The 71,332-nt window shown below is 42.6% G+C and overlaps 3 protein-coding genes and 2 long non-coding RNA genes across 10 annotated transcripts; 2 read left to right on the top strand and 3 right to left on the bottom strand.

Annotated features, from left to right (window-relative positions):
• Window positions 1-29,642: 29,642 nt before the first annotated feature.
• On the top strand, window positions 29,643-70,929 carry orc5 (origin recognition complex, subunit 5). 3 transcript variants are annotated; one of them, XM_077499328.1, is made up of 18 exons: window positions 29,643-31,013; window positions 31,386-31,478; window positions 31,555-31,628; window positions 33,472-33,595; window positions 64,733-64,831; window positions 65,514-65,606; window positions 65,674-65,871; window positions 65,948-66,022; window positions 66,692-66,803; window positions 66,920-67,050; window positions 67,127-67,175; window positions 67,243-67,333; window positions 68,266-68,318; window positions 69,232-69,344; window positions 69,833-69,880; window positions 70,449-70,559; window positions 70,623-70,735; window positions 70,815-70,929. In XM_077499328.1, exons 2-18 carry the CDS (start codon window positions 31,386-31,388, stop codon window positions 70,858-70,860), a joined length of 1,623 nt encoding a protein of 540 aa, XP_077355454.1. In that variant the 5' UTR covers window positions 29,643-31,013; the 3' UTR covers window positions 70,861-70,929. The 3 variants fall into 3 exon arrangements, 2 of the variants coding, with proteins under 2 accessions (XP_077355454.1, XP_077355453.1); XM_077499327.1 differs by having other exon boundaries at window positions 67,216-67,333; XR_013278925.1 differs by lacking the exons at window positions 68,266-68,318; window positions 70,815-70,929 and having other exon boundaries at window positions 67,216-67,333; window positions 70,623-70,658.
• On the bottom strand, window positions 41,537-52,069 carry LOC144003264 (uncharacterized). 3 transcript variants are annotated; one of them, XM_077499329.1, is made up of 5 exons: window positions 49,411-52,069; window positions 45,566-45,902; window positions 45,133-45,231; window positions 44,947-45,045; window positions 41,537-44,869 (listed from the first exon to the last, which is right to left on the bottom strand). In XM_077499329.1, the coding sequence occupies exons 1-5, from the start codon at window positions 49,912-49,914 to the stop codon at window positions 44,577-44,579; spliced, it is 1,332 nt and encodes a 443-aa protein (XP_077355455.1). In that variant the 5' UTR covers window positions 49,915-52,069; the 3' UTR covers window positions 41,537-44,576. The 3 variants fall into 3 exon arrangements, 2 of the variants coding, with proteins under 2 accessions (XP_077355455.1, XP_077355457.1); XR_013278926.1 differs by lacking the exon at window positions 49,411-52,069 and having other exon boundaries at window positions 44,947-45,058; window positions 45,566-46,126; XM_077499331.1 differs by lacking the exon at window positions 45,133-45,231.
• Window positions 53,466-64,875, bottom strand: lhfpl3 (LHFPL tetraspan subfamily member 3). 2 transcript variants are annotated; one of them, XM_077499332.1, is made up of 4 exons: window positions 63,366-64,875; window positions 61,803-62,039; window positions 53,994-54,141; window positions 53,466-53,914 (listed from the first exon to the last, which is right to left on the bottom strand). In XM_077499332.1, the coding sequence occupies exons 1-3, from the start codon at window positions 63,826-63,828 to the stop codon at window positions 54,023-54,025; spliced, it is 819 nt and encodes a 272-aa protein (XP_077355458.1). In that variant the 5' UTR covers window positions 63,829-64,875; the 3' UTR covers window positions 53,466-53,914; window positions 53,994-54,022. The 2 variants fall into 2 exon arrangements, with proteins under 2 accessions (XP_077355458.1, XP_077355459.1); XM_077499333.1 differs by having other exon boundaries at window positions 53,994-54,045; window positions 63,366-64,167.
• LOC144004272 (uncharacterized) lies at window positions 58,344-59,735 on the top strand. The gene is made up of 2 exons (XR_013279272.1): window positions 58,344-58,664; window positions 59,400-59,735. It is a non-coding gene; the product is annotated as an uncharacterized LOC144004272 (long non-coding RNA).
• On the bottom strand, window positions 59,886-61,312 carry LOC144004273 (uncharacterized). The gene is made up of 2 exons (XR_013279273.1): window positions 61,067-61,312; window positions 59,886-60,619 (listed from the first exon to the last, which is right to left on the bottom strand). It is a non-coding gene; the product is annotated as an uncharacterized LOC144004273 (long non-coding RNA).
• Window positions 70,930-71,332: the final 403 nt, after the last annotated feature.

The raw sequence follows: 71,332 nt of genomic DNA, 5'->3' as shown, positions 1-71,332 counted from the left end.
AATAATGGATAAAAATGAGAAGAAAAACAAATAAAAAAGAAGAAAATAATAATAATAATACTAGGTCTACCAAACCAACTAAACAAACACAAAACCCTAAATTAAGTAGAATGTTAAGTCAAGAATACAGCTAGTTAGCCTAGTATGAAACTGGATAAAAGGGGATACGGAAAAAGAAAGGAAAAAATAAATAAAAACACAACAGTGTAAATAGTTCCTTTGTATTAATTTGACCCAGCAGTATGTTTTGTTGATGCAACCGTAATTGCTCTCACGCTAGGCAGCGTAAAAGACTAGAATGCGGTCGGCTATTACTATAATCGTTAAACGCAAGCAGTCAATTGAGCCTACAAATGCGTTTAATCGGACGTGGATAATTCTTTTATTATCCTTGCGTACTAACAGTGACGACAATCACTAAGTACAATGCTCGACACGGAAAACAATTCAAAAAGCAATGTGTAGTAACATTGAATCAGAATTATCGCGGAGCAAGGATCACCGGCGTTAAAGCAGCAGTGGGGGGGGGTCAGTTGTCTATTGACAGTGGAGCAAGCTCGAGTGATCTGTGTCACTCCAACACTGACTGACAGCTGACAGCCTGCAGGACTCACTCCCTTTCGGGGCGTCTGCAGGCGTGGCTCAAACTCGCCAACGAGAAGGGAGGGGGAGGTACTCAACCACGCCTCCACGAGCCACACAGCTCTTCACAAGGACTATGGCGCCACCTTGTGGAAATGCGTACACGGTACAGGTAAGCAGCTAACGTCTTCGCGCTCTGTTCATCCGCTCGCCACGAGCTGAAACTTTGAGTCGGCGGCTACAGAAAGCTCAATCACGACTCAAACTTCTCCCACAAACTAGGTGTAGGAGGACACGGGGAAAATGACTCGGACGTCGTTTACGTTGCTCGCGGTTAGCTACTCCGAAGCACGTAACTCGAGTCTGGTCAAAGCGATGCACATCGGCTGTCACCTGACTTCCCACAATTTCCGGAAACACAACAACACAAAGACAAACAACTTCAAATTCAGCCAGCTGAAATTTAAAAGTTGCACAACTCGAGTTCTATCACGTACGTTTTCAAATACATGCCACTATTTTCTCAAACGGCGACCGGCTCTTACTTTTCTTCCATCAATCAATCCCGTTACTCTCGTTTACTTATAGCAGGCCACTCCAGTGGTAACACACGCAAGATGGCGGCTAACAAACGCTCGATTCAACGCTGAAGGGGAAAGTCAGTGCAGTTCTATGTAAGCAGAAATGTTTTCCTTTTTACACAGAGCCAAATGATTAGGTACACTACGTGAAATGTGTTTTACTTTTCACGTCCAAAGTCTTGTATTTTCGAGTGGATCTTCTTATGTTATCTAGCCTCACACGGCCGGCACCATTATGTAGCGATAATTGGGTCGTCTTTTGGACGAATTAATAATCTGGACGTTACAGAGGTAAATTATATTTACCTCGATAACCTCTGGGGCACCACGTTGGTTTTGCTTTGGGTTAACAGGAGCAAACAACGACCAAAATCCTTCTTTCATCAGTCATTGATAATCTAAAGTCGCCATACTCGATATTCAGTGGTTCGTTGTACTAACAAAAGAATAATAATCCACTCGGAAACACAGATGACTTAGGCGGAATAGAGTTCATAAAACATGCATTTATTCACGATTGCTACACTACAGAATCAAAACACTGCCTATCTAACTATTCTACCGTCAGAAGAAAAGAAACAAAATAAAGCGAATGAAAATAAGGAAGGAATGCGAATGAATGAGGAAACAAGGAAAAGAGAAATTTGACCTGCCAGATCTGTGATATGTTTCAAACGTAAGTTGCACGCAGTGGTACCAATTTGGGAATCAAATGCAGACTTACGAGCATCGTTTGCGTCGAATGAGCAGAAAGGTCTTGAACAAAAGGGGGAAAAATAGTCAATGTTCGTTCCAAAAAGGCAAGAAAATAAAAAAATAAAAAAAAGGGTTTATTCCACAGGTGAGCACGGGGAAGCCGCTCAGGGGCCTGGCGTAGTTGCGCGGCTCGTCCCTTGATTGGTCGGCGATCCGGCGAGGTTGATTCTCGCCAAGGTTGGTTCTGCTGGGCAGCTGTCCGAGTTCAGGTGTTGTTGCAGCTCGGTCAGTACGCGCCTGCGTACGGGGAAGGCCAGCCGTTGGAGGTGCGTTGGCACTGCGGCGGAGCGCCACCGAATAGCAGGTGAGGTGCGCGGCTTAGGTGCACAACCTTGAGCCCGGCGATACGTTGCAGGTGTACGCTGGGGCCGCGGAGTCCGGGCGGGCACCGATGGTGGAACAAAAAACAAAACAAAAAAAAAAGCAAAAGAGTCTTTAGTCAGCGTTGCAGTTTGCACCTGCTTTGGCGTGGCGTGGAGCGAGGGTCCGCTCTCGGCAACGGTTGCTGCCAGAAAAGAAAAGGGCCACGTGGTTGGCAAGTTTCTTGGAACAAAGAGTTCGAGCAGGCTGGGGCACTTGCAGGTCTTGCACGAGAGTTTTGGAAGAGGCTTGGAAGCCAGAGGCGAGAGGCGGAAGAGCAGGAAGAGCGCAAGAGAGAGGTCCCCTCATCCTTTTAAAGTCTTTGGGCGGGGCTTCAGTGGGTGGTGGCACACCCTTCTGCTCGCTCGGGCAGACTTTAAGAAAAAATTATTAAAGAGATTAATAATTTGGCATTAAATTTGGTCAGTCTGGCAAATCAGTTTTCCCACACAACCCGTTTAACACACATCGTAATTAATGCATCATAAACTAACTTGTGAGGTAACTTCTACTTGTCTAATCTGACTGAACTGAGAGATATTGATTATCTTTCATTCTTTATGGAGTACAAATGAAATAGGATGTTCATACACCCAAAGATATAATATGAATCATTCGTAGTTCAGTTGTCTGTCAAGAATTATCATGGTATAAATGTGTAAAATGCGGTTACTTATGTGAATTGTCACTAAGGATAGTTCCAAGTTTCACCACTTGGCGGTGCTGTTGCTCCATCTAGACGTTCCAGGAAAGGCGAGGCGCCAGAATACCCTTTGTGATTGATAAGAAGTCATGAACATTCCTTTGATCGGTCATATTCCAAATCATTGGAGCCATTTGTTCGGGCTCCGAGAAGACGGGCTTGAATACACTCCTTCGGCAGACGCATAAATTCCTTTGTCACCTGGTCAGCGGCTTCAAAAGAGCCTTGTTGGTGGTTGGATGACCACCTGCAGAGCTAACCAAGCCTGGATCCTGTCTGGGCAGTGGAATATTTATGCGACTGCAGAGAATTTGCTTTAGGAGAAGCAAACTTTAAAAAAAAAATTAGAGGGTGGATTGGGCCATCGGCCATAGTTGTTACATATATATATATATATATATATGTATATATATATATATAAATATATATATATATATATATATATATATATATATATATATATATATATATATATGTATATATATGTATGTATGTGTATATATATATATATATATATATATATATATATATATATATATATATATATATATATATATGTGTATATATATATGAATGTATGTGTATATATATATATGTATGTATGTGTATATATATATATATATATATATATATATATATGTATATATATATATATATATATATACACATACATACATATATATATATATATATATATATATATATATATGTGTATATATATATGAATGTATGTGTATATATATATATGTATATATATATATATGTGAGTGTATATATATATATATGTGTGTGTGTGTGTGTATATATATATATATATATATATATATATATATATATATATATATATATATATATATATATATATATATATATATATATATCCATCCATCCATCCATCTTCTTCCGCTTATCCGGGGTCGGGTCGCGGGGGCAGCAGTTTCAGGAGGGAAACCCAGACTTCCCTCTCCCCAGCCACTTCAACCAGCTCCTCCGGCGGGATCCCAAGGCGTTCCCAGGCCAGCCGAGAGACATAGTCTCTCCAGCGTGTCCTGGGTCGTCCCCGGGGCCTCCCGCCAGTGGGACATGCCCGGAACACCTCCCTAGGGAGGCGTCCAGGAGGCATCCGAACCTGATCCCCGAGCCACCTCAGCTGGCTCCTCTCTTTTTTTTTTTTTTTTTTTTTAAGAGCTCAGAATTGTTCATTCGGTAGTCTTACCGATTCAACGTCTTGTCATCATTGCTCTTTTTTTTTTTTTTTTTTTTTTGTGTGTGTATGTGTGCGTGCGTTTGCGTGCGTGCGTGCGTTTGCGTGTGTGCGTTTGCGTGCGTTTGCGTGCGTTTGCGTGCGTGCGCGTGCGTGCGTGCGTGCAAATACGTATAAATTTATACTCATTCATTCACCTAAAACCTTATAAATATCCCATTACCCTTCGCCTTAACCAGGTACTTCAGAATCTTGCCAGAGTCGTGAGGTTTAAATGGTCAGGAGACCAGAGAAAAGGTCAGAAAAAAAAGAAATAAAGAGCAAAGAAAGGAAAATCAAAGTGAAATCCAGCACCGACCAAACACTTCCTGCCTTCCCCATGATTACAAAATCAAAGTCTTACGCCAACCCCGGAAGCCTCTAAATATCAGCAAATTTGGCGAGATCTCAAGAGACCAGAGGAAAAACTAAAGAGAGGAAGGAGGGAAGGATCGATAAGGCAGAGAGAGATCCATAGAAGCCAGTACATCCAATCCATCAAAGTGAAGTCCAGCACCAACAAGACCCCTCCTACGTGGTTACAAAACCAGAGTCTTATGCCAACCCCAGAAACCTCATACTTCTAATAAATTAAGATCTCAAGTGACCAGAGGAAAAACTAAAGAGAGGAAGGAAGGAAGGATAGATAGAGCAAAGTGAGAACCACAGACACCAGCACCAACTGATTCAAGGGGCTGTGGGAGGGAGAGGCTACTTCTGTTGAGTTTCAGTAGATGCTGGTGCGACGGATCTGGCATGCATAAGGACCACCACCAAAGAAAGAAGCCGTCAACCGCGGTCCAGCAAAGCGAGCACTCCACCCCCCCCCCCCCCCCAAAAGAATCCCCAGGCCGCGGCAGCACCAAGGCCACCCCCAAGCCACCCGAGCGGACACCGGTCGGTGAGCCGACCCAGACGCCCGGAACACCCCCGCCCCAGCCCCGGCCCACACCCCCGAGCCCAAGGCCACAGAACGAGGCCCAGCGGGCCCCCACAGCGCCCCACCGGTCCCCAGCCCCCATCCCCCCACGACCCCCCCGCACCCCACCCAAACCCGCCACCCACCACGACCCAGGCCCCACCACCCCCGACCCCCAAACCCCCGAACACACCCCGACCCCCAACACCCAACCCCCCACCCACCCATACCTCCACCCCCCCCAAACAAGCCGCCCCCCCCCCCCCCCCGATGGCCGACAACCCCCCCCCCCCCCCCCCCCCCGGAAACCGGCACCGGGCAGCAGCGCAGAGATGGAAGATGTGCCCACCCCACCTCCAGCCGCGCGAGAGTAGCACAGCGGCGGGAGGGGGGAAGCAGAGGAGGAAGCACCAGGGGAAAAGGCGGAACACCAGAACACCGAGCCCGGTGGGGAGAGGCCCCGGTCGTCACGCCAGCGTACTAGTGACACCTAACCCTGTTACTGAGTCCGCCAGCTCGCCAGCTGGCTCCTCTCAACGCGGAGGAGCAGCGGCTCGACTCTGAGTCCCTCCCGGATGACCGAGCTTCTCACCCTATCTCTAAGGGAGAGCCCGGACACCCTGCAGAGAAAACTCATTTCGGCCGCTTGTATCCGGGGTCTCGTTCTTTCGGTCACGACCCACAGCTCGTGACCATAGGTGAGGGTCGGAACGTAGATCGACCGGTAAATCGAGAGCTTTGCCTTTTGGCTCAGCTCTTTCTTCACCACGACGGACCGATACAGCGTCCGCATCACTGCAGACGCTGCACCGATCCGCCTGTCGATCTCCCGCTCCATCCTACCCTCACTCGTGCACAAGACCCCAAGATACTTGAACTCCTCCACTTGGGGCAGGATCTCGTCCCCGACCTGAAGACGACACTCCACCCTTTTCCGACTGAGGACCATGGTCTCGGATTTGGAGGTGCTGATCCTCATCCCAGCCGCTTCACACTCGGCTGCGAACCGCTCCAGTGAGAGCTGGAGGCCCCGGCTTGATGAAGCCAACAGCACCACATAATCTGCAAAGAGCAGAGATGCAATGCTGGGGCCACCAAACCGGAACCCCTCCACACCTCGGCTGCGCCTAGAAATTCTGTCCATAAAAGTTATGAACTGAATCGGTGACAAAGGGCAACCTTGGCGGAGTCCAACCCTCACCGGAAACGAATCCGACTTACTGCCGGCAATGCGGACCAAACTCTGGCAACGGTCGTACAGGGACCAAACAGCCCGTATCAAGGGGCCCGGCACCCCGTACTCCCGAAGCACCCCCCACAGAACTCCCCGAGGGACACGGTCGAACGCCTTCTCCAAATCCACAAAACACATGTGGACTGGTTGAGCGAACTCCGACGCACCCTCGAGGATCCTGCGGAGGGTGTAGAGCTGGTCCACTGTTCCACGGCCAGGACGAAAACCACACTGCTCCTCCTGAATCCGAGATTCGACCTCCTGACGGACCCTCCTCTCCAGCACCCCTGAATAGACCTTACCAGGAAGGCTGAGGAGTGTGATTCCTCTGTATTTGGAACACACTCTCCGGTCCCCCTTCTTAAAAAGGGGGACCACCACCCCGGTCTGCCAATCCAGAGGCACTGTCCCCGATGTCCAAGCGATGTTGTAGAGGCGTGGCAACCACGACAGCCCCACAACATCCAGAGTCTTTAGGAACTCCGGGCGGATCTCATCCACCCCCGGGGCCCTGCCACCGAGGAGCTTTTTTTCAGTGACTTCGACCCCAGTGATAGAGATAGGAGAGCCCTCCCCAGAGTCCCCAGACTCTGCTTCCTCAAAGGAAGACGTGTTGGTGGAATTGAGGAGGTCTTCGAAGTATTCCCCCCACCGCTTCACGACGTCCCGAGTCGAGGTCAGCAGCACCCCATCGCCACTATACACAGTGTTAATGGTGCACTGCTTTCCTCTCCTGAGACGCCGGATGGTGGACCAGAATTTCCTCGAAGCCGTCCGGAAGTCGTTTTCCATGGCCTCACCGAACTCCTCCCATGTCCGAGTTTTTGCCTCAGCAACCGCCGAAGCCGCGTTCCGCTTGGCCATCCGGTACCTGTCAGCTGCTTCCGGAGTCCGACAGGCCAAAAAGGCCCGATAGGACTCCTTCTTCAGCTTGACGGCATCCCTTACCGCTGGTGTCCACCAGCGGGTTCGAGGATTGCCGCCGCGACAGGCACCGACCACCTTACGGCCACAGCTCCGATCGGCCGCCTCAACAATGGAGGCGCGGAACATGGCCCATTCGGACTCAATGTCCCCCGCCTCCCCCGAGACAAGGGAGAAGCTCTGCCGGAGGTGGGCATTGAAACTCTTTCTGACAGGGGATTCCGCCAGACGTTCCCAGCAAACCCTCACAATACGTTTGGGTCTGCCAGGTCGGACAGGCATCTTCCCCCACCATCGGAGCCAACACACCACCAGGTGGTGATCAGTTGACAGCTCCGCCCCTCTCTTCACCCGAGTGTCCAAAACATGCGGCCGCAAATCCGATGACACGACTACAAAGTCGATCATCGAAATGCGGCCTAGGGTGTCCTAGTGCCAAGTGCACATATGGACACCCTTATGCTTGAACATGGTGTTCGTCATGGACAAACCGTGACGAGCACAGAAGTCCAATAACAGAACACCGCTCGGGTTCCGATCAGGGGGGCCGTTCCTCCCAATCACGCCCCTCCAGGTCTCACTGTCATTCCCCACGTGAGCGTTGAAGTCCCCCAGCAGGACGAGGGAGTCCCCAGAGGGAGAGCTCTCCAGCACACCCTCCCAGGACTCCAAAAAGGGTGGGTACTCTGAGCTGCTGTTTGGTGCATATGCACAAACAACAGTCAGGACCCGTCCCCCCCACCCGAAGGCAGAGGGAGGCTACCCTCTCGTCCACCGGGGTAAACCCCAACGTACAGGCGCCGAGCCGGGGGGCAATAAGTATGCCCACACCTGCTCTGCGCCTCACACCGTGGGCAACTCCAGATTGGAAGAGAGTCCAACCCCTGTCAAGAGGACTGGTACTAGAGCCCAAGCTGTGTGTGGAAGCGAGTCCGACTATGTCGAGTCGGAACTTCTCGGCCTCACACACCAGCTCGGGCTCCTTCCCTGCCAGAGAGGTGACATTCCATGTCCCAAGAGGCAGCTTCTGTAGCCGGGGGTCGGTCCGCCAAGGTCTCCTCCCTTGGCTTCCACCCAGCCTGCACTGCACCCGACCCCTTTGGCCCCTCCCACCGGTGGTGAGCCCGTGGGAAGGGGGACCCACGTTGCCTCTTCGGGCTGTGCAGTACATGGGTACAGGCCCGGCCACCAGGCGCTCGCCAGCGAGCCCCGCCTCCAGGCCTGGCTCCAGAGGGGGGCCCCGGTGACCCACGTCCGGGCGAGGGAAACGTGTATCCAAAGTTTATGTTCGTCATAAGGAGTCTTCTGAGCCGTGCTTAGTCTGGCCCCTCACCTAGGACCTGTTTGCCATGGGTGACCCTGCCAGGGGCATAAAGCCCCAGACAACATAGCTCCTAGGATCATTGGGACACACAAACCCCTCCACCACGTTAAGGTGCCGGCTCACGGAGGGGTATATATACATATATATATATATATATATATATATATATATATATATATATATATATATATATATATATATATATATATATATATATATATATATATATATATATATTATATATATATATATATATATATATATATATATATATATATATACATATATACATATATATATATACATATATACATACATATATACATATATATATACATATATACATATATATACATATATACATATATATATACATATATATATATATATATATATATATATATATACATATATATATATATATATATATATATATATATATATATATATATATATATATATATATATATATATATATATACACTCCTGATCAAAATCTTAAGACCAGTTAAAAAATTGCAAGAATTTGCATTTTGCACTGTTGTATCACTGTTTTGCACTGTTGTTAAGAAGGTTCTAAGTAGAGTTTCAGAATGCAAAAAGAAGAAATGGGAACAAGACCAAATGTTTTGAGCAGGCAATTTATTGAAAAGACCAATTTAACTGAAATAGGCTTTTCATCAGCTGATCAAAAGTTTAAGACCACATCCTTTTAAAGCCCAAATCTGTTCAAAAATTTGGATTCCATGTAATTTTCTGTCAAGTAATCACACTGTCAAGACCTCTTGATGGGAAAAGCAAAAAAACTCACTGCCTTCAAACGTGGCAGGATTGTTGAGCTGCATAGACAAGGCCTCTCACAGCGTGCCATTGCTGCTGAGGTTGGACGCAGTAAGACAGTCATTTTGCATTTCCTAAAAGATCCTGAGGTTTATGGATAAAAAAAATCAAGTGGTAGACCCAAAAAAATCTCACCGGCACTGAGCCAGAGGATCCGAATGGCTGTCCGTCAAGACACGGGACGATCCTCATCCCAAATTAAGGCCATTACTGGTGCTGACTGCAACCCAATAACCATCAGATGGCATCTGCAAAGGAACGGCTTCAAAAACAAAAAAACGTCTTCAAAGGCCACATCTCCTTCAACGCCACAAAATTGCCTGTTTGGCCCTTGCAAGGGAGCACCAAACATGGGACGTTCAAAGTTGGAAGAAAGTTTTATTCTCTGATGAGAAAAAATGTAACCTTGATGTTCCTGATAGCTTCCAACGCTACTGGCATGACAAGGAGATGCCACCGGAGATTTTTTTCAACACGGCACAGCGGAGGGGGTGCCATCATGATCTGGGGTGCTTTTTCCTTCAATGGAACAATAGAGCTGCAGGTTGTGCGGGGGCGTCAAACAGCAGCTGGCTACGTGGAGATGTTGCAGCGGTCATCCCTCATGACTGAGGGCCCTCGTCTGTGTGGTAATGACTGGGTTTTTCAGCAAGACAATGCTGCAATTCGCAATGCCCGTCTGACAAATGATTTTTTTCAGGAGAATAACATCACTCTTTTGGATCATCCTGCATGTTCCCCTGATCTAAATCCAATTGAGAACATTTGTGGATGGATGGCAAGGGAAGTTTACAAAAATGGACATCAGTTCCAGACAGTGGATGCCCTTCGTGAAGCCATCTTCACCACTTGGAGCAACATTCCTACAAGCCTTTTGGAAACACGCGCATCAAGCATGCCAACATGAATTTTTGAAGTGATCAACAAAAATGGTGGAGCTACTCATTACTGAGTCTGTTTTTGAGACTTTAATTTCTGTTTTAGGGTTTTTTTGAGCTATGGTCTTAAACTTTTGATCAGCTGATGAACAGGCTATTTCAGTTAAATTGTTCTTTTCAATAAATTGCCTGCTCAAAACATTTAGTCTCTTGTTCCCATTTCTTCTTTTTGCATTCTGAAACTCTACTTAGAATCTTCTTAAGATACAACAGTGCAAAATGCAAATTCTTGCAATTTTTTAACTGGTCTTAAGATTTTGATCAGGGGTGTATATATATATATATATGTATGTATATATGTGTATATATATATATATATATATATATATATATATATATATATATATATATATATGTATATATATATATATGTATGTATATATATATATATATATATATATATATATATACATACATACATACATACATACATACATACATACATATATATATATATATATATATATATATATATATATATATATATATATATATATATATATATATATATATATATATATATATATATATCGATAAGGCAGAGTGAGATCCATAGAAGCCAGTACATCTAATCCATCAAAGTGAAGTCCAGCACCAACAAGACCCCTCCTGCGTGGTTACAAAACCAGAGTCTTATGCCAACCCCAGAAACCTCATACTTCTAATAAATTAAGATCTCAAGTGACCAGAGGAAAAACTAAAGAGAGGAAGGAGGGAAGGATAGATAAAGCAAAGTGAGAACCACAGACACCAGCACCAACTGATTCAAGGGGCTGTGGGAGGGAGAGGGTACTTCTGTTGAGTTTCAGTAGATGCTGGTGCGACGGATCTGGCATGCATAAGGACCACCACCAAAGAAAGAAGCCGTCAACCGCGGTCCAGCAAAGCGAGCACTCCCCCCCCCCCGGAATCCCCAGGCCGCGGCAGCACCAAGGCCACCCCCAAGCCACCCGAGCGGACACCGGTCGGCGAGCCGACCCAGACACCCGGAACACCCCCGCCCCAGCCCCGGCCCACACCCCAGAGCCCAAGGCCGCAGAACGAGGCCCAGCGGGCCCCCACAGCGCCCCACCGGTCCCCAGCCCCCATCCCCCCACATCCCCCCCGCACCCCGACAAGGGAAAAGGGACCGGGAGGCAGAGGAGGATGGGCGGGAGGAGGCGAGGAGGGAGAGGCGACGGGGGGGAGGAAGGGGGAGGGGAGAGGGAACCACGGGGCACACCGGAGGCCCACCCACCCCGAACCGCGCCGCCGGGCACGGAGCAGCGGACCGCGCCGGGACGGCACCGCCCCGGGCACCAGGGGAAGCACCCCAACACCGCACCCCACAGGGGGCCCAGGGAGCGGCCAAGACGCAACCGCCACCGAGCAGACAACGGGGGGGGGGGGCAGAACCACCCCCGCCCGACCACAGGGGACGGCGTCAAGAAAATTGACTAATTAGCATGCAGTAACACCAAGTGTTGATGCTTAGTGCCCACTAGAAATAGATCTTAAGGAGTTATTGAGTATAGTGTCGTATAGTGTGGTATGCTCGAGCCCACTAGCAGCAACTAGGTTCCTGACTATATAAAAATAAAAACAATCAGATACAAAATACCAAATACAGAAGCAGCGAAAACAGAAGTTGTAACGATGTGGTGGCTCTCGTTAACAGGCAGAATCTTGGCAGGATTAAGTTGCCAAATTGAGATTAAAATATTCTATGTACATAGACCATATTTGTTTAAATCTTGATACTTGATTTTTATTTAAGGCAGAGATTTTTTCCATTGAGATATAATTTATTAGTAAGTTTAACCAGTGGTCGATATTTAGAGATTGTTTATTTTTCCAATTGACAAGGATTATTTTTTTAGCAATAGTAAGGGCTATAAATATAGATTGAGATTGTTTACATGGTAGCTCAGTTATTGTTAAGTCACCTAGTAAACACAATCTTGGAGATAAAGGAAGCCTACAGTTTAATATATCAGCGAGCTTTTCCAAGATTTTAGTCCAGAAATGCAGCACTGGAGTACATGACCATAAAGCATGAAGATAAGTATCGGCAGTGTTTTGTGAGCACTGGAGACAAATGTCGGAGTCAGAGAGTCCCATTTTTTTCATCATATATTGTGTAATATATGTTCTATGAAGTATCTTATATTGGATAAGTTGCAAATTTGTCTGTTTGGTCATTTTAAATACATTTTCACAGATTTGGGTCCAAAAGTCTGGTTCCGGAACTATAGACAAGTCTTTTTCCCATTTTAAAGTCGGTAAATACGTTTTATTTGTGTATAAAAATAACTTATATATTTTTGATATTTTCTTTATTGTTGTTGGAGAAAGCTTTATAATATCTTTAGCTAAGACAGGCAGTTGGAGCGTATCCTGAAGTGTTGGGATTTGTTTCTTAACCATATTTTTAACTTGCAGATAATGTAAGAAATTTCCCTTTTTTATTTCATATTTCTGGACCAAGTTTGTATACGATATAAACTTATTATCTGAGAAAAGATGATGAAGGTGTGTAATTCCTTTCTGCTCCCATAGGCTTAAATGGAACGACTGATTATTAAGTTGAAAGTCGGGGTTATGCCAAATGGGAGAGAGCCCACAGGGCGCCAATTGGGAGTTTGTAATTTCTAATTCCTTCCACCAGGCAGTCAGGGTGGCGGCTATCATTGGGTTTTTAAAACAATTATGTCGTCTTATTGATTTTGTAATAAAGAGTAAATCTGACAGTCTAAGATTATTACAATCCTTCTGCTCCAATTCCAACCAACAGTTAGTATCTCTGTTGGGTTGTGTCCATAGCACAAGATATTGTAGTTGATTAGCTAAATAATAGTACATAAAGTTTGGTGCCTCTAAACCTCCTTTAGATTTACTTTCCTGAAGAGTAGATAGACTAATTTTGGCTTTTTTTTTTATTCCAATAGAATTTTATGATAGCAGAGTCCAGCGATTGGAACCAGTTAGACGTAGGTTTAAATGGAATCATTGAAAATAAATAATTAATCTTTGGTAAAACTTTGATTTTTATAGTAGCTATCCGTCCTATTAAAGAGATCGGAAGATTATTCCAGCGCTCCAGGTCACTACGGATACTATCCAATAATGGTGAAAAATTTAAAGAAGTTAATTCAGTTAACTTAGGTGAAATTTTAACACCTAAGTATTTTAAATTACCTGTAGGAAAGGAGTAGTGTGGATCCTGACTTGTAGGATTCCATGAATTTTCTGTAATAGGTAATAATGTTGATTTTGTCCAGTTAATAGAGTAATCTGATAAGTGAGAGAATTTAGTTATTAATTTAAATGCTTCCCCTAGCGAGATAGCAGGTTCTTCTAAATAGAGTAATATATCATCGGCATATAGATTAATTTTATGTTCTATTGTCCCGGAGTGGATTCCTTGGATCCGTCTATCCTGACGTATAGCTAATGCAAGCGGCTCAATAAATATAGCAAATAATAAAGGAGAAATTGGGCACCCTTGTCTTGTTCCCCTTTGTAAAGTAAAACTCTGTGATGTAATCCCATTAGTAGTAACTGTAGCTTTAGGAGAATCATATAATATTGAGACCCATTGAATGAATGACTCCCCGAAGCCGAATTTATTTAAGACAGCAAAGAGGAAGGACCAGTTAACTTTATCGAATGCTTTTTCTGCATCCAGCGAAATAACAACTGCCTTTTTATCATACCGCTGTGACATACTAATCAAGTTAAAGAGTCTCCTAATATTATTAGTAGAATGACGACCTTTAATAAAACCTGTTTGATCACTATGAATAATTGTCGAGATTACCGTCTCTAATCGAGATGCCAAGGCCTTAGCGATAATTTTAATATCGGTATTAATTAGTGATATCGGTCGGTAACTTGACGGGAGGGTAGGGTCTTTTTCTGGCTTTAATAAAAGTTTAATTGCTGCTATATTCATATCTTGACGTATATCACCTTTACTTTTAATTTCAGTTACTACTCTTAGAAATAATGGAGCAAACATTAACCAGAAATGTTTAAAAAATATAGGCATACTGTCTAAAGCACGATACAACTCATCTATAGAAAGCGGGGTATCGAGAATATCTTTATGTTCAATAGATAACTGAGGTATATTTAAGCTGTTTAGGAATTCCTCAATATATTCAGGGTTAGGTCTATTAATTTCTGTGTATAGATTTCGATAATAGTTATAAAAAATATGGTTAATTTCTTCTGGTGATTGTGTGCATTCACCATTTATATCTTTAATAGCCGTTATAAGAGATTTTTCCCGATTCCGTTGAAGTTGATTTGCCAGGAATTTACCTGATTTATTATTATGTTCAAAATTATTATATCTCAACTGTTGTATTATAAACTCTGTCTTTTTAGATAACATGTTATCTAACTGTATTTTTATATTCTGTAGTTCTATCCATATTTGATTATTTGGGTTTAATACATATTCATCCGTTAGTTGTTTAATTTTATCTTCCAGGTATTTTTCTAATTTTTGATCCTGTTTCTTTTTATAAGTTGAATATGATATAATTTTCCCTCTAATTACCGCTTTCCCTGCTTCCCAGAGAAGAGATGGAGATATATTTGGAGAGTCATTTATTTCCAAAAAATCTGCCCACTCCCTTCTAATAATTTTATCAAACTCTACGTCTTTCAGTAATGAGATGTTAAAACGCCATATCGGGGGAGGTTTAAAGGTAGAGTCAATTTGTAGAGTGAGGGAGACTGGTGCATGATCACTTATAATTATAGAATGTATTTTTATAGCAGTTTTATCAACAATAGAATTATTTGTAAGGAAAAAATCAATTCTTGAGAATGATCGGTGCACAGCAGAGAAGAAAGTAAATTCCTTCTTAGTTGGGTTTTGAAGTCTCCAGCCATCGCTGAGGCCAAAATCCTCCATATATTCATCTATTACTTTAGCGGATCGTAATCGCCTTGTATATATCGTATTATTAGAACGATCTATTAACGGGTTCAAGACCGTGTTAAAATCACCTCCAATAATAATAGCAGAATTTGTTGCTAAATCGAGTAACCGAGAGAAAAATTCATGGAAAAAATCAGGGTCATCATTATTTGGGGCATATAAATTACCAATTGTATATACTTTATTAAATATAGTTACCTGGATAATAATATATCGGCCCTCTAAATCTGTTACTATATTATTTAGAGTAAAGAATAAATTCTTATGTATAAGTATAGAGACACCTCTTTGTCTACTATTATAGGAGGCAGAGTAAACTTGACTAAAATTTTTATCTATAAATAATTTTTCTTCTGATTTTTGTAAGTGGGTTTCTTGTAGGAGACAAATATCTGCCTTAAATTTTGAGAGATGGTCTAAAATTTTTATTCTTTTTGCCTGGGAGCGAGCGCCACACACATTCCAGGAGACCAGAACTAATTTCTGCATACAAGCAATATAGACTCAGTCTTATGTATACATCTATATAAGCTGCTTATTAATATTAACATATTGTAGGATAGCAAAAGAGTAATTAGGCAATTTATATAATTTATATAAAGAGAGAGATAGCAAGTAGATAAGTATAATAGTGAAGAAACGTGGGGGGAAGTGAGTGTGAAGGAAATCTGTGGGGGATTCAACATAACAATACACCAGTAAATGGTGACCTAAGCGAGATTATTATTATTATTATTAATTTATTTTTTTTAAGAATATATTTTTATATTATTATTATTATTATTATTATTACTATATAGCCTATGCATAATATAAATTCCTATTCTATTTCGTAACCCATTATCCATACATATACATATACATACATATACATATACATATATATACACATATATACACATATACATACACATACATATACATATACATACGTCAAATAATCACACAATGCTCGGCTCTACCAATTGTCAGTTAGAACAGCCAAGGGGTCGAGGTTGGGTTTCGGAATAGCTGGCCGTCGATATATAATTTATCAACGACCATCGAAGTCCGTTTACCCTCCTGTCTATTTTGTTTCATTATAGGAAACAGTACTTTTCGCCGCTCGTTTATCTCTCTTGGGAATTGATCATTCATCCCGAAAGATGTCCCTTTGAGCTCCCGTCCTTTACTTTTTACCAATTCTTTATGTTTAAAATGTTCGAACTTAGCAATAATAGGACGGGGCTTATTGCCCTTACGAGCTCCGAGCCGGTGTACACGGTGAAAAGAGATATTATTTACCGTCTCCTGTGGGATCTTTAGCGATTTTTTTATCTCACTCTCTGGATTATCTGGAGAATTTTCGGATATACCTGAGAATATTAGATTTTCCCGCATACTACGGGATTGAACATCTAAGACCGTTTCCTTTAGCATTTTATTTTCCTTTTTAATCGTCTCCAACTCGGCTGTGACAGCGACGAGAGAGGAGCGTAGCTCGGAGTTATCGCATTGGAGATCGCTTACCTGTTGGCTAACGAATTCCAAACTTGCCTTTAATTCTTTGACGTCCTCGCGGATAAGACAAAGGACGTCAAGTTTTTTATTTATGGAATCCAGCATACTCACCGATACGTCGGCGGTTGCTAAATCGTCCGTGTCTGTTGACGAGTCATTTTTCCTTTTTTTTTTCGAAGGATTATCCCGACTAGCCGCCAGATCATCCATCGCGCAGCTATAAAAATAATCGTCAATAAAACGTTCGAGGTCGTCCACACTGGATAATATTTCCGATCTTTCTTAGAAAAGAAAAAAATCGAATTTATCTAATCATTAAATTCGGGTTTAATTAGAAATATAAAGCTAATTCTATTTTAGCAGCAGAGCGCCGCCATGTTAGATTTTCCCAGTCTCGCTACCGGTCACGCGATAGTCACAGCATCTCGCGATGGGAAATGTAGTTCCAATTTTCTAATCCTTTCTCTCGTATCTCTTTTCAGGGCGGCTTCTTCATGGAATTGTCGAACTAAAGACACCCAATATGGCCTAAATTGACCAAGATCTTGGAAGAGATTTTGTATAGCCGGTACTAGTCCTCTTAAAATATTTCCTACTAATTCATCATTTGTTTCGATTCTTCAGCTCAGCAATCTCGTCTTCCATCTCCTTCTGGTTGTTACTTCTCTGAAGAAGTGGAAGGCTGTGGAGCCTGGCGTCTGTTCCAAAGGCGTGATAAAACTATCTTGAGGTTCTTGTGTTCTCTTACCACGTCGTCCTCGCTGTCTTCGCTCAACTCGAACTCGTACTCTTTTTCTTCTGGCTCCTCCTTGTTAGAGGAGGTGCTCACTCCCTTTGCTGGCCCTTTCCTCCCTTCCGCCTTTGACCTTGCGGCTGGAGTTTCCGGTACTTTTCCCACTTCCATCTGTTCCTCTTAGGGAAGAACGGAATGAGGGGCCCTTTTACATTTTCTCACCAACTTCTTCTATTCAGGTGAATTATACTGACATGGGTTCGCTTCGTAAAATCTAGGGCATCCACGTAGCGACCAATGTCTTTGGCGGTTACTTGTTACGTTTCCTTCCCCGGGTATGGACATCCTAGCCACCATTTTTTCTTTGGGCGACCTCTAAGGTCAGAGTCTCCCCTAACATGGGTCTCTCGTTCTTGTCCGAGCCTTCCTTTACCTAATGAACTCGCATTGTTTTTCTAGCTCTTCTGTGGACACCTGAGCTAAGGCCATCATCTTTTCATTACTACTAGGCCTTATCTTTTCATCTCTATAGGTCCTTATATCTTTACCACTATACACTCTTATCTGTTCACTACTATGGCACTCCCCATAAAAAGTACAATTGGGGTGAAGCCGTTTGGATTCCTCCTCTGTACTCATTGATACTGCCATTCCCAAGGAGTATATACCCTCATAGGGTTTCATAGCCATCATTATTTTTACTTTTATCCAGTATCCTGTGTCAGACCTCGTATCCCTTTGAGGCGACACCACTGGACTCACCCTTACTACTGCCGTTTTAGCCTTGTATTCCATTCTATCCAATGTAGCGTTCATTAATACATAACTACTACACACACTACCAATATTTATTACCCTTTCTTGTGGGACGTCAGGTAATGTTTCCATCGGAATATCCCCTCGGGCTAATACACCGTTGATTACTGTGGCCCAGGTTACCCTTGGTTCAACTACATACTTAGGTTCAACGTATATTAGAGTTGGCGTCGCTTCTGAGCCAACAATAAGCGGAGCCGGGCGATACTCACCTCCCTCTGGCGGCCAGTTGTTGTAGAGCAGCGCCTGAAATTTCGAGTCGACCTTCCCTTCGTTTATCTCCATAGGCCAATAGGTCAACAAATCGGAACTCAGCGACTTTATCGGGGTTTCTGCTCCAGTTAGCTGCCACCCTTCGGCCTCCCCAGCTCTTATTAGTGAACCTTTTCCCATTCTCGTCCCACAATGTTGGCAATACAATATCTCCACTCCGTCCCACAAACATTTACAATACTGTGCATCCGTATTCTCTTGCGGGGCTAAATCCCACTGAGCATACACTTTTATTCTAGGTAGGCTCTTTATTCTACAATATCCACATACCTGTATTTCAAGTATCTTAGCCGTGCCTACCTCGCTCAAATCCGGCTTAAGACCGTCTAACCAGCCTTCGTCGGATATATTCCACTGACTCTTCGACTCCTCGTTTCCACCACAAATCATGCAGGTCAAGATAGCCGGTTGCCAACTAAAATCTTCTACTCTATTACTAATATATCCCCTCACTACATTCATCCAAAGCTTGAACGCTCTACCAACCATTATTTCCTTTTCCGTCCTCCGCACGATGACTGCTCCTTTCACCAAAACGAGCTTGAGAAAGGGCGGAGTGGCTTGTTCCATCTTTTAATTATTCGTCTTACTCCTTAGCTTCAGGCTGAATTAACTGGTATCGGTTTTAGCTGCTCTACGCCTTGGAGTCCCTTATTTTTCAATCGCACCGTATTTCTATCTAAAACTTCTTCAATGATGTCAAACTGATCATAGTTCGATTTTACTGCCTGGCTATCAGATGGACCATGAGATCTTATCCACACTCTCTGTCCTACCTGAAATGGGCACTTTCCTTTCTGAGGGTTTTCTGTGCTTTGCATCCGTCCTACCTCAGGAGCGACAAAGGGTCGCTGGTTTAATTCCTCTGAAGGGGAAGGTCTATCTGCTCTGCTCCTCCCATTCAGGTCCTTGACCAACTCCACCAATTTTTCACTCCATTCTTTTCCATTAGCATTTTTCCCGAGCCAACTTTTAACAAGGCCAATGGTTCTTTCAGCCACGCCATTAGCTTGAGGGGTGTAAGGCGGTGAATAAGTTCTTATTATTCCCCACTTTTGACACCACTTATCTATCGTAGCGTTTTTTAAATGAGTTCCATTGTCAGTTCTTAACTCCCTTGGTAGTCCTAACCACATACAACCCTCTTCCAGTGTCTTTAGTACGCTATTAGCGTTCGCATTACGTACCGCTTTTAATCCAAGATGTCCTGACATCGAATCTACAAGCACAACAAGATACTTCTCACCTTTAGTGCCGTTTACTCCCATGGGGCCTGCTACGTCCTTGCAGACTGATGCCCATGGAACAGTGCTTTTAATCGTCAATCCGTCCACTCGTTGTCCTCGGCGTCCTGCATTATACTTATTACACAAATCGCAATTTCGTATAACTGAACGGATTTTCTTTTCTGGGATCCAAAGTTCCAGTTTCTCCAGCTCCCTCTTTGTGGGCAAGGCACCTCCATGGCCTAGCGCTTCATGTACGGCCTTAGTGACCTCACACACAAACTCGTTTGGGACCACTTTTCCTCCTTTGGGGGTATTGTCCCATTTTTCTGCTCCTACAATTACCAATCTTCTCTCCTGGACGTATTTATCTATTTCATCATTTCCTCTCCAGTGAGCCCCCTCTTTAACGTGGGCTTTCTGGTGAACAACGTCGATATTCATATTTAACCTTAACTCGGCTATTTTCTTCCATAACTCAGCATGAGCGATTTCTTTACTCCTCGCCCCTTCAAACCCATTCTCTTCCCAAATGGATGTCTTCTTTGAGCGCCTGAGCGCAATAGTGACTATCGGTTATAAGTCTTACTCGACTCACGTGTAGTCTTATGGCTTCTAATAATCCTTCTAACACACGCTGTAGCCTCTCCTGCTTGGGCACTACCAGGAGTCTGACCTTTCCGGCGGCTTATCTCTTTCCCATTGTGTTTCAGGATGAAGCCCCAGTGGGCTTGCTGGTCTTCACCCTTTTTGGATCCATCCGTGTATAGAATCCATTCATATGGTTTCTCCTCACTATTTACAGTTTTCGCCTGTTTTTTTTATATGGATTTTGCTGGTCCTATCTCTAAATCAGGGTCAAGCAGGATATCTTCCCACCTCCCCCATCTCACATTAGTTGCTTTAGTACTTTCTAGTGTATCTTTACGCAGGTATCGATGTACTTGACTCTGCGTAACAACTTTTATGCCTTGTCCCTGGGCTAGATCTTTTAATGTTCCCCAATATTTAGCAAGAACCGCTAATTCTCTCTCCTCCTGGGGAAACTTTCTCTCAACATTATTTATAGTATAGGTCCATAGTGTCACTAAGCCGGCACCTTCATTACTAACACTTACCATTGCATTATCTTCGTCACATTGTATCTCGGCAACTAACCTAACTTCCAAGCTTCTCGGTTCGAGGCGTATAGCATTTTTTACTGCGTTCTTAAGCCCTTCTAAATTTTCTTGGTCCTTCTTGGCCAATCTTTTGTTTTCTTTTCGTTAGGATTTTTACGCAATCGGGCATAAAGGGGTCTCGCATATTTCTGATAGTACGGAACATGATCTCGAACATAATTACACAGTCCTAATATTTTCTGTAGCTCGTTCTCGGACGTTGGAGGCAAAATCTGTTCTATTTTCTCTCGATACGCTTGCGACAGCCCCAAGTCTTCACACACTTGGAATCCCAAGTAATCTACCTGAAACCTGGCAAGCTGACACTTCCTAAGATTTAATTTTAATCCTGCCGCCGTCACTCGCTCGATTACGGCCTGCAAAATCTCTAGATGTTCCTCCTCCGTGTCACTAGCGATGAACACATCATCGATGTAAACTGTGACTGGGAGACCCTCCAAAATATGCAAGACAGCTGATTGAAATACATTCGGGGAGTTCTTATATCCTTGCGGCAAACGCTGCCAAACGTATGCTTTTCCTTTATGCGTAAACGCTGTTTTCCCTTGTGATGCTTTGGCAATTCTCAGGGAAAAGAATCCATTCGCAAGGTCAATACATGATTTATACTTCTTTACCCTTAATGTTTTTAAAGACGCCTGGGGGTTTATGAGGCTCGCTCGGTTAGCCACCGTTCGGCGGTTTAGAGCTTTAAAGTTAATGACTGGCCTCCAATCCCCTCCTCCCGCTTCAGGTTTTTTAACGGCTTGAATTGGGCTATTGGTAATAGGGTTTAGCTCTTCACGAATAATGCCAAGTGCTAATAATTCTTTTACAATTACCTCCATTTCGGCTACTGCTCAGGGGTTGAGGGGATATTGTCTTACTGGGGGATGTACCCCTCCACTAATAGTATGCATATATTTTGGTCCTAAATCTCCGCAATCATTTTTAAAATATGCGATAGCGGCTTTGTCTAGGATTTTACCTAATTTCTTTTTCCCTTCCAGTGTTAATACACTGTCTTGGATTTGTTGGGCTTTTACAGCAGGTACATCTACTGATTTATACCATTCTTGGTCAGGTATTATTTTTGTAGGGCCTACTTTCACTAATTTCGATTTTAGTTTTTCCCATCTCTTTTTAGCAACTTGCCTTTTATTTTTAGGCATTTTCATTTCTTCTGCATCTTTTAATGTCAACAAATTGTGTGGTCCCAACACCCACACAATTCCCTTCCAAATTCCTACCGGCATTTTGGCAATCGAGCCATCAGCTACCATTACTTGTAGGTGTCCAATTTGTTTTAAGGCTTTACAGGTCATGGACACCTCGGCCCCTGTGTCTACTAAATAGGGCGCTCCTTCCACCTTAGCATAAAGGTTATTCCCTATTCTGTAAACTCCTTCTAGGGTGACCCGTGCCTTTGTCTCCATTATTTCCCAGGCCCCCCGGAGGCTGCAGCCTTGCGAGCCTCGAGGAAGGCCTTCCTTTCTTCTGGGTTCAGTTTGTCAAATTCTTCTTTGGGCATATATGCCGGACCTGGTCTTCGCACTGCTGGCTGTTGTCTTGGTTGGGGCCTCGTCTGCTGTCCTGGCTGGGTGGCCTGTCTCTGATTTCCGCTCATTCTCTGTTGCTGCGGTTTTATGTAGGGGACAGTCTGAACTGGTTGCTGAGCTCCCTGCTGGACTTGCTGTTCGCCCCCTCGGGTGCGACTAGCGACTGGTCCGGTTCTCCTCCTCTCAGCGTTATGCTTAGTCAGGCGATCCCACTTCTTAACGGAGGCTTCAATTTTCAGCATCGTGCTATTAGGGGCCATTTTCACAAAGACAGCTTCGTTCCCTTTCTCCTTAACAATCACCCGCAGCACTTTGATATACCTATTTGGAGATATAACTTCCTTAATTTTGTGCCACACATTTAGCAGGGAAACGTCCCTTTTGAGTTGTTCTCTAGTCCTGCTGATATGGGCATCTTCATCCTCATCTTCGCCATCCACCCATCTTTCGTAGACCTGTTGTGGTGTTTCGTTTGGTCCAACAGGACTAGCAATGATGTACTGAAGCCATAGCTTCTTAGCACCATCTCCTCCTGGGACGTCCCTAATCATAGGCCATGTCTCAACTAAATACTCTTTAGCTGTCTCTAGTCTACCTTTTTGACGAACCAACTCCTTCAAGGTCTTAAATTGTTGCACATCACCCTCTACGTCGTATGGTTGAGGTACTGGGTTTGGTACTATTGTAGTCGATCCCAATTGTGTCATATATTGGGACTGTTGGTTCAGGGAGGTTCTTGGGGCAGCTGGTACCGTTAAAGTAACCGCTGCTCCATCATTATCCGAATCTGAATTCAGGTCATCGTTGGCTCTCAGCTCACATTTTACTTTGTTATTTACTGCTTTTTTAAGCCGTCTTAACAAAAAATCATGTGCCACCGCCATGTAGCCATCCCTGAAATTCTTAGTCAGGTCTTGGCGAGTTAATAATGTGGTATATGGCGGAGCCTGTAAAATGTTAATAGCCTCGCAATAAGTTATTCGCATCACTAGAGGCATTTTACTATCTAGCTTATTGAGCCAGGCAGGTGGATAGGGGCGATTTACTTGCCCTGCCTCGGGTATGTAAGCTCTTCGCCCATCCTTTGTCTCGATCCATCCCAGGTTAACATCCCAAGCTATCCTTTCTGAGGATCGGTACACGTCAAACGTCGGTTGAGGATTTTTCTTTCTTCTATTAACTGGTCTTGTAACTACTCTCGGGTTCTGGCTGGGGTTGACCGGGTCATCCTCTGATGAGGTTGAGTCTTGGTCTTCGTCAGCGGGGTTAGCGCCAATCGCGGTCGAAACAGGAGCTTGCTCTCCATCGTCTTCCTCTTCGCTCCCATCTCCTGGTATCAAACACTGTGGCAGGGGCCCCGTCTTCATGGGGGGTCGTCCCGGAACGGGATCCCGTGCCGTTCCCGGGGTAGACGTGACGGGGCTAAAGGTCACTGTTCCCCTTGGGGCTTTGTTTTTTCCCTTTGGGGTTTGTCTGCTCAGTCCCGCTTGTTCTTCATCCTCTACCACCGGGCAGCTCCTGACATCCCTCCACTTACTGGGGGAGGCACGGGAGATGTTTTAACTGGGGATGGTGACTGGGGCGAGTCCCGGGGTTCTCCATTTGTTGATTGCTGGAGTTGGCGTCGTTCACGATCCATCTGTCTAGTACGGGTTAAAATCTCGTCTGTCACTGATTTAACTCGTTCCTCTCTCTGTTTTTTCGATATCGCTATCACAATTCTACTCCCGATGGTGTTGTTACAGGAGTCTTGGCTCTTAAAGTGAACGCTGCTACTGCTATGGACTCAGCCTGTTGCCACTGCATTTTCCCCGTTTTAATCCAATTTACGTCCATCACTATTCTCTCCGCTCCTTCTCCTAGCGCTTTGTCGACCCCCCTTTCCAACGCTTTTGCCATTTCGTCCGCATATTGTGACTGGTCGATTTTGGGGTTCCACTCTGTCCCTGGCACGTGTATTATCATGCCGTAGGGAGTGTTCCCGCCACTAGTTTTTGCCGCTATTATTGGCCGCTGGTAGTCTTTTTGTAATTTTTGTTTAACCTCTACTTCATATTCTTGTCCCGCTTCCTGCCTTAAGATGTTTCTAAGCCGCTTTACCATGCGGTTTTAGTGATCTATCCGTGATTATCACTATAGCATCCCCCTGTATTTGCCAGGGGCTTCCCACATAGTGGCACAATATTACTCCATTCCCGATTGAAACCTTTTTTGTTTCCTCCGGCAGCCCGCCCAGGGGCGCCGTTCTTATCAGGGGAGTCATTCTTGCAATTCTTCCTGAGCTTTCATCTTCCGATGCTCCTGCATCCTCCTCCACATGGACACATGAGCCCATATCAACCAAGCCCTCTTCACTAGCGGCCTCAGCTGGCCATTTCCGCGTTTTCTGTAGCTCTTTCCTCAATTGATCAAATCCCGGTTGCTCCCAGAGGTTGAGGCTTAATGCTTCAGCCCCCTTGGGATTCACTAATTCCACCCTTATCTGCATTTTAACGGCGAGGGATTTTATCGTCGAGTCCCACTGGACTCCGGTGCTGGCTACTTCCACTATGTTATACACATCCAGCAACACAGTCCACCAGTGGACCCAGAGGCCCACCGTCCCAGGGGTGCATCCCTCTTGGAGGTGGTTTATTACTATCGATGCTAGGCCCATTACTTCGGGAAATTCACTCACAAACACTCCCGTTTCTTTCACCGACCTTTCCACCTCGGCTGGGAGGTCCGTCGGACTGATTGAAGGGTTGTTTACTTCCAGGTGCCTTCTTGCTCCTGGTGGCCATCGATCTACACCTTCGCCCAGTAGCATAACTACTACTGGTATATCCGGTTGTTCGAGAGGATGGGGCTCAGGCATCAATCCTGCTCCCCTCTCTGTAGGGCTGGGGGGCTTTTCCCCTCCCTTTCTCCCTGTCATTCTTTCCATTACTTCACTAGCGTGTTTTATAGCCCGCTTTGCTTTCTTATTGTAGGAGTGGAGCTATCTATTTCCGAAGCCTTCCCGTGCGCTTTGGGTGTCAGGGACGTACTATAGCTCCTGGTTACTCAGCTCCGTACGCGTGTACGTCGCCTCTACTTTTATCGGGACTACCGACTTCGAGTTTCTTACCTTTACTCGTCGGCGGATGTCCTCTCTTAAACGGTGGGGTGTGTTGTCTTTTCAGGTCGGTTGCAATCCTTCCCGCTTCTCTTTTTCGGGATGTGGATGTCTTCTTGTGCCAATGGACACTCCTGTCAGGGAACCGAAAAAGGCTGCTTCCACTAGAACATTAGTCTAGTGGAAACACCTACCTTCTCTCCCTGGTTCTCGACGACTTTCTTCTTGTGCCAATGGACACTCCTGTCGGGGAACCGAAAAAGGCTGCTTCCACTAGAACATTAGCCTAGTGGAAACACCTACCTTCTCTCCCTGGTTCTCGACGACTTTCTTCTTGTGCCAATGGACACTCCTGTCGGGGAACCGAAAACTTAAAATTTTTTCAAAAACACAAGGAGGAAAGGCAAAGGATGGGGGATCAGGGTTAGGTTTGTAGCGGCAGCCTCGGTTAATGTGTCCGCTATCAAAGAAAAGGGACCATAAATATTCTCAGATACCCCGCAGTAACTAAACAAAGAGTATGGTAGTTCTGCTAAAAATGGATATGACAAACAAATAAAATGGGTAACCGCACCCAATATGGAAAGCCTAAATAGCGCAACCCATAGTTTATCATCACAAAGTTAAAAGAGACTGTCTCTCACCGAGCCGCTCCTTAACATTAACTCTAACTGTTCAAGCCCTCCTTCTTTTTATGGGCGGGCTTGAACCACCCCTTGACTCAGCTCCTCCCTCAGGAAAGCGCGGTGCAGCGCGCTCTGCCAGGCACATCAGCAGTACCTTCACAGCCGACCAGAGCAGCAGGTCGCCGTTAAAGCTCATTCACTTTGAATGGCTTTCTCACACTTAGCCTCTTTTGGAGTGTAAGTCTCCTGGGGGAGCCAGTCACCGTTCCTTTAACACAAAATAGTACAATCAACTTCAACTCAAAAATCACACTAGATTTTCACAATTAAAGAAGTTCTTTTCCATGAAACACCATTTATCAAAGAGACTAATTTTGTGTTAGCTCAGGGTCATCTGACATGACAATTTATCAGCGAGTTCGCCTTCAGCTCTAAGCACTGTGCCCACTACTCAGAGCCGCGCTCACTCGGGTTCCTGTTTGGGCTTCGATCGATCCCGATTTTGACAAAAATGAGTCAATCGAGGCCCCACGTTGGGCGCCACATGTCAACTTCCGCTTACCCGCAGGACTATAAATCGGGAAATTATGTCCTGATCGACTCTCCAATCAAAGGGTTAGAAATTCCCCTTTTTCCTCACCGTCTCTAAGGCGTCAGCGCGAGGAGACAGGAATTAGTTAAGCCGATATATCAAAGTGGATTCACCTAGGTTTATTCACTGTCTTCTTATCATGAGGCCAATCCGTTTTCATCCAACTATCAATCCCAAGTGAATAACCACACAGAGCCCGGGAATGATAATCTGGACACCTCACTTAAATTGGCAGCTCCACTTTTCTTAGTTGTTTGCATTTGTTATTGACCTAGTCATTTAATAATCCTTGTGAGGATCATACGGATTTGTTTCATATCAAGCTGGAGTATTTGACTTTATTAATACAAATGGAGACACTGTTTGATGTTATTCGAGTGCACTTACCTGTTTCTGGACGTTCGTTGCTGTGGTGTCCATCTCAAAGGAAAATAATACGGTCTTATAAAACGACCTTGGACTTATAAAATGTCCAAAAGAAATAGAATAAAAAATAAAAATAAACAAATAAAATAATTAATTCAAAATTGGTCTTTCAATTATTTTATTTTCAATAATAATATATATACAAAATAAAATTTTCAGTGCCTTTCTTGATCGCTCAACAAACGCGAGGCGCAGATAAAAATCATAAAAATCACATATAAAAATAAAATATAAAATCAATAAGGGATAAAATGACATAGAAAACAGGAAATCAAAAATAGTATTTAAACCTTTTATAAGAGCTTTCTAAGATTGATCATTTCTCAAAAGAGCTCAAGACCCGAATTAGAATAAGACGTTTTTGGCTAAAAATAATTTGAAGGTATGGAAGTGGTTAAATGGCTCTTACCCTACACGCGACTGATCTTTCATACCTTCCTCTTAAACGTCTTAGTGATAAAAGTTTTGTACTTTACCCAATCTGTGAAGAATGTTCCGTTCGCAACTAAGAGTCAAAGACCCGTCGTAAAAAACCTTAAGTCCCATGCTTTAATACTGAATGCGGGGTGTTCTATAGACTCCTTACCATCCCATTATGCGAGTGGGATGATATTCACTCCGATATGATATTCACTCCGATATTTTCTTTTGCGAGAGATACCTCATAAATAATGTAGATCTAAGGCTAAAGCTAACAAGAGCTAACGATGATTTTTGTTTAATGGGTCCCCCCGATACTAATTGCTGTCTGAATATATTGGGTGCCTCCCTTTTTGTAAAAAAAAATAACGGTGGCACCGGCCGTTTCTTTAGGTCACGAGGCGGCTCTCCGCAAAAATAATGCTCTTTATCCCATTTCACGAATTAATGTAAAGACTTACTCTATCCCTCAGCTCTCAAGGATCTGTCACCAAGATAATCTTTTTTTGGGGCATACGCCAAAGTATATGGTTTTAGCGCTAGTCAATCATAGCGCTTTTGTAGGCCGGGTGAATTTAAATCCTTTTAACTTTGCCCACTTTGATATCGAATATCTGGCTCTCACTCAGGAAGGCAGACAGACCGGCTAAGGCGCTTCAACCACAATTTAACGCAGGAAATGCCGTGCGCGAGTTTCATAACTTGTTTTCTTCGACGGGGAGGTTTTTAAAAGATTTACCGCTGAGTATAAATCATGAAGACTTCAGACAGGGCTATGCTCTATTTGCCTTTAATTTAAACCCGAATGATGACAACGGCGTTCTATCTACCGTTTCCAGCTGAACACTCAGACTCGAAATGCGTTTTCGAGCTCCACTGCCTTTTACGGCAACTATGATAATTTATGCAAGTTATGACACTATTTTAGAAATTAACTCGAAAAGGGAGGTGTTGATGGACTATTACTGAGACGATGAACGGAAGGGAGTTGGACGTCGTGATGAAACGCATACAAGGGAATTTATTTGGAGGTGTTTATGCCTCGGATGAGTTAACACGCATAATAGCGCCCTCTATCCCCTCTTATTATATCGTCAACACACATCCCCGGAGCAAACCGGGAGAGCACTGGTTAGCGCTGTCTCTGGAAGAAAAAGGAACTGCTACTTTTTTCGATTCATACGGATTTCCTCCCAATTTTGCATATTACCCCAAAAGCATACACTCTTTTTTAAAAAAATATTCAGATCGTATAATCTATCACGATCGTCAATTACAACACGAGCTATCTACCGTCTGCGGTCAACATTGTATTTTCTACCTAAATTTAAGAGGATGCGGTAAATCTTACACGGACGTATTAAAGTGTTACACCGACGACGTAAGCGGAAATGATGCATTAGTTTCCGCATTCTTTAGAAGACGAGCGACGGTACCCATGACAACCTGCCGCGCCGGTGTGACGACGTGTTCTCTCAGCGAGTTTAAAAAATGCCATTGTTTGTAACGTCTTTTTTTTTTTAAATATTCACATCGTATAATCTATCACGATCGTCAATTACAATACGAGCTATCTACCTAAGTTTAAGAGAATGCGGTAAATCTTACACGGACGTATTAAAGTGTTACACCGACGACGTAAGCGGAAATGGTGCATTCTTTAGAAGACGACCGACGGTTCCCATGACGACGTATTCTCTCAGCGAGTTTAAAACATGCCATTGTTTGTAACGTCTTTTAAAAATAAAATAAAAAATTTATTTAATAAAATTCATATAAAAAAAGATACAAAGTCGTACGTACGTTTTTCTTTATCATGGGTATACATTTATAAAATAACAATATACTGCGTTATTAAAATCCCTCCCACTGGCTGCTAGTGGCCATCTACCTGCTCGGCGTGCACGTGCTGCTGCTGCTGTGCGCTGCCGGCTTCCTGTGACGTCTGTAAAGCACACAAACATTTGCACTTTACGTACAATATCAAACATACAGTCGCTCGCCAGTTTCTTTGCAAACATCCGGAACTTGAACAATTACCACACCGTCGTCCACGTGGTGTACCTAATAAATTGGCCGGGCAGTGAAGACATTTTAGAGGAAGCTGCTGTTAGTTTTGAAATATTCATGAAGGGAAAATGTTATGCGTCGAAATGCAAATCATTATATACATATTTATATATCAAAAGTGGTCACCCTAAAACTCACTTTTCACGAACGTTCTGTGTTCACGAAGCTTGATGATAAATTCCAGAGGAGAGACGCTGCTAACAGTAGCCAGCCCGAGGCGGGCATTCCGCAACATGGAAACCATTCAGCTGCATCACTCTTCAATTCTTTCATAATCGTGTGAGAATTCAGTTGAAGAATGACATGGTTATGAGGTTGGACCATGTCTGACCCGAGAGTCGTCTGGAAGCCCGTCGAACCGGAATTGCTTCCTGCGTGTGACGTAGTGGTACGTTCTGGACGCCAATTGGCTGTTGATGACGCAAAGCTACTAAAAGGTTTGGCTTGAAATAATGACGGACGGACGGACGGACAGGCGGCTGGGCAAAATGTACTGACACGTCCACCACCTCGGTTTATTCCATCATAAGCTATTCGACTGTGATTTCTCCTCATTTAATGTTGGTTGAAATGGTTCAGTCGTCTTTCTTTCCTACGTTGATCATTCCGTTTTGGAGACGTACACTCTATGTAACAATTTGAAAGGGCTGCAGGGAACAATGTTACTTCATCACAAAAAGATCCCAATTTGCAAGTTAGTTGTTTTTTGCTGACATAGCTTTTGAATAAAAGGATATTTTCAATGGGAATTGAAGTCTCTGCTTTACTGTCGATTCAATGCAGTTTTATCTTGAGTTCACCTCAAATGAAAGACAAAAACTTTCATTTGTATACATGATACTAAGAACGTTATCATGGAGAAACAGTTTGATATTCTGGCCTCAAGTGTTCATTTTTGGTCTGACAGGAATATAATAAAGGTCTAAAAGTGGCCTGGTTGATCCTAACTGCATCTGCTGCATTCACTCGGAGATATATTTGAAGAATTAAAAAAAAAAAAAACTATAATTATCTGACATCTCAGGAATTAGATGGAGTGGTTTTTTGGCTAACATTTGTCAGTCAGAGTCGGATCACATGACCATCCTCCGCTCGTGCACACGACTCTGACGCTCGCGCACGTTTGTGTTTTCGCATCGGCTGAGACGCGGAAACAACTCAAGTGACTGACTAGAAAGGTAACGTCAACTTCTCTTTCAACTTCCTCATGTTTTATTATTTATTTAACCAAACATTTTGATGTTGATGCAATGTTGTAATTGATGAACTGGTAACTTGTGTGACAACATAAAGGGGGCTAACATTACAACATGTTTACTAATTTACAAGTAGTGCTATTATGAGAAATATACAGTCACAAAATGTTTTTTTTTTTTTTTAGAAATGAAAAGCCCCCCAGATGCATGTACAATTTGTAAAAGACAAATTTTAGAGCGGTTCACTTTGGGGAAGTGAAACGAGCGTGCACATCTCCCCCCCCTCCCCCCCATCATCCCAATTGGAATTATTCCCCATGCACTATTTATTGAGTGTGTGTGTTATTCGTGCAGATGTGGAAGTCGGCGGCAGGCCACAACGTGAGCACGAAGGTGGCTGCACAAGGCGGCGGCGACGACGACTGGGAGACGGACCCGGACTTCGAGGTGCTGCACAAGCACGAGGACTTCCTGCCTGTTGCGGGGGCCGGATGTGGGTTGACGCAAGCGCTTCCTGTTTCAGAATGACGTGTCGGAACAGGAGCAGAGGTGGGGGGCCAAGACTGTCCCAGGCTCGGGACACAAAGAGCCCATCAGGTCAGTCAAGGTGTCGTCCGTCGCTTGCCCACTTGGGTCCCCGCCGTGTTTGCTTATACGGCGGCGGTCGGAGCGCAGAAACGGGAAGCAGATCCAGTTAGCGCCTAATATGGCACTTGCAAAAAAACAAAACAAGCTGTGCTACAGAAAGGACCGGGAGAGTTGGCAGACTCCACTCTGCTGGCCAGTGGAGAAAAAGCTCAGGGTCAACTGGCACGGATGAAAATGAAGTGATGCCATGATGATATCCTCATATCCTTCCTCTAACTAGTTCCCTAATTCATATATTAGGGATGTAACGATATACTAACATCATGATATGATATGATATGATATGATATGATATGAAGCTCACGATACGATAATTATCACCATATTGAAGGGAGATTGGCAATACAAAAAATGTCAGAATATTGTTTAAAAAAAAAAAAAAAGCTCATACTTAAAAAAAACACACACAATATTGTTGTTTTGTACAATGAAAAAGATTGAATTATTAAAAACATAAATAGAATATTTATATTGAGGCACTTCCTAATGCAAGCACACATTGAGTTCCTCCACATATCGACTCGGTTCACAAGCAAATTGTGTTCCCCTTCATGTGATTTGAAACATAGAAGTGCCAAAACATGGCTTGTGAAAATTAAACTGCACTAAAAAAAAAAAAAAAAACTCACCACCAGAGGGTGCTACAACTGCACAAATGGATATCAACCTGACTTTGTGCTGCTTTTATCGTGTGACATGACGACAACTATATATTATGGCAGTTTTTTAATATCGCAATATCACAATATTATCGTTACATACCTAATACTCCAAAAATAGCACTATGATGAATTTGAGCGAGGTTGCTATATTTCATGTCCATTTTTCTTTTCCACAATGCTTAAGGCCTGCTAAAAAGAAGTGATGAAAGTGAAGGTAACTACAGTGATACCTCGGCTCACGAACTTAATTGGTTCCCAGAGAGTGTGTGTAAGCCGAAAAGTTCTTCTTCCAAACATTTATTTCCCATAAGAAACCATTAAAATGAGAATAATCCGTTCCCAGGTCCCTATAAAACATAATTTTCTACTAAATAACCCTTAAAATTACACAAAAATATACCTTATTTTATGTATAATAAATGTGCTATTGTATTGTAATTAAAGAAATAAATTGTACTGTATAATAAAGTCTTTTTATTTTACTTTGTGATGGTAGTTCTTAAGGATAGTAGCAATGGTAGACTTACTTCATTCGCGAGCGTTTCACCGCGTAGAGTGTTTATGGAACGGTTGTCGCTCATTCGCACTTTCGTGCTCACCGAAGCGGAGGAGGTGTGTCCCTTGGTGAACAAGGAAGTGGAGCACTTTAGCGAGTCAACAAAAAGTGAGCACCGCCAACTACTTTCACCTCTTTCCTGGGACTAAACAGCCGTGGCACGATTTTCTCCTTTTTTGAGGTAGGTGATGGCACTTTCGCTTTTTTTAGTGGCGCGAACTCCATTGACTACAATGCAAACGCGCCGCCGAATCGCCGTCCCTCGCTGGTAAGCATTAGGATTAACACTAGCCTTTGGTGGGGTCTTTTTCCGGTCCCATAATAGCAAAAGTACACTCAAAATGTCTATCAAACACACACCGCGTCCGCACTAAAAGAAAGGGGGTGACGAACTGGGACGCCGTGAGCGTGCGTCAGCTTCTTGTGGCCGCCACCGTAGTGCTGTTCGACCGCGTGGTTTGGTTCGTCCGCCAAAAAGTAGTTCGTCAGCCGAGACTAAATTTTCGCGAATTTAATGTTCGTGAGCTGAAGCGTTCGTGAGCCGAGGTATCACTGTACTTGTTTTCTTTTGCAGCGTTAGCGAGCTGAGGGCCAAAGTGGCCGCCGAGCACGAGCAGGTGAAACATCAGGAGACAACGCCCAAAGCGTCGTACGGCTACGGAGGCAAGTTCGGCGTGGAGACGGACCACGTGGACAAGGTACGATTGCCATGTTTTCACGCTTGGATCCAAAGTTTACAAAAAGTTACCTTGGAATTGGAGCAGAAGGATTGTAATAATCTTAGACTGTTAGATTTACTCTTTATTACAAAATCAATAAGACGACATAATTGTTTTAAAAACCCAATGATAGCCGCCACCCTGACTGCCTGGTGGAAGGCATTAGAAATTACAAACTCCCAATTGGCGCCCTGTGGGCTCTCTCCCATTTGGCATAACCCCGACTTTCAACTTAATAATCAGTCGTTCCATTTAAGCCTATGGGAGCAGAAAGGAATTACACACCTTCATCATCTTTTCTCAGATAATAAGTTTATATCGTATACAAACTTGGTCCAGAAATATGAAATAAAAAAGGGAAATTTCTTACATTATCTGCAAGTTAAAAATATGGTTAAGAAACAAATCCCAACACTTCAGGATACGCTCCAACTGCCTGTCTTAGCTAAAGATATTATAAAGCTTTCTCCAACAACAATAAAGAAAATATCAAAAATATATAAGTTATTTTTATACACAAATAAAACGTATTTACCGACTTTAAAATGGGAAAAAGACTTGTCTATAGTTCCGGAACCAGACTTTTGGACCCAAATCTGTGAAAATGTATTTAAAATGACCAAACAGACAAATTTGCAACTTATCCAATATAAGATACTTCATAGAACATATATTACACAATATATGATGAAAAAAATGGGACTCTCTGACTCCGACATTTGTCTCCAGTGCTCACAAAACACTGCCGATACTTATCTTCATGCTTTATGGTCATGTACTCCAGTGCTGCATTTCTGGACTAAAATCTTGGAAAAGCTCGCTGATATATTAAACTGTAGGCTTCCTTTATCTCCAAGATTGTGTTTACTAGGTGACTTAACAATAACTGAGCTACCATGTAAACAATCTCAATCTATATTTATAGCCCTTACTATTGCTAAAAAAATAATCCTTGTCAATTGGAAAAATAAACAATCTCTAAATATCGACCACTGGTTAAACTTACTAATAAATTATATCTCAATGGAAAAAATCTCTGCCTTAAATAAAAATCAAGTATCAAGATTTAAACAAATATGGTCTATGTACATAGAATATTTTAATCTCAATTTGGCAACTTAATCCTGCCAAGATTCTGCCTGTTAACGAGAGCCACCACATTGTTACAACTTCTGTTTTCGCTGCTTCTGTATTTGGTATTTTGTATCTGATTGTTTTTATTTTTATATAGTCAGGAACCTAGTTGCTGCTAGTGGGCTCGAGCATACCACACTATACGACACTATACTCAATAACTCCTTAAGATCTATTTCTAGTGGGCACTAAGCATCAACACTTGGTGTTACTGCATGCTAATTAGTCAATCTTCTTGACGCCGTCCCCTGTGGTCGGGCGGGGGTGGTTCTGCCCCCCCCCGTTGTCTGCTCGGTGGCGGTTGCGTCTTGGCCGCTCCCTGGGCCCCCTGTGGGGTGCGGTGTTGGGGTGCTTCCCCTGGTGCCCGGGGCGGTGCCGTCCCGGCGCGGTCCGCTGCTCCGTGCCCGGCGGCGCGGTTCGGGGTGGGTGGGCCTCCGGTGTGCCCCGTGGTTCCCTCTCCCCTCCCCCTTCCTCCCCCCCGTCGCCTCTCCCTCCTCGCCTTCTCCCGCCCATCCTCCTCTGCCTCCCTCCCTTTTCCCTTGTCGCCCTCCCTCCTCCTCCCCCCCCCTCCTCCCCTGCAGCCGCCCTTTCGCCTTCTTGTCGTATTCGCCCCGCCCCCCCCCCCCTTCCCTGTCTGCCCTGCGGCCCCTCCCCCTCCCTCTCCCTGGGCCTGGGGCTCCCTCCCCGGCCCGGGCGTCGGGCTCCGGGGGCCGGGCGGGGGTTTGGGGCCTGCCCCACTCCGGTATAACTCCTGGCGCCCCGGGCGGGCTCCGGTGGCCGGTGGGCTGTCCGGTAGCCCTGCTGCGCTGGCTGTCCGCCCATTGTGGTGCCGGGTGGATGAGGTGGGGGGCGGGTGGGGGTGGGGGTGCTGGGGGGCGGGCGTGCCACCTACACCCGCCGGGTTGGGTGAGGCCCCGCTGGTCGCTCCTCTTACTCACTTCACTAGCTTGCACTATACACTTTGTAAATATACACATAGGGCACACAACACATTTCTTGGTGGGGTGGGGAAGGGTGGAAACACCGTCTTCACCCTTCAACTCCCCTCCAATTTTAATGCACCTCACGTCCAAGGGGAGGGGTGAGTTGGGGCGGGGAGCCATCAGAGGGGATGGACTGCAGTGCCTGGCAGCGCTGTGGTCCCCCCCATTTGTGTCCCTGCCCCACCACTTTGTCCCTCCATTCCCTTTTTTAATGCACCACACATATACATATTCATTTTTGGGGGGGGGATACGGGTGTGTCGGAGTAGGGGAAATTTTTTCCCTCTGCTCCGACTCACCTGCTCCCAATTTTAATGCACCACACGCACACACTTGTATATACACTGGGTGGGGCCACATTCACGGTGTAAGGGTAGAGCTCGCCAGTCGGCGAGCTGGCGGACTCAGTAACAGGGTTAGGTGTCACTAGTACTCTGGCGTGACGACCGGGGCCTCTCCCCACCGGGCTCGGTGTTCTGGTGTTCCGCCTTCTCCCCTGGTGCTTCCTCCTCTGCTTCCCCCCTCCCGCCGCTGTGCAAATCTCGCGCGGCTGGAGGTGGGGTGGGCACATCTTCCCTCTCTGCGCTGCTGCCCGGTGCCGGTTTCCGGGGGGGGGGGGGGTGGGGGGTTCTCGCGGGGGGCCGGGTTCGCGGGGGGGGTGGCGGCCGTCGGGGGGGGGGCGGCTTGTTTGGGGGGGGGTGGAGGTATGGGTGGGTGGGGGGTTGGGTGCTGGGGGTCGGGGTGTGTTCGGGGGTTTGGGGGTCGGGGGTGGTGGGGCCTGGGTCGTGGTGGATGGCGGGTTTGGGTGGGGTGCGGGGGGGTCGTGGGGGGATGGGGGCTGGGGACCGGTGGGGCGCTGTGGGGGCCCGCTGGGCCTCGTTCTGCGGCCTTGGGCTCGGGGGGGGTGGGCCGGGGCTGGGGCGGGGGTGTTCCGGGTGTCTGGGTCGGCTCGCCGACCGGTGTCCGCTCGGGTGGCTTGGGGGTGGCCTTGGTGCTGCCGCGGCCTGGGGATTCCGGGGGGGGGGGGGGGGGGGGAGTGCTCGCTTTGCTGGACCGCGGTTGACGGCTTCTTTCTTTGGTGGTGGTCCTTATGCATGCCAGATCCGTCGCACCAGCATCTACTGAAACTCAACAGAAGTACCCTCTCCCTCCCACAGCCCCTTGAATCAGTTGGTGCTGGTGTCTGTGGTTCTCACTTTGCTTTATCTATCCTTCCCTCCTTCCTCTCTTTAGTTTTTCCTCTGGTCACTTGAGATCTTAATTTATTAGAAGTATGAGGTTTCTGGGGTTGGCATAAGACTCTGGTTTTGTAACCACGCAGGAGGGGTCTTGTTGGTGCTGGACTTCACCTTGATGGATTGGATGTATTGGCTTCTATGGATTTCACTCTGCCTTATCGATCCTTCCCTCCTTCCTCTCTTTAGTTTTTCCTCTGGGCTCTTGAGATCTCGCTAAATTTGCTGGAATTTAGAGGCTTCCGGGGTTGGCGTAAGACTTTGATTTTGTAATCATGGGGAAGGCAGGAAGTGTTTGGTCGGTGCTGGATTTCACTTTGATTTACCTTTCTTTTCTCTTTATTTCTTTTTTTTTTTCTGACCTTTTCTCTGGTCTCCTGACCATTTAAACCTCACGACTCTGGCAAGATTCTGAAGTACCTGGTTAAGGCGAAGGGTAATGGGATATTTATAAGGTTTTAGGTGAATGAATGAGTATAAATTTATACGTATTTGCACGCACGCACACGCACGCACGCGCACGCACGCAAACACGCAAACGCACGCACGCAAACGCACGCACGCAAACGCACGCACGCAAACGCACGCACACATACACAAAAAAAAAAAAAAAAGAGCAATGATGACAAGACGTTGAATCGGTAAGACTACCGAATGAACAATTCTGAGCTCTTTTAAAAAAAATAAAAATAAAAAAAAATAAAAATAAAATAATCCCTCCCACTTAATCGCAGGACGATTTTTCTTCTTCTTTTTCTTTTTTTCAACGTCATCACTTTCGGCCGTTATAGCAGGATTGTTTTTTAGACGTTTTAATTGTTCTCTGGCGTAAGGGTTAGAAACGGCAGTCTCCGGTATATTGAGTTTATAAAGCAGGTATAAAAAATCCATCCATCCTCGCGGGGCGCGACCGGCTATCTTCTTACCGTTCACGGTCAGATAGCTGAGTAAATCGCTCATGTGAGATCCGTTAATGGTTTGACCCTTTAAAATAAACTCGCCTCGGGGATTCCATACCTTTTCTTCTCGAGACGATATTTTTCTTAAAACATATTCGGCGTTTTTACGATGACGTAACGGGATGGTTTGTAACATCTCATCCCATAACCCCTCCTCCTCACCCTCCCCCTCGTCCTTCTTCTTCTTCTTCTTTTCCATCTCCCCTTCTTCTCCAAAAGCATCGCGTTGATTCTTATTCTTTTCCATCTCTCCTTCTTCTCCAAAAGCATCGCGTTGATTAGGGAGAGTCAAAGTGAGCGGAACCAACTCACGATCTCTTTGTTTAAGCACCCCTAAATAACGTTGCATTAGCGCTTGATACATTTTAAGTTTTTGATATTGGTCCAACGAAACATCTTCTAGTATATCTCTCATCTTTGCGTCTAAATCATGTTCCGCTTTGTCACGGATGGTCGGTGCGGGTTTGCTGAAACGTTCCATTTCGCGTGGAGAGACTAGAAACATTTTCTGAGTATTTTTTAAACTCATAACGTATTATTTATTGACTAAACCCCCTACTAGACTTCCAAGGATGGGTGCGATTGCGGCCAGTAGAGGGAGCAAGAATCCACCTTTTTGAATGAGCGATGCTCTTTTATGTTTCAGACTATTTTTTTTATCCGCCAATATTCGGATAAACTTCTTTTGTCTCTTCAATTTTTTATACTGAGAAGGATTTAGAGGTATGTGTCCTTTTAATAGATTCAAAGCGATCTCGCAGAGCGCTTTAATTAGACTATCGGGGGCTTTGCGTAGTATAACAATACGTTTCTTAGGGATCGTTTTGCAGAGAGATTGCAATAGCGATTTATTTTTTTTTTAAAGCTTTGACATTTCAACTTTTAGCGATATACGTTACAGGGAATTGATGAGGTAGTATTTGAGCGCGCAGGCGAAGCGATTCTGAACACGTTGGAGTTAAATCTACTAATAAATAGCCGTGAGCTTCTCTCGTGGCGTCTTCAAAACTTTCTAGAAAATATTTTTTCTTTGTAGGGAATATTTGATTAGCCAATATACTAGCTTGTAATTTATCACGAGGATTTTTAAACAATACCATATAATTGGTATTGAGGCTGATTGTTCTACTGTATTTGCCTTGATGGAAAATGTTTTGCGTCAACAACATAACGCTCATATTTTTATGATGTCTATACTGTGTAAATATTTTTACCACCTCGGGATTGTCGGATGCCTGGAAGATGAGATCGTCGAGGATAACCAGATGACTCTGATGGCTGGGAAACAAATTTTCATCATCAAACGACTCGGGCAAATCACGCACAAATTTAATCTTTTTATTCACTTTTGCAAGGTCATCATACAACGTTTGGTTAGATGAAAAAAAAAATACAATATTCTCAGGGGATCTTTGCATCACATGTTCACAATTTTCCAAAACACTTTTCACAAAAAAAGTTTTCCCGCAGCCGCTAGGCCCAGCAATTAAACATGAAAAAGGTACTTGCAATCTCGGATCCAAATCAACTTGGGTCATTTCCATTTTTTTTTTTTTTTTTTCCCCTCCTCAAATAAAACACAGTATCGCTTTAATAACCGAATGGAAGAGTATAGCCATCGGATAGCAGACGTCGTTTGTCGTACACCACTTTGAACTTTTTCATAAATGAGCTGTTTCTCAGATGAAACCCCTTCTTATTACGTATAATGTTGAATTGGGGGGTGCTGATAACATCTGACCGCGCCCCCTCGGTACTAATGTATCCCTCCACCAAATCCTTGACGCTGTCAAAATTAATGCGTTGACACGCGTCGACATTTTGGGTGATACCTTTTACCTTCATTACAGTTTTCCCGCTATCCCTGGTTCTGTACGCGTAGCTCTTTGGTCCTGTTGAGACAAATTCTTGGATACTATCGCCACAAAGTTCATCCGGCGAGTAAATCGCCTGTAGGAAGCACGTCCTCACCCTCTTTTACCGAATAGATTAGACTGTCTGTATCTGTATATAACACTCTAGTTTGTAGCTTTTCCAGATACGCGTACATTAACATGCGCGCGTAAGCGGTGGTCATGCATGCTACAAAAATATTAGCTGACTTGGCAGAAGGTATTTGACAGTTTTGGTTGTAATTGTACTGTATCAGTGAGACTCGGTCATTGAGGAAATGGAAAAACTTAACTTCGTACATCCCCGAAAATAATAGATTGAAAAAACGATCAGAATCATTAACAATTTCTGTTTTATCTAAATTGTCACGCTGTGCGCATTTGCCCCAGAGAGAGTTCATACATAATTTAGACACCTGTCTTTTTGCCGGATTAAATGCTATTTTAGCAGCTTCGAGTTGAATACCTTGATTTTTGTGATAGTCGGCGATATACTGTTGTTTATCCTCTTCACCGATGACGTGAGAGGGAAAGCCGGAAGCCTCTTGTTTTCCCTTGAGAAAAGTGTCCATATATCGTTTAAAAATGTCATTACTCGTCTTATCAAAATGCCATACTTCGTCAATTTGTGACACTGTGTACCCTAAATCGAGCGCTTTGATAAATTCGAAACTCACCCACACGCCCGACAGCGCTCTTTGCTCATCGTTATGCTTACATTTGCTTTTTTGATTGTTTATTTCTGCGCAGGTGCGACACAGTGTAAACATTAATTTACCTTTAGTAGATTTACCCCGGGTTTTCACTGGATGCGGTTGCGGTGCGGTTGCGGTGCGGTGCGTCTTGACTGCGTGCTCCGGACGGGTCAATTTTTTTGTCAATCCACACCGGCTCCGCACAGCTGCGGTCCGGCAGTTCCGTCGCCGCCCACTTCCCAACGTGTCTCGCGGGACCGCGCGCGCGCGATCATGTGGCATTTCACAACGACAAACATACAGAAAGTCTGCTCAACAGAGAAGCAGAAAGATATGAGATTCCATGCAGCATCCTTTTTTTGGTTGTCCTTGTAAAGTATATTAATAACGAGAGTCGGGTCAGTGCGGGTCCACTCTTTATTTCTGTCTTCCGGGTCCGGCTGCCGCTCAGTACGGCAAGCGAGACGGGCACAACAAGCAATCGCGAACATCAAACTCACAATACATTACAGTCCTTATAAAAAGGATGTGCCGTGTCATATATTATTTTGTGGTTTTCCACCTCCAATATAAACCTCTCCTCGTCCATGTTCGCTGGTGTCTAAACCGTGAATGAGCACATGGCCCGGCGACGCCCACGTCACGTTTTGCTGAAAAACTTGCGAAATAGGAGCTGGCGAGTATTTTATTCTGAAAGGTAACCGGAAATTTATTTTTAAACTGCCTCGGTCTTCCTGTCGCGCTCGATGTGTTTTGTGCTAGCTTGCCATTTGCCGGAGGCCTACCGCTGCGGCGTCCGGCAAAAATAGAAAATAGGCTATCCTTGCGGAAGGCTTGCGGCACGCCGCAAGCCTTCCGCAGTCAACACGCAACGCACCCGCAAGCGGTGTAGACTGCACCATTCGAATGAATGGAATCTAATTGCTTGCGTCGCCGGACCGCACTGCAACCGCACCGCAACCGCATCCAGTGAAAACCCGGGGTGATAGGGCAGTACCGGAAAGTACAGCCCTCTCGGTGGTTTGACTGTGGCTTTGATAAAACCAAAGTATTGCCTCGGATCTCCAAAATCTTTATAAGTAATGCGAGGATGACCCAGAGGGTATGAACAGGTGCTATTGACAAAAGGATACAAAGAAGTAACATCCACGTACAAAACGCGCTCGTTAGCCGCCGCTGTATAACGCAAAACAAAGGCGTTTGTTCTCCCCCCAAAAAGCCCGTCGTGTGCTACAAGAGGTTCAGGGAATTTTGAATTACGCAAGAACTCTCTTATCTCAGGATCAGAACGCTTCATTTCCTTCCATACGTGTTCGCGCATAACAGTAAGATGTACGTCGTGTTTGTAAATCAGATTGCGCATTTTCTTTTCGCACGCTTCTAATTTTTCTGCGAAAGGTTTCTTAGTCATCGGACAAATCTTGGCAGGGTCAAAACATTCATTACATCCGTGATAAAAACATCCGAGGTATTCAAATACCCAGGCCTTACCGTTTATATTTGCATAACCATCGACATAATATTGCCCGATCTTAACTTCGCCTCCGTTTAAAGCGTGTCTTATGTCTATATTTTGACTATGCATTATCCACATTAGATATTGGATCGAGTCGCGCGAGAATGTCTTAACCCGTTGATTATAATGATCTGACGGACTAATCGCTAGAGTTTTAGGAAGTAGAAATTTAGTTCTGAAAACCTTCATACATGCCGACGCGATTGTTATAGCGTTAAAAGGGTCTACACCTGTACTATTTAAAAACTCCTCCCTAAATCGCTCACAGCCCATCTCTAAAATGTTTACATCGTTTTTGCAGTACATTAAAGATTCCTCCGCGAAATTAAAGACGCCTTTAGACGCTTTCTCGTACCATTTTAAAAATTCTGATCTTTGGGGGGTTGTCATGCGCTCTATGCCATAATATTTTGGGTCTGGATAAACGCCTACATAATCTAAATGCTTTAGGGAACTAAATGAGTGGGGGAAGTACCCCTTCATTTGATCCTCAAACCCCATAGAAGTAGGCATTTTATTAAGGGCCATACTGAGAAAAGCTATTGAATCGATATATCGCAGTTTGTAATGTACATCTGTAAAACAGATAATTTTGCTACCTTGCATAATAATTTCGGGGGTAATACCCAACTCGATCATTTTGTTGATTAAGATGTATGAATCAAAGGCTCTAGCATTATGAGCGATAAAGGTCGCGTTCTTAAAACGCGGGTTTCTAAAATAGTCAATAAATCGTTCAACGCAATCTGTCCCTTTCCAATGTTTTTCGAAAACTCCCGATTTTGTACAGACTAGGTATGCTTTATGGTTTCCGTCCTGATCTATGTAAGTTTCAAAATCATAGTAGATTATTATTTTACACGCGGGGACCTGTTTTAAAGTCGGCATAAAGCATTCATGAGGATCGACTATCGCCTCGTCATTATCCGACAGGATCTCCTCACACACCACGCAGCGGGTTGGAGGACAAACATGTTTTGAGGAATTATCGTTTAATTTATGGTACATAGAAAATCCGCATTTAAGACATTTTTTGTACGTGTCGCAATTACTCTTACACGTTTCCTTCGGCTTTTTATGTTTAACATAACAGTCGTTATTTAAACAAGTTTTATTGCAATCTTGGCAATAGATAAGTTTTATCGGCTGTTGTTTACAGAATGAATTAAGACATATATTACAATGCCCTACGCAGTTATGAGTATTCCAGTTTTCGTGCCCTTTGTAGCACTGTCTGCAGAAATATGCATTTCCGATAAAACCTTCGATTCGTTTTATTCCGTAAAAATGCTCCCCCAACAAAATCACAAACAAAGCATCCTCTCATTTCGGATATTGAGTTTCAAAAAAAAGACAATGGTTTACAGCTATCATTTCTATACAAGACTACAATCTTGCGTTTAATAAATGATTCGAATTTATGTACGTCCGATAGACTAACGGCCGTTTCACATCGTAGACCGACGCTTTCGTGTAAAAAGACAGCCCTTTGATTTGCTTGATCCGTCGTTAATGTTTCATCCAATAAGTATGCTATCGCCAGGGCAAAACACACCTTGTTATCTTTATTGAACGTTACGTACATGTGTTTCTTCTTTTTTCTTAGAATTTCAGCGTTTGTAGATTGTAGCAGTTTTCGTTTAGACCCGCCACGCATATTGGATACAATTTGAAATATAATTTCTATATTATTATTCGTTAGGTTTTCGCCGTTAGATTGTACGAGTTTTTCTAGTAAATTATGAACCTCATTTACAACAATATCTGGATTATTTGTACGTTGTAAAAGACAATTTATATTTCTATTATCACTTATAAGCTCCGTCTGAATGACGTCCCCTTCTGCGGTAGACCTAAGAACCTCGTTGATTATCTCGTTCAAATTATCATCAATATTTAAATAGAAATCTGCAAAATCACGGGGTCCGTCGGGGGTAGGTGAATATAAACGTCTACGAAATTCTATATTATTAAATAAGGGTCTTCTGACAATACCCCCACCCCCCTCTTGAACGATATTGCCTACCGGATATTGTGATACAGATGGTAAAACGTGACTATTTGATGTCGTTTCATCATAAATTTGTAGCATTTCATGAGGAGGTATTGTTACTCGTTCAATATTTTCATTATCATTACATAGTATCGTTTGTGTACTATTTTGTGTAAATGGGGGCGGCGATAATGCTAATTCATCCCCTAGGTATAACGTTTGAAGCATCAAATGATCGGTTACTCGTTCAATATTTTCATTATCATTACATAGTATCGTTTGTATACTATTTTGTGTAAATGGGGGCGGCGATAATGCTAATTCATCCCCTAGGTTTAGCGTTTGAGGCATCAAATTATCATTAGGGTTTAAAATAGGACAATCGAGGAGGGATAGCATAGATTCTAGAGGGTCGGAAAAATTTTGAAAATGATCCATCTCACCCCTTATATTATCATTTAAATTCCCCTCACAATGTTGCGATCCGATATTATAGTGTTCCATTTAAAAAAAAAAAAAAGGTTTAATATTTGAGGGGGTTTAAAACAGTATATTACACATATTCAAGAAGATCACATATAATGCGTTTAAGTTTCGTCTTAGCCCCGTAGACACCCCATCTCCTTACGCGTCCGTTGTCATCGTAGAATGCAGGGCTGAATCTCCGACGTCTCCTTGACACCCCTCGGTAGATGTCGCTGTCGTTCGCACGTTCGTAGAATGCTGGGCTGAAGCTCCGCCGTCTCCTTGTCACCCCGCTGCTAGCGTCACTGTCGTCCGCACGGCGGTGTTGTCTTCCCCGTTCGTTGCCGTTGTCTGAAGATCTAGACCTCCTTCTGCTTCTACCTATATAGACACATTTTTTTTTTTTTTTTTAAAAAGACTTTAATTTCAAAATCTATAAAATATCCCATTAATATTACCGTTGATGACCGAAGGGGAGGGTCTCCTTCCACGTTCAATACCGCGGTCTGAAGATCTAGACCTCCTTCTCCGCCCCCACCTCCGTGTCGAATCTCTACCTACATATATACACTTTTTTTTTTTTTTTTTTTTTTTTTTTAAAAGACTTTAATTTCAAAATCTATAAAATATCCCATTAATATTACCGTTGATGACCGAAGGGGAGGGTCTCCTTCCACGTTCGGCACTACTATCCGAAGATCGGGATCTTCTCCTCCTCCTCCTCCCCCTCCTCGGTTCGTGATCTGAATATAAAAGAATTTTTTTTTTTTAAACCCTCACAGACATAAAATATACTATCGTTATAATATAATTTAAAAACAAACGTTTAAGATACTCTAGTTTCACTTAACGGTACTTTTTTTTTTTTTTTTAAACACACATACACCCCCGCCCGCTCTATCAACGCAAAGCCTTTTGGGAGATGCAGTCTTCCGCCATCTCGCAACCCTATACCACTTGGGAGATGTAGTTCTATACCCCGCCACGTATTCTAGTATTAGTTTAAAGATTATAAAAATATATTATAAACTTTTCTTAACTATACATAAAGTTAAATCTTATATAATATTAACTTACCGCACGATGTATTACGTCGGATAACGCTTATCCTAGCTTGTCCGGCGGTCAGAGATGGTACTGTTTGATGAACTTCCGCATCGGAAATATCTTCGATAGCAGAAATCTGTCGTTCTGGACCTCGCTCACCCCCGGCCGTCGCGCCGTGTGTCTTTTCTCGTTGATTTTCGGGTAGATTCACGCGGGGGTCACTTATAGAGGCTTGAGCTTCATCCGGAATCGTCTTGGTATTGTCACATGTGCTTGGCTCTTCCTCGTATGCGTTTATACGGTTCAAACGAGAACCAATCCTTGAAGTAGCCCCCTCTAGTGGTCTTTCACCTGTATTCCTTTTTTCCTTTTATTATTTTTTGAACATATAAACAGATGAACAGCAGAGATAAAACAAAAAAACAACAACAATCAAAATAGAAGAAAATCCCAATAACATAATCATTCAATTAATCATAACTTACATGTTCAAAAGGGAGTAGGAAGAAGTTAAAAACTTATCTAGTCCTACCCCTTTTACTAAATATATTTAAACTTATTTCATTATTAATACAATTTTAATTTACTAATTATTAAAAATAATAATAAAATAATAAATGATATATATAACCCAAGTTATATATATATATATATATATATATATATATATATATATATATATATATATATATATATATATATATATATATATATATATATATATATATATACACAAGTGCACTTAACATATTCACATTTACCAAAAACATATATACATAAATTTACTAAACATATACCATAATACCTATCCAGATCACTTACACATACTCACATGTACATTTTTCATATACTGGTCTGACATAGATAATTTTTTTGAACTTTACTTTTAAACATTTTTTTAAACTCCAGCATTGAGTCACAATTTTTCAGAGCAATTTCCAGATGATTCCACAGATCAACACCTTTTACAGATACACACCTTTGCTTAATATTTGTTCTTGTTTTGGGTTTTTTGTACACACTTGTACCCCTTATATCATAAGGACTGTGTCTAATTTCAAATAACTTCTGAGTACTGTGGCAGAGTAAATTGTTATAAACTTTATACATTATTTGTGCTATTTTAAAATCCACCAAGTCATAAAATTTCATTGCATTTAATTTAATAAATAGTGGATGTGTTGGCTCTGTATACTTTGATCCATTAATAATTCTTATAGCTTTCTTTTGCAATTTGAAAACGGTGTTAGTATTTGTTTTATATGCCATTCCCCATAATTCCACACAATAGGTCAAATATGGTAATAATAATGAACTATATAATATATATAATGATTTCATGTTTAAAACATCCTTACTTTTATAGAGTATCCCTATGATTTTTGACATTTTCCTTTTAACAGTTTCTATGTGTGGCTTCCAACATAATTTATCATCGATAATAACTCCAAGGAATTTATTTTCATTCACCCTTTCTATTTCAATTGAATTCACCATAATTTTGACTTGATGAGTGATTTGTCTAGTGCCAAAAACTATGAACTTGGTTTTATCTAAATTCAATGATAATTTATTTACATCAAACCATTTTTTAAATAGATTCAATTCATACTCCACAGTAGTCAGAAGCTGCTTCAGGTTTTCTCCTGAACAATAGAAAGTTGTATCATCAGCAAATAAGACACTTTTCAATGTTTTTGAGACACAGCAAATATCATTTATATACAGTATAAATAATTTAGGGCCGAGCACAGACCCTTGGGGAACTCCATGAGTGATCTTCATGTGTTCTGATTGTACATTATTAAACTGCACATACTGATATCTATTTTCCAAATAACTTTTCATCCACTTATAAGCTAAACCTCTTATTCCATATTTCTTTAATTTATTCATTAATATAGAATGATCTATAGTATCAAAAGCTTTTTTTAAATCCATAAAAATCCCAACAGTAAATTTTTTATTATCTATTTCGGTAGATATTGCTTCTACAAGCTCCATGACTGCCATTGAGGTGGTCCGTTTTTCTCTAAACCCATATTGGGTTTCACTTAAGAGCTTATGTTTCTCAATAAAATTATCCAATCTATATGAAAATAATTTTTCTAGAATTTTTGAGAACTGTGGCAACAATGATATTGGTCTGTAGTTATTAAACGTGTGTCTTTCTCCACTTTTATGAACAGGAATGACTTTGGCTATCTTCATTTTTGATGGAAATATACCAGTTTTAAATGATAAATTACAAATATATGTAAAAGGTTGTACAATATATTCTATAATACTTTTTACTAATGTCATCTCAATGTTAAGACAGTCAGTAGACTTTTTATTTTTTAATGTTTTCACAACATTTAATACTTCAATATCATTAACACCATTAAGGAACATAGTGGATGAATTATTTACGATGTTCTTATCTATTTCATGTTTGTTTCTTGGCTCTGGGATTTTATTTGCCAAGTTGCTGCCCACGTTAACTAAATATTCATTAAAATTATTAGCTATGTCAGAAATTTCATCAATTACCATATCGTTATCTTTTATAAAATATTGTGGAAAATTTGTTTTTTTAGAACTTTTTTTAATTACATGATTTAGTGTTTTCCATATTTCTTGTGTATTGCTTTTATTCTGTTCTAATAATTCATAGTAATAATCTTTCTTTCTTATTCGAATAATATTTGCTAATTTATTTTTATATTCATATAGTGTATCGATTTAATGGTCTTTTCGTAAATGGCCTCCGTCTCCCTTCGTAATATATCGTCTAAAACGGCAGCTATTACTTCTCTTGTGTCTATCATGTCCTCGTTCTTATTTAAGTCCTGACTTTCTTTGCTAACTTCATTATGCGGTTTATCTTCCCTCTCCTCTGGACTAGACTTTCTAGTCATGCGTCCCAGGATTTCTGATTCATTCTCATTTGTCTGTGTTTGTTTTTCAACACTGTTATTTTTGATGAATTTTACCAGTCTGTGTTTTGGCACTTTTTCTGTTTGTGGATTATACACCAGATATGCTGGGCTGTTCCTACTGTATCCAACAAATATCCCTTTCTCACATCTGGCATCTAATTTCTTGTGATCATGCTTGTATGCTTAACAGTCTGATCCAAAAACCCACATTTTGGAAAGATCGGGTTTTCTTCCTGTCATCAGGAAATATGGAGTGTTTTTAGTCCTGTCATTGTAACATCGGTTACGGATATGAGCAGCATTTTGAACAGCATAAGGCCACAGCACTTTTGGTAACCCCTTTTCTAACAACAGGCACCTCCCCATTTCGAAAAGTGTTCTCCACTGTCTTTCGGCAGTACCATTTTGGTGTGGAGAGTATGGAGATGATGTTTCATGTCTAATGCCTTTATCCCTTAAGAGTGATTGAAATGCATTGCTGGTGTATTCTGTTCCATTATCTGACCTAATGCATTTGACATTGCCATATGGTGCACTGTCTGCAAATAATTTTTCTGTTGCTAATGTTGCGTCACTTTTGTTTTTGAGAAAATAAACAGACACTGCACCTGAAAAATCATCTGTGAATGAGATTGCATATTTGTAGCCATCTTGACTAGTGGGTTCAATGGGACCTGATAAGTCAGTATGTACCAACTCAAGAGGTGCACTAGCTTTTGCATCCGATTTCTTATTTCTACTGTTGATGAATTTTCCCTCTGTACATACATTGCAATCTATTTTTGTGTTGCCTGTAATTTTCATACCATCTACCACATTTGGTCATTTCAACACATCATCCACATTACAATGTCCCAAGATCTCATGCCATGTTTTGACATCACACGTTAGACTCACATTGTCCTTTGACTCCATGTCATTATATGACTCACCAAAATGTTTGTGGTTATTTACCGTTCTCATGTAGTATAGTCTTTCATGTTCCTCAATGTTGAAGACCGTTCCATCTTTGGTTATAAGTTCATTTTGTCCCTCTTCAAATGTCACTTTGGCTCCATCCATCATAGCTGCTTTCACTGAGATGATGCTTTGTGGATACGTTGGTATGTATAAGGCTTTCTTCAAAGTGACGTCCAAACATCCTTTCTTTTCCTGCAGTACCACCTTGGCATCTCCTCTTTTCAACGCCACATTGTTTTGTCTTTTTCCGTCGGCTAGTTCCATATAATGTTTTGCTGGGTTGAAAGTCTCATCAAATGTTGTGAATTTGTCTTCCTCATTTATAATATGTGATGTTGCTCCACAATCCACCATTAATCCATTTTTCTTAATGTTGTCTGGCAGGTATTGTTGACTGACCTTGAATACGGAATGTCTTTTCCTCCTCTTGATCCTGTTGTTTTTCTGCTGCTTGTTTTGCTTCATCTTTCCGTTTACTTTTTCTTCTGCATGTCTCATCGCTGTGTGTAGCACTTCTATGGTAGTTGCACCATTTTGTTTCTCCTTTTTGACGGCAGTCTCTCGCAAAATGTCCACGGTTTCCACATGCGTAGCAGGTCACCGACGATATGTCCACTTTCATCACATTGTCCACTTTAGGTTTGTCGTTGAACTTTTCTGTCTCCTCGTAGCTTCGTAGTTTACTTTTGAACTGTGTAAACGTTAAGTCATCGCTGCTTTGTGTTGTGTGAATGCAAAAAGGCTTGTATGATTCTGGAAGACCCTTCAGAATCATAGCTATTATCAGCCCATCACTTATGACCTCCTTTGCATTTCTCAGGGAGGTTACTGCCTTTTCAGTACGGATGATATAGTCAGTTATAGTTTCTTCAGGCTCTTTCTTCAAGGAAGTTACTTCTGTATACAGGGCAATAATTCTTGGCTTACCCTGACTGGCGTAATGGCTGCGTAGTATTTCCAGAGCCCGCCTTCCATCATCCGCCGCTTCCCTCATTACCAACGACAAACTTGTGTCGTCGAGGAACTGAATTAGCTCCGCGTAGCATTCTGCATTCTTTTCCGGGTCTGGTGCGGCGGTAGATAGTATAATGTCCTTCAATCCAAGTAGTCTTAAATGTCCGAGGAACTTTACCTCCCAAAGTTCATAGTTGTTTTCGTTCCCGTCGAAAACTAACCGTTGCCATCTTCCTCCTCCCGCGCCGTGCCTGGGCCCATAACCTGTTGTGTTTGTTGCTTCCATTTCCACAGCAGGGATGGCACGCTCGGAGTTAATGAATGATGCTCATCAGACTTCAGGGATAGGGATGTCTTTTGTTATTTATTTTTCGTTCACACAGTGCTAGAACAATACACCTGCAGCCGTGGCGCGCTCAGCTTGAAAAGTCAACTTCCGCTGCGCTTCATCTCAATAAATGTAAAGTGTCCGCACGTACATGGCGAATTTTACGACAGTGACGTAATATTCATACATTGCAGTACATAACCAATACAAAATAAATGTACAACAATCTAACATTCAAGCATATACATGTATTCAATATAATAACACATTTTAATAGAATGAGAGCACATAGCTTAACAGGCCGTTTTGCCGTCCCGTCATCCGGAGTTTGATTATGGGTGAATTCTGGGGGGGGGGCTTGTGTAGTGATGGGAACATAATTCACCCACGGAACGTTGGGACGAAGTGGGAGTTCCGGGTGGGAGGAGTTGGTTAGGATAAAAGGAAGAAATGTTAGTTATCCTGTGAGCCTCCAGCAGAGTGAAGAGTTGCTGTTTAACACTGAGAAGCTGATGTCAATAAAACACCAGTCTTTGGCTCCGGGCTTCAACACTCTGCCTCTGACTCCCGTCACTACTCGATACAATACATTGATTGATTGGTACCTGCATGAAAAAAGGTCTTTCTTCAAAAAGTATTTTGCTTATCAGGAGCCAAAGACACGTCATCACATCTCTTATTTCAACATATGATGTGTTATGTATCAACACACTGATACATTTCCAGAATTCACAACGTTGAAAATCAAAATGCATGGACAGTCAAATATACCATACACTAGGAATGACATACATTGATTGTGGCGTCTTCCTTATATTACTGGCTAGTCAAATACATCAAAGGTTACTAATACAACAAGGGGAAAATAATCAAGAAACTTTTCACCTCATGTGGGGTTCATGTCCAAGGGGAGGGGTGAGTTGGGGCGGGGAGCCATCAGAGGGGATGGACTGCAGTGCCTGGCAGCGCTGTGGTCCCCCCCATCTGTGTCCCTGCCCCACCACTTTGTCCCTCCTTTTTTTGGGGGGGGATGCGGGTGTGTCGGAGTAGGGGAAATTTTTTTCCCTCTGCTCCGACTCACCTGCTCCCAATTTTAATGCACCACACGCACACACTTGTATATACACTGGGTGGGGCCACATTCACGGTGTAAGGGTAGAGCTCGCCAGTCGGCGAGCTGGCGGACTCAGTAACAGGGTTAGGTGTCACTAGTACGCTGGCGTGACGACCGGGGCCTCTCCCCACCGGGCTCGGTGTTCTGGTGTTCCGCCTTTTCCCCTGGTGCTTCCTCCTCTGCTTCCCCCCTCCCGCCGCTGTGCTACTCTCGCACGGCTGGAGGTGGGGTGGGCACGTTTTCCCTCTCTGCGCTGCTGCCCGGTGCCGGTTTCCGGGGGTGGGGGGGGGGGCTCGCGGGGGGCCGGGTTCGCGGGGGGGTTGGCGGTCGTCGGGGGGGGGTGGGGGGGGGGGGGCTTGTTTGGGGGGGGGGGTGGAGGTATTTGGGTGTTGGGGGTCGGGGTGTGTTCGGGGGTTTGGGGGCCGGGGGTGGTGGGGCCTGGGTCGTGGTGGGTGGCGGGTTTGGGTGGGGTGCGGGGGGGGGGGGGGGGGGGTCGTGGGGGGATGGGGGCTGGGGACCGATGGGGCGCTGTGGGGGCCCGCTGGGCCTCGTTCTGCGGCCTTGGGCTCGGGGGTGTGGGCCGGGGCTGGGGCGGGGGTGTTCCGGGCGTCTGGGTCGGCTCGCCGACCGGTGTCCGCTCGGGTGGCTTGGGGGTGGCCTTGGTGCTGCCGCGGCCTGGGGATTTCGGGGGGGGAGGGGGGGGCGGTGCTCGCTTTGCTGGACCGCGGTTGACGGCTTCTTTCTTTGGTGGTGGTCCTTAAGCATGCCAGATCCGTCGCACCAGCATCTACTGAAACTCAACAGAAGTAGCCTCTCCCTCCCACAGCCCCTTGAATCAGTGGGTGCTGATGTCTGTGGATCTCACTTTGCTTTATCTATCCTTCCCTCCTTCCTCTCTTTAGTTTTTCCTCTGGTCACTTGAGATCTCAATTTATTGGAAGTTTGAGGTTTCTGGGGTTGGCATAAGACTCTGGTTTTGTAACCACGCAGGAGGGGTTTTGTTGGTGCTGGATTTCACTTTGATGGATTGGATGCACTGGCTTCTATGGATCTCACTCTGCCTTATCGATCCTTCCCTCCTTCCTCTCTTTAGTTTTTCCTCTGGTCTCTTGAGATCTCGCTAAATTTGCTGGAATTTAGAGGCTTCCGGGGTTGGCGTAAGACTTTGATTTTGTAATCATGGGGAAGGCAGGAAGTGTTTGGTCGGTGCTGGATTTCACTTTGATGTATCTTTCTTTTCTCTTTATTTTTTTCTGACCTTTTCTCTGGTCTCCTGACCATTTAAACCTCACGACTCTGGCAAGATTCTGAAGTACCTGGTTAAGGCGAAGGGTAATGGGATATTTATAAGGCTTTAGGTGAATTAATGAGTATAAATTTATACGTATTTGCACGCACACGCGCGCACGCGCACGCACGCACGCAAACGCACACACGCAAACGCACGCACACACACACACACACACACACACACACACACAAAAAGAGCAATGATGATAAGACGTTGAATCGGTAAGACTACCGAATGAACAATTCGGAGCTCTTTTAAAAAAAAAAAAAAAAAAAAAAAAAAAGAAACTTTTCACCTAGTTTGTGAAAGAAAGTTATATACAGCAACGCCTGTTGTTAAAACGCTTTACAAATAAAGTTGAATTGAGTTGGGTTGAGAAAAAGTTTATTTTCCCCCTTCAAAATTCTTTGCTTTGCAAGGGCCGCACTCCGCAATAATATACGGATGGCATGCGTATGGAATAACATCACACATAATATGGAGTGTAGCTTTTAAGATTTCAAAATCAATTATTGTCACGTCCACTGCTTGCAAATATTGAAGTGGAAGAAAATAACAAATTACAGCATGAATTTGCTCCATTAAAAAAAATTCTTGCTTTTTTTTGGCGGCATTTTCATACCAACATGGATGACATCTAAACTGTCAAAACCCCCCAAAAAACTGCTAAAAATAAGCAGCAGGTTTGAAGTCAATTCTATTTGCCAGATGGAATATTCCCACGAGTTTCTTGTCCACCTCCACCATTTGTTTGGATCTTCACCATCATCATCTCAGCCTCTGCATGGCATGGAAGAGGTGACGTCACAACCTGCACATTGGGGAATACCATGCAAATGTTATATTTTTTTTTATTCTAGCCCACCTTGTAAAAGCATTCAATTGCTTACCTTTTTCTGTGGGCTGCCTTGCTCGCCCCCTATATGGCGTTGTTCGCACTCTCTGCGGAAGAGAAGGCGATTGAAAATAGTGACAGTACCATTATTGACCACCCGAGGGCACTGTTGTAGATGACCATGTTATGAGTGAGGCTCAACTCTGTGGAGAGAAATTTGTGTCTTTATTTTCAATCAAACAAAAAAGGAATTTGCAATCAAACAAAAAAGGAATTTGCAATCAAAAAAAATTTTCAATCAAACAAAAAGGGGATTTGCAATCAAAAAAAAATTTCAATCAAACAAAAAGGGGATTTGCAACCTCAAATAAATTTTAATCAAACAAAAAAGGGTTTTCATATAAAATAAATATTTGCAAACAAAAAAAAACATTTCAAACATGGATTTGTATTTTAATAAAATCTTTTGCAAACATTTTTTTCGTTTTGTTTGCGAATCTGTTTTTTGGTTGCGAATCTGTTTTTTGGTTGCGAATCTGTTTTTTGATTGAAACCTGTTTTTTGGTTGCGAATCTTTTTCTGTGTTGTGTGGGCGGGGTCCTCCGTTCAACCGATGATAGAAGCCTTGTCATTGGTCAGCTTGGAAGCCGCTGCGACAACTTTCATTGGTCAGATAGGAATGGGGGTGTGACAATGTTCGTCTGACTATTTCCTGGTTCATTTTGTCCAGTCGCCGCCAGCATCGAGGTAAATATACCCCCCCCTCACTTCTAGTTTTCCGTTTTGTTTATCTGACATTTATCTAAAAGCAACCCTTGATCTATCGTTTATCCGGTGATTTGTTCTAATCATTACAATTAGCGTAATCACTCACTCAGCATTGCTTAGCCATGTTAGCTAGCTAGGTAACTGATGGTCCGATACATGATACATACATACATACATACATTTGTTTCACATACAGGCAGGGCTGGGAATCGAATTTATTTACACTAGCTGCTTCCCCTAAATCTTGGATGTTTGAAGTAGAGATTAAATTCGTGATAATTCTGTGATTATTATTTATTGGTCCTGGTTGTTTACTGTACGAGTCAGGTTGAAAAAGAGGAGGAACTCATGCACCGTCAAAGCGGTGACATTGCTACTACTAGGATCCAGGCCACGTAAACGTTTGATTTTGGTTAGTCTAGTCATGAATCGTGATGTTTTGTTGGTACGAGAAACGGCCCAAATAAACGGCCTGCTGAGATAGCTGTTATTATGCTTATTCCTGATTATTTTATTACATCATTACATTAATAAAATGCTAATTATTAATCACTTATGAGAAGTTCTGGTCATTGAAATAAGTAGCCTCTGCTACATTTATTATGTCTTGGGTGTTTGAAATACAGAGGAAGTGACTGAGATTACGTAATATAAATACATTTAGTTCCTGTGATTGTTTCATTGTAGTTTTCCTGTTTCAATAATGTTCAAAACATGTGTCAAACATAACTTTGTCAGAATTTTTTTTTACATGTTTGGTACTTAATTCAAGCACACTTTTCTTTACTTTTTAGATGCAGAAGATGAAGTTGGTGGTTGGTCACCTCTCTTCATGAGGTGATGCTGTGGATAACTGAGCAGGGCCACAAGCACCTGCTTATGTCAGACAGAGAGCAATTTAAAATATCAATAAACTTTGACCACAATTGTGAGGTACAAATGCCAGGTCACACATTATGTTACCCCCTGCACAAACACCATTACATTTCCAACTGCTCATATGAGTGATTACCATTCCTTTAAATCACATCTACTGACTGCTATCACCTTTGATGCCAGATTTGACACAGTGTAATTGAAAGGGCAAAAAAAATAAATAAATCACATCCATTTCATTTTTTTGAGTAATTACAGGCTGTTCCTACCAAAATGTTTGTTTTAAGTTTAACAGTTCATTTTCTGAGCTTTCTTGATTTCTTGTTGGCAAGCCAATCATTTCTTGAGAAAAATGTCTGTATAAAATCTATAAAATGCTGAATAATTGACTGGTTGTTAGTTCATATGCATGCTTTTTTTTTATGAAATAAAAGTCAAACTGTTTTACACAGGAATTTATTTTCATTTTTTACATAAATTTAAATGACCCTTTGGGCCGCGAGACACTAGCACTAGAAGCAACATTGAGAGTCTGCAAATAAATGACGCGACCAAAACTCAAGGACTCCTTGTTTGGATTGATTTGCCGTAAAGCAACAAGTCTTTCCTCAGGTAAACGACAGTGGATGTCAGGTATAACGATCCCGTGTTCACCGTGATGGTCCAAGGGTAGTGTCTCTTCAGCTTGCTGGATCTGTAATATCAAATACATTTATGAAAGCTACAGTAACTCCAAGAACTTTTACTCATATAAAGTTTTTTCCTCTGGTTATGTACGCTTTTACCTCCAATAAAACTGCCTTGGCCTGCTCCTCTTACAGTAAACATGCATCTCGCTATGTCTACATTTTCTACCCCTTGGTCTGCTCGCACTCTAAAATAAAAAATCTAGTCAGTGTAATTGCAAAAGTACACCTACAACTCAGATTCCCCTTCTGTTTCAATCTGACTCATACAGTAAACAACCAGGACCAATAAATAATAATCACAGAATTATCACGAATTTAATCTCTACTTCAAACATCCAAAATTAAGGGGAAGCAGCTAGTGTAAATAAATTCGATTCCCAGTCCTGCTTGTATGTAAAGCGAATGCAAAGGTTTCTTTCGGAGTTAAAAAAAACAAAAAAAAAACCTTCATGCTAACCGCTATCCCAATGAGTCGTATATTTGTGTTTTGACTGCCAACAACATAGCTTCATGACTGACTCATGTATCGGACCATCAGTTACCTAGCTAGCTAACATGGCTAAGCAATGCTGAGTGAGTGATTACGTTAATTGTAATGGTTAGAACAAATCACCGGATAAACGATAGATCAAGGGTTGCTTTTAGATAAATGTCAGATAAACAAAACGGAAAACTAGAAGTGTGTGTGGGGGGGGGGGGGGGGGTATATTTACCTCGATGCTGGCGGCGACTGGACAAAATGAACCAGGAAATAGTCAGACGAACATTGTCACACCCCCATTCCTATCTGACCAATGAAAGTTGTCGCAGCAGCTTCCAAGCTGACCAATGACAAGGCTTCTATCATCGGTTGAACGGAGGACCCCGCCCACACAACACAGAAAAAGATTCGCAACCAAAAAACAGGTTTCAATCAAAAAACAGATTCGCAACCAAAAAACAGATTCGCAAACAAAACGAAAAAAATGTTTGCAAAAGATTTTATTAAAATACAAATCCATGTTTGAAATTTTTTTTTTGTTTGCAAATTTTTATTTTATATGAAAACCCTTTTTTGTTTGATTAAAATTTATTTGAGGTTGCAAATCCCCTTTTTGTTTGATTGAATTTTTTTTTTGATTGCAAATCCCCTTTTTGTTTGATTGAAATTTTTTTTTGATTGCAAATTCCTTTTTTGTTTGATTGAAAATAAAGACACAAATTTCTCTCCATACAACTCAACAGCTGGACGTGGGGCAAAAATGAAGTCACTGTAAAACATTGAATTTCCTATGACTCATTTTAATTAGTGACTATTATGATTTGAGATGATCGTGGTGGTGGTGGGGGGGGGGCTAATTGTCACTCATTTTGAAAATCCCTACTTTTTTCATTTTATTCAACATTATTTTTGAATTGACTTATGTATTGGAAACCTGGAATTTCTTTTGAATTATTTAATCATTTTTATTGTACTTTATTTTTTTATGACAATTATGGATAACCTCAAATTTTATGTTACTATCATTTTATTTTGTATTGTTTGATTTGAACTGAATGATGATGTTACAACATTTCAATCACATTTTAGTCAAATGCATGCAAGTGCATAAATCCAGTTGAATTTCATGGCTACCCTGAATTATTTTGTTTTTTTTGGGGGGGGGGGGGCAAAAGGGCTCATTAATTGTTGTTCATTTTCTATTTGAATTTGAACTAGCTGCAATATTTTTTGTCTCTATTGACAGCAACCTGTTTGTTTAGGCATAAAATGAAACAAGCGTTGTGCCTTGTCGACATTGTGGGCTTTTTCTTTTTGATACTTTCGCTTGGGCAACTATGGCGTTAGATTTGTGCCACAATTCCGTGCGTAACAAAATGTGTTTCGTACGTACAAAAAGTGTTTCGTACGTACCAAAAATGTGTTTCGTATGTACAAAATGTGTTTCGTGCGTACAAAACAGTCCTCGCGCACGCTTGCTACGTCTCTCCTCAACACGTACGAAACTTTGATTTACGCTTGCTATGCAAGGGTTGAGGCGTAATATTTGTGCCACAATTCTTAACCAATCAGGAGTCGGACAGGAGAGCAAATCCTGATTGGCTGTTTAATATCCAATCAGGCAGAAATTTGACAACGTGTCGTCACGCCGCGTTGCATCATGGGCGCTTCTTCGATTTTTTTGTTTTGTTTTGTTTACTAGCACTCGGTGCTTTCCTGTTTGTATTTTATCTGCATTTCTGCTGACTTTTATTGACTTAACAAAAGTTTTGTTATATTACGGGGTGAAGCAGCTCCCAACTGCTTTCCAGCTTAGCGGAAGACAAGTTTTAGCCCTCATGGGACCGTTGGATGACCGTTGGGGGGGACGCTAACTTCCGAATCGAAGACTACTTTCAACATTTTCATAACGGTAAGTAGCATAAAAGTAGCATCTTTTAACTTGGCCACTATCACACACAGGCTTCCAAGACAATCAAAATTGTATGTAATAGTTACATACACGACATTGGCAATGGATGTGCATAGTTATGATGAAGAAAAAAAAAATCGCCACCCCCTTTCTTTATTTTCTTATGCATTTTTAGTGCCTAGTGCCACCAAATGTATATCGTGTAACTAACAGACAGAAAAAAAACATGGAATGTCCAAAAGCACTGTTAACACAATGCCATAGTTACTGATTTTTAAGTACGTTAGTGATATTGATTAGAAAATCGTGGAAAATTACGAGATATCAGCTCTTGAATTCAATTCACGAGTTAATTTTGTTGTCATTACCTGTATACTTGTGCACATAAATGCCATCTCAAACAAATCACTAAAGCAGCCTTTTACCACCTAAAAGACTTCGACCGAAGGGTTGCATGCTCCATACCAGAAGAACCTGACTCATGCTTTTATTTCCAGTAGACTTGATTATTGCAAAGGTCTTCTGACTGTTCTCCCTCAAAAGAGCATCATATTATAGCTGCAGAGGTTATGAAGTGGTTACCCTTAGTTGTACTAGACATTTAACAAGAACAAAAACTGTAGAAGCATGGATGGTCACATTGTTTTCCCATAACTACATGAAGATGGATGGATATGATTGTTTCACGTTTTACAATTAATAACCTTGAACTTTTGTTTGTTTCCAATTTACCAGGTAAACCAATCCAGATTGCGCATCGTTTCTATATCCGGGTCACAGTCATCAATACGATGTCTAAGGATAGAGAGTACAGCTGAGATGGATGGGACGGCGATGGATGGCTCCACAATAGCAGTCTACCATGCCTACTGTGTGTAAAACTTGAAATAAAAACTGCAAAGATGCACTGTAACTGAGGACGATTCATTTGATTTAAAAACAAAATGTACAGTTTGCTGTTTGTTGATCGATAATGCATCATTAAGTGTCAATTACAAATACAATGTGTAATATATTTTCATCTGTGGAACCTCTTGGGTCTTGCATTCTCAATACATCATCGTGAGTACAGTACTCTGAGGTCTTCTTGGTCAATGATGGGCAAATGTGCAGTGTGTGCACTTCCGCACTTTAATCTTGAAACCATAAATGTGTCATGCATTGGCACTGTACCTGCAATAGTATTTTGGTTATTGTTTACAGGTTGTTCCGAATACAGTGTGTGTGACACTTTTTATTTTTCTAATTGTCAATGATACTGTTTGCAAGACACATTTAAATAAGTTCAGTAAAAGTGTCGACAACTTACAGGAGAAAAAATATTTTAAAAATGTTTGATTTGGTATGCTGCAAAACAGGCCATTACAACTATTCGAACTTCAAATTATGATAGTCCAATGTTAATGTCATTCTTCAGGAGCTCTTGATTTCTCTGCTGTCAAGCTCAAGCTTCACGTTCTGACTCTTCCTACAGACATTTTAATGACTAAGTCAAATTGGTCTCATCAGCTGGCTCAAAAACGTCAGGAATTAGGGCTGCACAAAATTGGAAAATCATGCAATACGCGATTTTGCTGAATATAGCAATAGATATTGCAATATTTAATATGGATCTAAAGAAATGACTGATGATGATTTTTATTATCTAATTAACAACTTATATTTCTCATGCAGTAAAATGTATTCAGAGTTATTTAATTGTAATGACTTCAATAATGTTCAACTAGTGGATGGTGGAGCACATTTTAGCAAGTGTCTGACTGGTCAAATTCAGATAAAAGCAAAAAATTCCATATGAAACTTATTGCATGTCTGTTATATGCATATTGCATGGGCCAATAGCGCGATATCAATATTTTTTCCACTCCACTTCATCTTCTGCTTCTCGTGGTGTTTTTGACACTTCTGTTGTGGTGTCATCAGGTGCATTCTGGGTCCTTTGTCATCTTTGTTGCCTGGTAATAAAAACAAAACCCAAGGTTAGCGCTCAGATTTTTAATTGTCTATCTGTTGTTATGGAAAAATGACAAGATCAACCATGTTTCTCACATTAGTAAAACAATTATTTTGGGCAAACATGTTTATTTCAACAGCTGCTAGTCATGGTGTATGGTTGTCTTGTAACCAAAATGAATTCAATTCTTACGTCAATAACTATGGCATTGGACTGCCAAACACTTATGTATTCAATGTTTTCTTTTATTCACGATATACCTTTAGTGGTACCAGGCACTAATTACTAAAGAAAAATGGATGGTCTAACATTTTCTTTTCTACTTCTTATACAACGCCACTCATGATGGCATGCATTGTTTAAGATTGTAATGATAGTAGCACGATCAAAAGAGGACAAAACTATAGGATTTACTGACTTAAATACAGTACAGTATTTTGTAACTTACCATAATGAAAACGTAAGTAGCAGGTTAGCCTCTTCTCTTTTTTTTTCTTCTATTTTATGCCGTCATCCAACATCACCATGAGCGCTAAAACTTGTTTTCCCTCCTTCTTCCGCTAAGCAGGAAAGCAGTTAGGAGCTGATTCATCCCGTAACATAACAAAACTTCGATTAAGTAAATAAAAATCAGCAGAAATACAGACAAAAAGTCAAACAGGAAAGGACCGAGTGCTTGTTTAAAAAAAAAAAAAAAAAAAAAAAAATCGAAGAAGCGCCCATGATGCAACGCGGCGTGACGACACGTTGTCAAAGTTCTGCCTGATTGGATATTAAACAGCCAATCAGGATTTGCTTTCCTGTCCGACTCCTGATTGGTTAAGAATTGTGGCACAAATATCACGCCTCGACCCTTGCATCGCAAGCGTAAATCAAAGTTTCGTACGTGTTGAGGAGAGACGAAGCAAGCGTGCGCGAGGACTGTTTGGTACGCACGAAACACATTTTGTACGTACGAAACACATTTTTGGTACGTACGAAACACATTTTGTACGTACGAAACACAATTTTGGTACGTACTAAACACATTTTGTACGTACGAAACACATTTTGTTACGCACGGAATTGTGGCACAAATCTAACGCCATAGGCAACAGTCTTGAAATTGTAACAAATTCGCAGCAAGTTGTGACACGATCCATCGTTTCTGTTTGTCCCTTTTGTTGAATGTCGTCTTGACTTACTGTGAGCGTGCAGCAGGTCGTCGGCCAGGAGGAGGCTTTCCTGGCGGTTGCCCAGCACGAAGGCGAGGAAGGCGAGGACGAGGGCGTCCATGATGGCCACGATGGCCAGGATGTAGGCCCAGCGCAGGGAGCAGGCGCCCAGCGTGTATTTGTCCGTCTGCTCGCCGCACATGCGCTTGACCTCATCGCTGTCCCAGCCGTCCGGGTAGATCAGGCAGCCTAGGATCAGACAAGTGCCTGCACGCACACACCAAACTTTTCATTTGCACCGTATGGCTGAGGACCACTACCATGTATCGCTATCGCCTCATTTGCAGCCTTAGTTGAAAGAAACCGGTTACTTGTGGAAGCTGCCGATACTAAAGGCAAAAAATAGAATCATTGATCCCTTTTTTGGATCCAGGTTCCTCACCCACCCCAAATGTAACATTTCCATATTTGACTCATTTGACTGAGGAATTGAACAACGCCCACAAAGGTTCGATATGCCTCGAAATCCTCGTTCGAGTCATTCCAGTTGCAGTTTCCGCAAAATGGAAAACTCCCTTCAGTCATGAGTGCTTGATGTTGCAAAGAAGAAGAAAAAAAAAGCGCGGACCCGTTCCCGACATCAGAAGCGAGCGCTGCACAGCGGCGACATTTCCCCTGCACGACCTCGTAGCCCAATTTCAAGAAAAATAACCGACACCTTTCAAAGCGTCACAAGAATTTGCCTGGCAACAAGGCAGCAACTTGTGCCTTTACAATTGCGATAATCTGATGAACATTTGCAACTGATAAGAGAGCACGTGTGCTTTGTTTGCATTTAGGCACAAGCTTTCTTTTAGCATTAGCTTAGCATTCCTCCGTTGCTAAAGTTGTCAACGAGCGAGCGAGCGAGCGGTCGCCGACTGCGCCTTGAAAATCCTCATTAGTGAAAGGAGGTGATCCCCTTTAATCCGCACACGTCGTCTGCACACACACTTGAACATCCGTCATCCCCCAAAATGACTCCACTGTATCACAAACATGCTCACGTCGCACTTTTTAGTCACAACCAAACATAGTTGCATTGGTAGGAGTGCAAATGATGGATATTTTCAACCTTATTGTTTCGGGTAACAACATAATACTGTACTTCAAAACAGCCACATAAAGGGCTCAAGTTGAGAAATTGAGGATGGTACCAAATGCATGAAATGGACTCCCAAACAAAGGTATTAAAATAAATTAACCAATTAAGAGGAGGGTAACAAAACAAGTGAGCCAATTGAAAGATTGAGCAAAATAATTGAACTGAACCAAGCAATACATTTTGGGAGGGCACCAAAAGACATCAGCCAAGGTACAAGTTTGGGGAAGGGACCAAAATAACAGGTGCAACCAATTGTGAAAGGTAGCTATCAAATGAATTGAAGCCAAATGAGCAAAAATAATTTAACTTTGGTGAGGAGAACTCAATCAAACTGCATGCGGAAGCTACCAGATGCCAAATATGCATGCGGAGCAATGACTTGAGCAAAATAACTGAAGCAAATAAATCAGTTTATCAATATTCGGGTTATCACTGAGCTGAATTCCCACCTGCGGCCAGCTGCATCCAGCCGCAGATCTTGTAGACGGTGCCGGCGGCGCAGAAGAAGAAGAGCGCGAAGCAGCCGACGCAGCCGAGCACCAGCAGCATGGAGGCGGCCACGAAGAAGGCGGCGGCCTTGAAGGCGCTCGACGGGATGCCGGCCAAGTCGGCCAGGCTGCCGCGGCACGTCAGCTCTCGCGACAGGCCGCTGCCGATGCAGTAGTGGAAGAGGCCAAAGTAGCCCGCCTGCGGGCTGTCGGCGCCGTCGCCGATCCAGTAGGGCTGGATGAAGCACACCACGCTGACGATGGCCAGCAGGATGCTGAAGATGGCCCACAGCACGCCGATGGCGCGCGAGTTGCGCACGTAGTTGCTCTGGTAGATCTTGGCCGCCTCCGAGGCGGCCAGCATGTTGCTGCTGCTGCTGCTGCTGCGGGCGCTGCCGCTAGTCGGGGCCCCCTCGGGCACCATCCTCGCTCGCCTCCTGACGGGAAAGATGCCCCCGCGCTCAGCTGCACATCGACAGCTACGGCACAGGAATCCACCACCGCCTCTTCTCCTCTACAGTGTTCACCAAAAACACTGGACTTGACTTGGCCGCTTTGCAACCAAAGAAAACATCTCAACAAAAATCACGGCCGTGCACGCAGCTGTTACGCGCGCATTTAAATGCAACGCCGTGGACCGGATAGTTCAGCTGGGATAACCCACATTCTTTAATCCTCGTCTGACGTCGCCTGTGCGCGCGTGCGTGGATTCAGATCGATCGATAACGTAAATACATCTGCAACGCAAGAATTAATGAATAAACAAAAGTAATAGCGACGGCATCTCAAGTATAAACAGCTGTATAATACATTTCGACAATGCCAATAACTTTTATGTCATTAATATTTTTCATTACTACATTATTACATTACTACATTATTTTTCATTACTACTATAATTATGTAAAATCTAGCAATACAATAAGGAGATTGAAAATATCTTTTTGATTTAATGTTTATACCCGTGTTTTTGTTTCACATAAAGAAAACTACATTACCCATAACTCTGTAGTAAAGACACTGGATTATGATTGGCTGACTCCACCTTGTGGAACGTGGGACGCCCGCGAAACTCGTCTTCTCAGTTAAGCTGATTTAACTCAACTTGTTTGTACTTTAAAGTTTATTCCTCAACTTTTTATGAATTTGCGATCTGTCAACACCATCATATCGTTAAAAATCGCTATTTGCATTATCAGCCGTCGTTTTACTTCAGCTTTGACACGACTTCCGGCAGCCCTTCGTTGACAGCGATGCTAGCTGAGCTAAGCTAACCGATAAAACTGTGGGGAGAAAAAAAAATGTCCTCGTCATGGTTGCTTCAACAGCAGCTGCATCCAAGCTACGAAGAGGAGAGGCTGCGGGTGGCCGAGCAGCTGCCGTGTCGGGAGCTCCAAGCCGGGATGTTGCTATCACTCATGGGAGAGGTAAGACGTAAGAGGGACGGGAGCGCATGCATGGCAAGCCATACAAACACCTTTCAGTTTGACTTTGGTTTAAAATTAAGTTCATTAGTTTCGAGACAAGGGCTGTTATTTTCTCTTGTTTTTTAAAGTGCTTCGTTGTCGTTTAGGTTTTATTTGTTTCAGTTTACATAATAGGCGGTGGATATTTTGCCGTGAGCTCCTGCTCGTGCTATTATGCCGGGAAGGGCTCTGAGTGATCATTCGCCCTAACAGTCGTCCACTCACTGGGCGTGGTTCCGGCCACGTCCTCTTCTGTGTCTTTTCACAAACTTTTAATATTGTTTTACAACCAAAGATGGGCTGTTATTGGCATTATCAGCCTAATAAAAATAATTACTAATAAAAACTATTACTATTACTATAAAAACTATACCTAATAAAAACCATTACTCACAGACCATATCAGATGTTGTCAAGAAATTTTAGTTGAAAAAAATGTGCAGAACCACACGATTCACGACAAATTAGGGGTAGGTGGCAGATTAAAATCACAGGCCTTCAGCATTCACACTCATACTCGCACTCAAATGCAGCCACAAACACTGGTGACGGCAAAATATCCACTTTGAAGGAAATATGTTTAAAATCAACCCTCAATGGTATGAAATTACTTGTTGTTTTGTTGCCATGTTTGTTTGAGCAGCCTCAGCAGTACAGCTTGCCTTGCATCTTCATCTACGGCCATCGGGCCTCAGGAAAAAGTCACGTGGTCAACGTTCTGCTGAAGGAACTGAAGGTTAGCATGCGTTTTTTTGTTGTGTATATGTAGCAATTGTTGAGAAGCCGTATGTTCCTCCTTGCAGCTACCTCATGTCACCATCAGCTGTGCCGAGTGCATCTCCGCCGGCCTGCTCTTCGAACATGTCCTGCTGACCTTCTTGGGCGCAGACGCGGCTGCCGCTCTCCCCCGCAGCCCGTCGCTATCCGATTTCGTCCGCATCTACAGGCAGCATCGCTCTTGCCGGGTTGCTGCTGCGGCTCAGCACACGACGCGTTACCTGGTGAGGACGCGGAATACGCACCACTGCGTCCAATTCAATCGTTGTTTTGGCTTCAGTGTGCGTTTGTGGTGTGCAGGTGCTGGAAAAAGCCGAGTTGCTGCGAGACATGGATGCTAATCTGCTCTCGCTTCTTGTGCGGCTTCAGGAACTGGTCAGCATTTATTTCACAACTTCACTCAAAATCCTTTTACGTGTGGCAGATTTTGCAGGCACATATTCGTTCACAATAGACTAATATGTTTTATTCATTGATGAGGGTGACATATCATATTTTTTATTTTTTTTCTCCAATTTGTTTATTTTTGTGCAATATTTTTTTCTGTATTTTATATGCCTTTTATTTTTGTTGTAATATTTGTATTTTTTTGGTGTAACATTTATTCTTATTTTGCCACATTTGTACATTTTCAGGTAATATTTATTTTTCAAAATTGTAATTTTTGCCCAATATTTATACAACTTGTAATATTTTATATTTGTCATATTTGTCTACTATTTAGTTTAAAATGTAAAAAGAACTTGGCAAAGATTTGTGTATTTTAATATTTTTCATTTATGGGCCCGTAATATTTTTGTATCTTGTAAGAATTGTGTAGGTTTTTTTTTCCCTTGTCCATCCATCAGCCATCACTTCTCCAGATTTGGGTTGCGGGGGCAGCAGCTTTAGGAGGGAAGTCTAGACTTCCCTCTCCTCAGCCACTTCAAGCAGTTTTCAAAATGATATTTTCATTTTGTTGCACTGTTTTTGTCTTCTTTTTTTGTATACTCTTTATTTCTTATTTTTTCTGGTTGAATATTTGTGTATGGCGACTTTGTGCAGGTGGAGGACAATGTGACGGTCATCCTGCTTAGCGAGATTGTGTGGGAGACGTTCCGGCCAAACACGGGCTGTTTGGAGCCTCTGCCGCTTCACTTTCCCGACTACACCAAAGGTTGATTGATTTTTTATTTTTTTTTAACCAGCGCATGTTTGATGGTCATTTAATTTCTTTCAACAGCTGCTCGTTGCACTGATTGGATTTGTTGTTTGATGTGATGCTTTGAATAGGTGAGCTGCATGAGATCTTATCCCGAGACAGACATCCGTCCTATTCGGCCGACTTTTACTCGTCCTACATCCACATCCTGCTGGGCGTCTTCTATGCCGTCTGCCGGGACCTCAGAGAACTGCGCCACCTGGTGGGTTGCACCTCCAACCTCACCTTTCCCCGATGTGCCTTTTCCCCCTCATTGTGTGCTTACTTTTTGGCTTTAGGCTGCACTCAACTTTACCAAATTCTGCCAGCCTGTCACTGAAGGGAAAGGTAAGTCGATGGAAAGAGCAAACTCGATAACAATAGCAAGCGTGTGTGTATGTCGTTTGGTCTCCAGTGAAAGAGAGCGACGCACACAAGCTGTGGCGAAACATTGAGCCCTACCTGAAGAAGGCCATGCAGACGGTTTACCTGAGAGAGATATCCAGGTGAGTACGGTCCTCGAGGGCCTGAGTCCTGGGACACCACATTTGGACGACCTCATCCAAATTAGTGTTGAAGGGCCACATTTGACTTGATCATGATGCTGTTCAAGGGATACTTGACTCATTAAGACCTTTTCAGCAGCAAAAAGTCAATATTTTGTCAATATTTGGTAACTTCATCATCTTTCACGTACAATTAATAACTTCAAATACTAATTTTTCCATTTGTTGTCGACTGAGGATGACATCACCTGTGCTGAAGAAGTAGGTATCGACCAATCATGGCTCAGTTTGCTGACCAAACCCAGAAAACAGGTGAGCCATGATTGGCCATTACCTACTTCCTAGCACAGGTGATGTCATCTTCAGTCGACAGCAAGTGGAAAAATGATTTTTGGAAGGTATTAATTGTACATGAAAAATAACTGAAGTTATCCAATTCATTCTGGACAAAATATTGACTTTTTACTGCTCAAAATGTCTCAATGAGTCATGTATCCCTTGAAAGTTGAGTTTTCCCCAGGGGAAGATGGTTTGGAGGCCTCACAAAAGCAAAGCCCTTGTTTTCCTATTTCTTTGAAAGGCATATAACATAATTGATCTGTTTTATTGCAGACAAATCTTGTTGCAGTAAAATATTTTGCAGCTCTTTGTTGAGTCGCTGTCAATCTTGACGTCATGTGAAATGACACTACGCAAATTGAGATAACTGTACATCAGCAAATATGCTCATGTTGTATCTCCCCAAAAATCAGTGCAAAAGTTAGTGTCGAGCCCTGCTGATAACCATCCCGATGATTGAATCGGACGCATTGAAGTTGAGAAACCTGGAAAACATGTAGGACTCAGGCCCTCGAGGACCGGATCTCGACACGTGCTTTAAAACCTCTCTTCATCATCCCTTCATCCCTCATGTGTACATTTGTGTGCGTTAGCCTTGAATGGGATAAGATGCAGCAAGTGGAGACGGAAGCTGGCCCTTTAAGAGGTCAGTCACTTCAAGGGCTGCGGCCACTTATTACCTTACTCAAGTAAACACAAGGGATGTAACCTTATCCAAACATCACAATACCATATCACCATATGAAGGTCATTGTACGATAATTATCACCATATGAAGGTCGTGGTATGATAATTATCACAATATTGTGGGGAGGTTGGCCATACAAAAAAAGGTCACGCTTTAAAAAAACAACACACACACGTTTTGCTTTTGTACGTTATAGCAACACATATAAACAACCTCCAATCTCTAATAACAGTTAATATTGAGGCACATATTTTGCTAATGCATGCACACATTGATTGACTCGCTTCACAAGCATATTCCCCTTCATCTGACCATTATCGTGTATTTGAAACCGAGAAGGGCCAAAACATGCCTTGTGAAAATTGAACAATGAAAAAAAAACTTGCCACCAGAGGGTGCTAGAAGTACACAAATAGAAATCAAGCTGCCTTAAAAAAAAAAAAAAAAAAGTGATGCTTTTAATATTGTGACATGATGGCGATCATATATTGTAGCAGTTTTAATATGGCAATATCACGATATTGCCATAATGGTTACATCCCTGCTAAACACAAGACTGTGCATGTCACATGCTGGTATTATTTTTGATCTCTTTGGGTCACCATCCTGACATTCTTTAGTAGTATTTTTTCCTTTGAGTGTGTATGGCTTTAAAAGGCGGGGCCTGGCCTGGTGAGTGTCTCGAATGAGAACGTGGAGCTGCCTGTTGTGAGATCAGCTTAGTGGCTAGCTATGACGTTTAAAAAAAAAATAAAAAAATCCAATGATTGGAGTTGTTTCAGTTTGTATGTTAGCGATTTTCTTGCATTTTTTTCTCTCTTGGCGAATGTGCGTCTCATCATTTGCGAATTTATTTTTTGCCTGCTGTCAGCTTTGTCAGCTCACGCACACGTGGAGCTGCCCTTTTACTCCAAGTTCCTCCTGATCGCCGCCTACCTGGCCTCCTACAACCCCGCCCGCACCGACAAGCGCTTCTTCGTCAAGGTGAGACGCTCGCTGAGGGGAAGCCGCGCGGTCAGGTGGCAGGAAGCGTCATCATCATCATCATCATCATCATCATCATGCTATAATGACTGATGCAAAAAATCTGATTTAGAGTGATTTCAAAGTTATCAAATCATGTCTGATCTTGTCTGAAAGGATTTGTCCGAAAAACAAGTATAACATTAAAAAAAAATTTTTTATATTAAAATAATTATATTATATTTATTAAAATAAATAAATAAAACTGGCAAAATATTTGAAATTCAACTAAGTCATTAATTGTACCGTAATTAAAATGAGACATTCTGAGGAAATAAAAAGATTTATATAAAATAACTTTGATTTAAAATATTGAGTTCTTTCTAAAAAACAAGTTAAACACAAAAAAAGAGAAATGGTTATTAAAAGCAATACAAAAGAACAAATGATAAAAAGATTTTTCTTTTTTAATGCAATAGTAATTGATGTCTCCTTTTCCTCCCCAACAGCATCACGGCAAAATCAAAAAGACAAACTTCCTGAAGAAGAATGAGAAGGTGAGCATGCAAATAGGAATGGGAGATTAAAAAAAATAGTAATCTCAATCTATTTTCCATAAATCTCTAACGACAATTTGATGTTATTCCAAAAAAAAAAAAAAAAAAATCTGCACTTGCTTCACACAATAATTGGACAGCCAGCATTTCTTAACAGCTCTTTATATATTATTTATTTATTTTATGTATTATTTATTTTGCAAAACATTGCACAACGATATTGTACTGCACTGTTGAATAATGAAGAAAGTTGAAATGATGTCCAGATTATAAAAAAAGGAGTTTTAATGGAATTTTGTGAATATTTGTGTCACTTAAATGTCCCCTATGAGTCCATAAGGACAAATATTATCAGTTTTGTGCTTCAGTATTTTTTTGGTCCACCACTGTCAACTACTATCAGAATGAGAAATGGATTTCTGCTGAATATGTCTATGTATGTTTGATCCGGTTTCTACAGAATGAGAGATTCGATGGATATCATTTTCTCCTTCCATGTGCGTGTTATGAAATATTGCATCAAGTGTGACATTGTTATTTACGTATGTCTGTCTGTCTGTGTCCAAAGATGAGCAACCACCTGTTGGGGCCCAAGCCTTTCCCCCTGGACCGCCTGTTAGCCGTCTTTTACAGCGTGGTGGACAGCAGGATTGCGCCCAGCGCCAGAATCTTTTCTCAGGTGGGTCACACCTGGCCGGTATCTGCGGCGACCGCCTCCCCTCATCGTGATGCCGCCTTGTAGATCTCCTCGCTGGTCACCTTGCAGCTGTTGACGCAGGTCAGCCATGCGGAGCAGCTGGACGCACCCAAGTACAAATGCGCCGTCTCCTTCCACTTCATCGCCGCTATTTCCAGGTACATATACGTTTGCGTGTGTGCTCTTTCCATGCATTAGTACACACGCACACACTGTTTTGTTTTATTTTGTTCCCAGGACGGTGAACTTTGACATCGTCAAATATCTGTATGACTTTTTATGAGGCATTTTCCCTCGACATGGACACAATCATCCAATCAATGATCAAATAAAGTCCTTCACTTTCACACAAGTGTTGCCTCTCGTCCAACTAAAAGCATCAAACAATGACAAGTACACATTGCTGCATATTAAAATAACCGCATAGCTTTGCCTTATGAAAATTTGGCTTCATCCGAACTAGGGATGTCACGATAACGGCAATATGATGATATTAAAACTGCCACAATATCGTCGTCGTCGTCATGTCTCGATGTGAAAAGCAGCACATATGTTGAAAATGCCAAGTTGATTTCCATTTGTGCAGATCTAGCCCCCCCTGGTGGTTAGTTTTAAATGCGGTTTAATTTTCATATGGCATGTTGTGCCCCTTCTAAGTTCCAAATCCACGCTAATCAACAGATGAAGAGGGAATGTAATATGCTTGCGAAGCGAGTCAATATGTGGAGGAACTCTATTATTGTTATTGTGTCAAG

This window comes from Festucalex cinctus, chromosome 16, assembly GCF_051991245.1.
Source record: "Festucalex cinctus isolate MCC-2025b chromosome 16, RoL_Fcin_1.0, whole genome shotgun sequence".
Lineage (NCBI taxonomy): Eukaryota > Metazoa > Chordata > Actinopteri > Syngnathiformes > Syngnathidae > Festucalex > Festucalex cinctus.
This window is presented reverse-complemented; position numbering and strand designations above follow the sequence as displayed.

What these genes read in the sequence shown, in the direction of transcription:
- orc5 (XM_077499327.1), top strand. Translation starts at nt 31,386, where the DNA reads ATGTGGAAGTCGGCGGCAGGCCACAACGTGAGCACGAAGGTGGCTGCA. An exon ending in AGCACACGACGCGTTACCTG is followed by an intron (nt 65,872 to 65,947) that starts GTGAGGACGCGG and finishes TGTGGTGTGCAG; the next exon opens with GTGCTGGAAAAAGCCGAGTT. An exon ending in ACAAGCGCTTCTTCGTCAAG is followed by an intron (nt 69,345 to 69,832) that starts GTGAGACGCTCG and finishes CCTCCCCAACAG; the next exon opens with CATCACGGCAAAATCAAAAA.
- LOC144003264 (XM_077499329.1), bottom strand. Translation starts at nt 49,914, where the DNA reads ATGAGACATGCAGAAGAAAAAGTAAACGGAAAGATGAAGCAAAACAAG. An exon ending in CCGACGTAATACATCGTGCG is followed by an intron (nt 45,232 to 45,565) that starts GTAAGTTAATAT and finishes TTTTATATTCAG; the next exon opens with ATCACGAACCGAGGAGGGGG. An exon ending in CTCCCCTTCGGTCATCAACG is followed by an intron (nt 44,870 to 44,946) that starts GTAATATTAATG and finishes GTGTCTATATAG; the next exon opens with GTAGAAGCAGAAGGAGGTCT.
- lhfpl3 (XM_077499332.1), bottom strand. Translation starts at nt 63,828, where the DNA reads ATGGTGCCCGAGGGGGCCCCGACTAGCGGCAGCGCCCGCAGCAGCAGC. An exon ending in CTGGATGCAGCTGGCCGCAG is followed by an intron (nt 62,040 to 63,365) that starts GTGGGAATTCAG and finishes GTGTGCGTGCAG; the next exon opens with GCACTTGTCTGATCCTAGGC. An exon ending in CGACCTGCTGCACGCTCACA is followed by an intron (nt 54,142 to 61,802) that starts GTAAGTCAAGAC and finishes TTCTCTCCACAG; the next exon opens with AGTTGAGCCTCACTCATAAC.